Raw genomic sequence first — 70,592 nt, forward strand, 5'->3', positions numbered from 1 at the left:
GGTGCATCAGAATCTTTTTAGTCCAGCTCGTAATTTGAGCCAATGCTTCACCACAGGCTTCTGGGTGGCAGTGGTGGCGTTCATGCTGGAGCTGCTGGTGTGGTACTTCCCCTCGAGCCTCAAGTGACTCTCCTGGTGACACTGACTTTCTGCCTTCACTGACGCCACTCCGAATAATACTGGACACCGAGACACATCACCAGCAGACTTGAGTTCAGAAAGCTCCGGCAAAATATGACTCTAAGATAATATCTGTTGGATTTGAAGGAACAAAGAATTATAGCTGAGCTAAAAACATCCATGCTCTCTGCATTCACCATATTGCGATTTTATTGTTTCCTCAATGCACTTCCACCTGTATTTTTGTCCTGCTCAGTCAGTATATTCTTGGCCTCATTATCATAGTATTCATTGGTCCCATTTTACAGCACACTATGTAGATAAAGTGAATTTTAGATGGGAAGTTTAAATTAGTGCCATGTCTTCCCTATCCTTCAATCTGAGGGTCAACAGCCTGGATAAAGATAAAGTGCCGGGCTGTTGAGAATAATCTAGAACGGGTACACTACAGGTCTTCAGAGCAGAAGGTAGGGAAATACATGGAATGGAGATGGTTGGTCATAAAAAAATATATAAATATTGATGCAACAAATGAAAACCTCATCAGACACCAATATAATAGTCTGACTGGGCAGACAATCTGTGTAACAAAAGGAAACCCAGAAGACAAATCCTGATGTCAGTAAGTTCCAGAACGAGAAAAATGGAGGTTAACAAAACTCAAAGAAATCAAAATATTTAACATGAAAAGAAGTGTCAGAAAGTGCTTACAAGTTCAACATCAGAGGAAAAAGACAAGATTGGAACACAGTACGTATAGTTGCAACACTAGTAAGAATAGATCCTGGTTACAAAAGTTTCTGACTGCATTAAGGACACGTGACTGGAATAGCATATAAAGCAGAATCCCAATAAAGGGCAGATGTTATGATGTGTGATATAAAACAGGGAGGTATGAGAGAGCCATTGATTGCCACTATCACTTAGACTATTTGTTTCACAGGTAGTGAAAGTAAAATGGATACAGTATGGTTCCCAAGAAGATGAAAGGGCACATAACTGTCAGGAAGACGATGCCATGAGCGGTGATGAGCGGGGTGGAGGGCCCATGCCTTAGCACTGAATCGAGACATACAACTATTTAAACCACCACAATCAAAGGACTAAATACCAGCGGGGGAAGGCACACAGTTCCTAGCAATGTCAATAGGCGTGCAAATGAGTGGTTATAAAGGTTAATATTAATAATTATAAGAAATCTTTATAGGAGACTGTCATAGAGTGGAGTGTACTATGAATGGCATCAAATATTCATGACATATACATTCATGAACGTCTCAGCGAGTCGTTTCACATTAGGAGCAATATCAGGTATTTGAGAATAATGCTTCTGGACGTAGTGATGAGGAAGGCAAAGCTGTAATATTGGAGAAGTGTAACATGAAAATGGAAGGAAATGGAATATCTTGCATTCAGTGTGTGGATACTACAGTGGAAGAGCCTGCGTATTTGCCAAAAATTAGGGTGATGTGTGCGAATTTACGTAGTATGCGAATCTGCGTATTATTAAGTCCGGGCAATAAAATGTTACAGACTAGAAAAATAAAGGTAACACAAACTAATAAAAGGATGCAGGATGAAGAGAAAGCGTTTTTCCGTCTTGTTCCTGTCGCAAAAGAGTCAAATGTGATGAGCAATAATTTAGCAAAACGGTAGATGAGTAACATGACGTGAATCCTTTATGAATAATTAGAGAAGTTAGGGTACAGAAAAGGATCTCCGTGAGGATCTTACTATATGGTGGCGAGAAGTTAATGCAGTGTAGCTTGAGGAAAGACAATTCATTGGTGACAAATGAGAGATTATGTTATGTACGAAATAAATAACAAACTAATTCCTCTTCAATGACGATACAAAATTCATACCAAAATAACATAAAACAGTAAAACATTATAAATTATGCCATCCATCTTTGAATATCCTCTAAGTAAATAAAACCACACCTGTCATCACATTTCTGATTCACGCGAATATAAGTGGTGGCGGCGACAGGTGTGATGAGGCACCTGCATAATGGATCACGCAGACAGACCTGGTCCCTCTCCTGTCTATTTTAATGAGGAGCGACAGGCAGGCAAGCAGAGTGAGGAATGGGACGGAGCTGATAAAAGGGGCACTAGCAGACATCCCAGGTAGTCAGTCATCCAAGGGCAACGAGGCAGGTGGGGCAGGTAGGAGCCGAGTATGCACCTGGGCAGCAAGGGGAAAACTCTCATGAGGCAACCTCCATCTAACGCATCAAAGGAACACAGGACAAAACATAACGTTCATAGTGTTAGTTCCTTTACACCACAAGCACGGACTGACAAGAAACTGGTTGACAACTGAATTGGTAAAGGGGAATTTTGTTCCGACTAGTGTTTTTTTTTTTTTTTTGGTACACAGGAATCAAGAAATATGTATCACCTGGCAGAAGAGACGCACTAGTATAGAGAGAAACAGCTTGCATTCAGTTCTTGTGGTCCACGTAAATACAATGAGAAGTCGGAACATTGGACGGTCTACGATATATTGTTTAACAGCGGTGTACCTTATCACGAGTTTTGTACATGGTATGAAAGCCAGATGTATTTACTTAGGTTTCTGATTGGGTAATTTCATCATTCTCCGACAGAACTGACTGACCACTTTCCAGGTAACAGTGGATTCTGGTCCGGCTAGTGATTTTACGACGCACGACATCTGAAATTAGTGTAAATGCACCAAGCACGGAAGACGACGCAGTGAGGAGAAAAACGATACGGCGACGGGGAGAATGGCGTCGTCCAAGAGGCCCTTCCTCAGAGTGACCTACGAAGAGGTAATGAGAACTTCAAAATCCAAAGCATGTTGAATAAGTTAGGGTCTTGCTTCTATATAACTTGGGAGTATTAATGGCAGTACTGATTTACCTTTTTCCGAGTTATTATTTAGTTCTCAGTTATACAGTTACAATTCTTTTTCACCCAAAATTACTTTACGTCTATTCGAATGGTTGTTATTGTTATAATCAAATGTTAAGGCCATCACTGAGATGTTTGTCGAGAAGGTCAGGTTACCTCTTCTTTTTAACGAGTTATCAATATTATTATTTAACTTCCTTCTGAGTTACATTCCCTTTGTCTTATTCCATAAACCATGACCCTGCCCTCGCCTGGCCGGCCCTGCAGTGGGTGCCGTGGACGCGCGTGGTGCCCCAGGGGGACGGGTCAGTCAGGATCACGGGGCCGATGGGGAACGTCCTTGACCTCATTTCTAACAACCTGCAGTTCGAGTATGTGTCAAGGTCGTGTCCCATTTTTTAATTAACTCAATGAATTATCAATATAATCGATGACAAAAACATCTTACGGAATCCTGAGCATCAGCTAGATCTTCAACGAATTTTGCCATATTATCAAGATGTTAAAAAACAGAACTTTAGAGACTGTTACTATGTCAAAAGCTATTCATGGTGCTGGCAGTTACGAATTGGTTCGGTCTCCCGAGAAGGTGTGGGGCGGCCCCGACAAGAACGGCAGCTGGAACGGCATGCTGGGGATGTTGCAGCGGGAGGTGAGTCCCGTGGGGGAGGACATGATGGAGGGGCTCTAGGGCTTTGGTTGCACCCGAATGTCAGGCTACTAAGAGGAAAGCTCTGTAGGTGCAAGAATGGGCAAAACCTAAATAATTTAACAGGCATTATACTTAACCACGAAGATATCAAAGGCGTCACTATTATCCAACAAAATGTGATTCACAAATCTAACCACCAGGACGCAGAGTTCGCTGTGGGCCCCTTCACCATCACGGCCCAGCGGGAGACGATCTCCGACATGTCGGTGCCGCTGTCGGGTGCCAACAAGGAAATGATGATGCAGAGGCCGACACTCAAGACGGACGTGTCGGGATTCCTGCGACCCTTCACGGTGGAGGTGAGGCCCACTGATATCTGTGTATGCATTGTCAGCTCACGACGTAGCAATCGACCTAATCCATCCATGTAACATATCACACTCTTCTCGCGGTGCTGGAGTCTGACGCGCTTCAGTAGCCCCTCTGCTGAGGTGCTGAGGCAATGTTCCATTACACAGGTGTGGCTGCTGACGGTGCTGAGTATGGTGGCGATCAGCTGCGCGACGATGTTGGTAGTGTGGGCTGAGGGACGCGTCTTCGGCGACACAGTCAGGAATATCTTCTCGCAGACGGTGATGTGGGTGCTGAAGGCGCTCACGCAGGAGGGTAAGTCAGTGAATGACAGTTTAGCAGCTGCTGGTGTATGAGCATGTGAATTGGAGTATATCTCGGCCGTGTGCTTAGTGAGTACGTGTAATTGACTAACAAGGCGAGCGAAGGTATGATATCAACTAAAACTATTGCTGTTAACACGATTATTGTTTTTGCTGCTGCAGCAGCTACTGCTGGTGTTCCTGCAATTCCTGCCGATATTACAACGTCACTCTCTCAGGGTCCAAGTGGCTGCCACGCCAAGACGGGGGTCGTGTACTGGTCACCACGTGGTTGCTGGCGTCCCTTGTGTTCATGTCCTCCTACAGCGGCATCCTCACGGCCATGATCACCCTTCCCCGCGTCACTATTCCCATTGACTCCTTGGCTGACCTGGTGGCGCAGGACAAACTCCCGTGGAAGGTGGAAGGCGGGACATCGCTGCACCAATATTTCAAGGTAAGTGCCAGCAGTGATCTGCTTCTCCGTACAACAGCCTGTAGTGCTAGCCGTCGAAGAGTTTTCATTGTATCCATGCAGTATTATAAAGTAGTAATCATTCGCTGGTGACCGTTCAGTTCTCGGGGTCTATGTAAACTTAATGAGCACGGGCCGGAGCAGTGGACGGTCTATGATGTCCTGGCTAACTTTTACGTACCTTTCAGGGATTTTGTTTCATTGTGAGAAAGTAGGTTATAGGTTTCTTACTATATAGTTAGCTTCACAATCCTGACAGTGCTGACGTAGGTGCCATAGCCATATAGTTGACGCATTTCGCTTGAATGAAAGTGACTTCATTGCTTTGTTGTTTATTCATCCAATCCTTAATACCTAAGTTATGATTCATCACGTTATCATGCCAATCAATGTCATAACAACGAGTAAACCTTTCAGAGTTGATGAAACGATGAGCCCTTAATCCCTTGCCAGGAAGCCAAGAGCGGCATCCCGCTGGAAGTGTACCGGCGGCTGGGCGGCACGTTCAAGGACTGCTGGGAGGCACGACAGGAGGTGGTGGACGGCAAGTACGTGGCGTTGTGCGACGACACCACTATCCTCAAGGTCATGGCCTGGGACTTCAGGTGGGTCGTGGGGAAGGAAACGAACAAGATTTGAAACGTGACCCGTTCTTTGTTCCATTAGTTTCGTCTCAATCTCCATCCCGCCCTCAGCACAAACGGGGACTGCAACGTCTACATGGCCCGAGAGAGTGTCATCTCCAGTGTGTGGATGGGCCTTGCCTTCAAGAGGAACTCTTCTTATATGCGGCGAGCCAACAAAGTGTAGGTGTGATGTACAATACAAAGAAACATGAAAATAGGACTAATCTGAATGTTATACCCAGCAATAATTGTAATAGATCTATACATGTATAAGGCAGAATACGGATGATGACGGAGGCGGGGCTGGTGCAGCACTGGCTCAACGAAGAGATTGGCAGCGTCCCGCAGTGCCTCAGGCCGCCAACCGCGGACCGCAGTGACGGCATCGCTGCTCTCGACCTGGAGTCCTTCGGAGGTCCCTTACTAGTGGTGGCTGCAGGTGAGGAGGAGACTCCTTGCAAGACTAAAGCCACACATCATATTCTATACCACACCATTCTGAAAACTGACGAAACTGATCTGTGTTTACTTCAAGAGAATCCTTTGTTAAACCAATCTCGCTACGCCGGCAGGTTCATTAGTGGCGAGCGTTACCTTCACGCTGGAGCTGCTGGTCTGTCGCTTTTCAGCCTGGAACCTCAAGTAACCTTCGCTTAGTGACGCCGACCCTCCGTCCCTCAACGCCCGCCGTTAACACAAAAAACAAGAACGCCAACGACCCAGCCTTATCGCTGCCCAAGACTTCAAGATCGTCCATCACATCACGACCCGGAGACAGTGCCAGTACTAGAGGAACTACAGACTTAAGAAACATATGCTGTTGAAGATGTAACGCTTCAGTAAGTTGCAAATAAATAATATTCACTGTACAGTATTCATCATTATCCCTTTCCACAAAATCCTCCCTTCCTTAACGAACAAGAAATCATAACAAGCTTTTTTCATAAGAGAATTTATCAGCGGCTGTCTTTAAATCATTTTACGGGTATACTTTCTTTGTATGAATACCTGAAGACAAATACAATCCTATGTTTTAATATATTTACACGTTTTACAACTTATTGGAGTGGGTAGAAGCCCTTAATCCATTACGCTATGGCCGAGTAACGTAAACACTAATGTGAAGTAAATATACCTTTCTCTAGAAAAAAGAAAAAAAATAGAAATAGGTACTCAAAATTTATTGTCTGAAAAAAATGACAGTTTTAACTTCTGCACTTTCATTTATTTTGTAACTTTAATTATACTAGCAACAAGAACTGAATGTTTTAGGGGCAACTCAGATAATTCAACAAACACAAGATATAGAACTATAAGATATACTATAAAATGTCGAAGTATAAATGACTGAAACTGAAGAGGCGAGCATTGAGCCGCGTACACCCAGGTCATGTGAGCTTCAGCTGTGGGGGCGGCAGCCTCTTGACACCACTGGGGACCATACCGAAGAGCGCCAAAATAAGAGTATTTTTTAGTTAAAAAAAAAAATTGCAATGCATATATATATATATATATATATATATATATATATATATATATATATATATATATATATATATATATATATATATATATATATATATATATATATATATATATATATATATATATATATATATATATATATATATATATATATATATATATATATATATATATATATATATATATATATATATATATATATATATATATATATATATATATATATATATATATATATATATATATATATATATATATATATTAAAAGAAAAACTGTTACCACTTTCTATGATTAGAAATTATAGAGGAATGCTATGAACATTAAAAGACTATGTATGGGGAAAAAAAAAAATCTATGTTATATAAATCATGTTAATTTCAACATACAAAAACTGAATGCTTTAGGGGCAACTAATAAATACAAAAAAAAATACTGAGACTTACTATATACCTATACAATAACTGGTAAAGAGGATTTGTTTTCGTAAAACTACAAAAAAAGGTTTCTCATTTTTATTTACCCCTATTTAAAACTATGAAGTTGAGTGCAAAGTTCTTTCCAATAATAACCTGTGCAATCCACACAGAGATGTTTGGTGTGCCGAGGCTACACAGGGCGGCGACGGATGTGGCGCCTGTCTTCCTGTCTTCGGTCCTCTGGCTCAGTAAGCCCCGCGCCATGGGAGATCTGCAGCGTGTCCGTGCTGGGTGGCTTAAAGGTGCTATCACACGGACGTTTTCTGGTGTCTTTTATTGGCATCCAGCCGCCGGTACCGGTGGCAAGGAGCGCTCTTCCTATTACACGCGCAACATATGTTTTCGGCCTCAGCACAGATCAAAACAAGCAGGATGGACTGTGACCGCCTTGAACGAATTGGGCTTAATTTGTGCATCGTGGCTCATATTGTTGGGATACTCCTTCAGAGCTTCTGCTGATTTCTTGAAAGCTTCTCTCTTCATATTTCTCTTCGAATAGTTTTCATCCCTGGTGTCCCACAGACACTTGTTTTCCCGATAGAGTTCACAGAGGGTGGCCAGATCATCCTTGGACCAAATAATTTGGTCCATGGCTAGACAATGCCCACACGACAGCTGAGAGAATGTAAACAAAGACCCCAGTACTGGCTTCAAGATGACGATAATTGGCGTCTCGTGATTTTAAATCAGAAAAAAAATCATGAATTAAATCAAAATTAAATATACTGTATTTAAAACGATTAAGTATATATATCAAAATAATATATAATTTATTATATATATATATATATATATATATATATATATATATATATATATATATATTATATATATATATATATATATATATATATATATATATATATATATATATATAGGTACTGCTGGTAACTTGGTAACATATAGTCCCATGTCTTTCTTTGGCTCTGTGGTGGATAGTGGAGTGTTTCCCATGTGGTATTGGTATGCTGGAGATCCGTTCACTGGTAGCCTGGTAAAATATAGTCCCAGTTCTTTATCTGCCTCTGTGGTGGATAGTGGAGTGTTTCGCATGTGGTATTGGTGTGCTGGATATCCCTTCACTGGTAGCCTGGTAACATATACTCCCATGTCTTTCTCTGCCTCTTTGGTGGAAAGTGGAGTGTTTCCCATGTGGTATTGGTGTGCTGGATATCCCTTCACTGGTAGCCTGGTAACATATACTCCCATGTCTTTCTCTGCCTCTTTGGTAGATAGTGGAGTGTTTCCCATGTGGTATTGGTGTGCAGGACTTTACATTTTCCTTCGTTACATTGTAGCCACAGACACTTTTTGATCCTTTCCTGTAGCTTGGTGAGGTCTTCTGATAAGGGGTTAAAGACGTTGAAGGTCTTGGCGAGGCTTGCCGCCTTGTTTGAAAATCTTGAGCACTTCTTTCTTTGGTAAACACTTTTCTACACTTTTCATGCACTGTCACCTTTTTCAATCCTTTTAGCTGAGAATGTATTCCATCTTTCCATTCACTGGTGTAGTCTATCTGTGTTTTCACACCTCTCTTTCACTCCACGATTCACTCCCTAAGAAAGATTCCCTTCACAAATGAAACATTTCCCTGATGAAGAATTTTATTTCCACAAAATAAGAATTAATGGCTCTTCAACTGTCCTTATTCATGCACCCTCAAACAAAATGAAAAACTACAATTAATGTAAGAGTTTAGAACATCCTTCAGTAAAGCATACAAGATCATTTTCCATGTCATATTACGTATCGGGGTATGACTAAAAAACATGCACACATTCTCGCTCCTCTAGCGTCAAAACCGCGCACCGCACTTGGAAACGTTATAGAGCATTTCTTGTAGAAACTTTTATGTAAATTATTTTATATATTGACACATTTTCCTCTAACGTGAGTCCTAAGTGAGATAATTACAAAAAAGAAAAAATAACGTTTTTGGTCGCCATTTTTTCAAGATGGCGGCCAAATCCCGGGCGGTAGAGGGGTGCAAAATTCATATGTTATTAAGTTAAGTACCCTATTACGAAGATAATAAAACTTATTGCAGCTTTCCATGATTTTTCTCCTTATTCAAAACCCTGTCGATTGGCCCACGAAGTAATCAAATAGAAATTGCTAAGTTTTTAACGGGCAAGACGCGCCTCGATGTTCCCCACGGCCTCACGAAGCAGCTACGGGGAAATATAGAGGAGCCGGATGGCCAATGAGAAGACAAAAAACAGTAAACCAACTGACCTGTGCCGCCAAGCTGTTGCGTCCACTTTCCAGTCAGCCGATGAATCTGAAACGATACAAAATATTATTAGTATTAATCATCGGCATTGTTTGGAAAATTATATATGATTATGCTGCATCTTACACACAGCGCAGTTGACCTACCACAATAATGGTAAACTTATATAAAAGACTATAACTAAGGATACTGAAATTATTATAAAATACATAAAAAAACATTTATTATTTATCTTTCTTTGATCTCTCCATATGATGCAGAAATTCATCGAGTAAATTCATGAAATTATGCAAGAAAGTAACGACAAAACGTCATTACGAGCCACTCAAGCACATGAGTACCATCATCGTCTTGACGTAACAGTACTGGTAAAGAATGTTCGTCAGTGAAGCAGTTTATATGACACAGAGGCATCGGTTCTGTGCATTACACAGTACAACATCAATTAAACACTGGCGCGATGCATGAAGGAGACGGCAGTTCACATGGGAGCAGCAGCAGCTCAACACTCCCCATCAATCAAGAGCTTTTAAGACAATTATGTGCCCCAGTCGCCCTTTACTGACATGGTGCAGAGCTCCCAAGGTGCGGGGCTCACTGTGTCAGAGGACCAAGGACAGGAAGACACGATACACAAGCCACACCCGTCGCCGCCCGGTGTGTCTCGTCAAACCAAACCTCATTGTGTGGACTGCACAGGATATGATAGGTAAGAACTTTGCAATCAGTCCAATAGTATTTTTATAGGGGTGAATAATAGTAAAAAAAATATTTATTACCAATAGAACCTTTTTTATAATATTTGCAAAATATATTCCCCAATTAGTTATTGTATACGTAGTTATTGTATTGTATAGTTATTTTATGCTAAATCTTTTTTTTGTGTATTTTTTGAGTTGCCCCTGACGAATTCAGCTCTTGTTAATTGTAATTAACATGATATATACAAAGGTGAAAAATATTTTCTGCTCAAAATTCGTCTTTTATGCTCAAAACATTACTCAAATAATTTCTAATCATTAGGTGTTTTGAAAACAAAATGAGCATGAAAAGATTCACTATTTTGAACATCCATCGCGGCAAGGAAGGACAAACACACAACAAAGGCGTTCCCTGTAAACGTTGATCTTGGCACTATTAGACAGAAGATCTGTGAGCACAGTAATATTGGTACAGTGTTTGTTAGTCATTCGTCGCTTTCAAAGAAAGTTATTGTGGCATCCAGGATAACAGAAGTCTTTTTTTCACCGATAACTTGTTGCACGGTTTTGGAAGAATAAAAAAAGGCTGAAAAAAACAAAATAAAGTCACTATTGCTTTTCTTATAATCAACAAATCATTCTTGCTCTCCATTACATGGTGATATGACTGCCACATATGTTTGTTATTTTGGTACTGAATTACCTATAATTATGACAAAAATTAGATTACAAACACGTTTCCGAACCAAACCGTCGAGAATAATCACCAAAAGGAGCGAGTTTCTTCCATAGAAGGAGCTTCGTTAAATAAAGCCTAAATAAAGAATAAACTTTATAATATATGATCGTATGTATTACAGAATCTCTAATATCCTCAAGGAAATTTACCTTCATAAATATCTCATCACGCTGTACGTCCTCTGAAAATGTGTGTTAAATTCATAAGGAGGAATATACGTATGTATTATGCATGTGTGTGTGTGTGTGTGTGTGTGTGTGTGTGTGTGTGTGTGTGTGTGTGTGTGTGTGTGTGCGCGCGTCTAGGTATATGTATATGCAAATTCATGAATTGTGTCTCCGTGTATATACGATTGTCCGCATGCGCAATGCATTTAAATTTTAAGTTCACCTACACGTGGGTAAGAATCTAAATAACAACAGAGGTAGCAATAAAATGAAAGGTACTAATAAACTTGCCAAATAATTAATTATCCAACAAACAGACCAACTGACATTTATAAGAACTAACAGACAGATTAAGCGACGAATTAACAGACAGACAAGGAGGAATGCCTGACTCCCTCCCTCCCTCACCAGCAGGTAAAGATCACGTATATAAAATTATTACAAACGGCATAATAATTGAAATCAATATTGATGAATAACGGCAACACCTGTCATCACTTTTCCCACCGCCCCCTCATTTAGTGAAGCCGACAGGTGCGATGGACCGCTACATGATGGATAAAGTAGACTTACCTGGACCCCCACCTGTCTATTTTAATGAGGCCTGTGAGGCAGGTGAGGGAGGTGACAGGTACGCGTGGCACAGAGTCAGTCAGCAATAGGCAGTGAGGCGGGCAGGCCGGGCAGGTAAGCTCCGTAAGGTAAAGTGTCATGACTCCCCATACCTGAAGGCTTCAACTCACTCACTTTCACTCCCACGAAAGCACAAATATGAAGTTTGTTATCAGCGAGTAGCGGGCTTTTTTTTTTATTATTGTTTCCTTTTTTGTGTGCCCTTGAGCTGTCTCCTTTGTTGTAAAAAAAAAAAGGGGGGGGGGGGGACAAAAGAGCTACCGATGACGGAAAAGCCCTTCAGATGTTAGAAGAATTAGTGGTGTACCAGGTGACGCTCATACAGACAGGAAAGAGATCTAGGTCCTGCGAAGGTTTATGGTTCCTCATCTTCCGTTACAGACCGGTCAACTAAACTGGAATGACCTGGAAAACTTAAACTCTGACCAAGCGTGGCAAAAAAATACCTCTAATTACCATTCTTTTTGAGCGACAAGACTCACCTTAAAAAGACTTCGGGATGACTAGTCTTTGATATATTGTATTTTCATAGTGGGACAATTTGCTTTATCCAAACTCTAAGGAGCAGACTTCGCATTTCACTTCAAGCTGGAGTGATAGTTATTTCTGGTTGCTGGACTTATATATCATTGTTATTCTCCTACTCCTCTTCCTTTTTGTTGGTGTTATTATTATTGTTATTATTATTATTATTATTATTATTATTATTATTATTATTATTATTATTATTATTATTATTATTATTATTACTACTACTACTACTACTACTACTACTACTACTACTACTACCTCTACAGCCATCACTATCAAACTGTAACATCATTATTATTGTTATTGTAATAATTTCCCTTTTTAAAATACCTGGCTGGCAATGACCTAACCTGAAGGTAGAAGGTAGAAAATAAACAAAAACGTCATACTACATCACTACACGCTGACACACAACTCTTCAAAAACTTGGATTCATGCAAAATGTTCTCACGAAACTATTATTGACTGAAAACATAAGCACAAAACGATGAAAGAGGAATGTTAATAGAATAGCTTATTTTTTCAACAGATAAATAAGAGAAAACAACTCACAACGATCAAGAGCAAGACAAAGGACTCAGATCTAGGCCGGTCATGACGGCGGCAAGAAGACCATTTCTCAAGATAGCCTGCGAGGAGGTACTGTTTTGTTAATAAACACTGATATTAACTAGATAGAATACCATGACTGTATGAAGAAATACAGTATTGTTCTTTCGTAACCTGATATGTATCGTCTATCAGCAAAGGAAAGGCAATATTGCTCCATAGTAACTCAATATGTATCTTCCTTCAGTAAGGGAATTGCAATACTAGAAGGGAATGGCCAAGCAATGGAGAATGTGTAATTTGGGCGAAGACTGTATATACACCTTTAGTTGGTTAGGTGAACACGCAGACTTCTGTGGCACACCTTTACCACTCCCCCTCGCCCTCCGTGCCGCAGTGGGTGCCATGGACCAAGCTGGTGCGGGCACAGGACGGGACACTCAGCATCGAGGGGCCCATGAGGAACCTCCTGGACGTATTCTCCATATCGCTGCGATTCGAGTCAGTCTAAATAAGATTTTTTTTAGTCTAGGACCTAGGGCGTTGAGAAACTTCCCATTTACTGAAGATTTAGGCTCAAATTCCTTGAAGTTTATATCAGACTTCAAAAAAAACGTTGTGGATTCCGGTCAAAATCTATACACGATTATCTGTACTATGAGACAGGTTCATTTGTCTTACTAATGTACATTTGCATGGCAGCTACGAGCTCACGCAGTCCCCAGAGAAGGTGTGGGGCGGCCCGGACGAAAAAGGCAACTGGAACGGCATGCTGGGAATGCTGCAGCGGGAGGTGAGTTACGAAGAATAAGAGGACGTTCACAGTCCGTCCTGGCGGTGTAGAAGATATACAAGAAGGAACATACACACATTGACAGCAGAATACGGAAGGATACAGCCGAGAACATAATGATATATAACAGACAGACGCATGCACAAACAGACGAATGCATGAGACATTAAAAAAGTGTATCACTATCCCCAAACACCTGTACAAGTGTGCCTGGATTAAATTGCTTCTCCGTCTGGAACAGGAGGTGGAGTTCGCGGTGGGCCCCTTCACGGTCACGCCGCAACGCGAGACCGTGAGTGACCTGTCATACCCGCTGTCCGGCGCCGCCAAGGCCATCCTGATGACGCGCCCGAAGTTGGACACCGACATGGCTGGCTTTGTCAAGGTCTTCCGTTTCGAGGTAATGAACTGATAGGATGCCTTCCACGTGATGTTTTTAGGATTATATTGCATCATGGGCCGAGGCAGCAGAAATTATATAATTCTAATATTTCATACACTTAGAATGGCAGAGCTATGTAGAGATCCTGCCTGTTGCGTCAGCATTTAGGCGGGAGTCTGGCGGGAGCAAATAAATATAAAGTAAATCGTACAGTCCCGCGCAAGATTAGCTGTATTGTAGGCTGAAGCCCAAAAGAAGAAAATACTACTGAGAGTACACTTCAGCTATTGTGCTCTTCCCATGTGGTGTTTCGTGCCTCCTCCATTTGAACACAGTGTCGTTTGAATTCTGATCGTCAGCACGTGTTGCTCCTCTCAGATCTGGCTCCTGTTACTGATGTCCATCATAGTGATGATCATCGTCACAACACTGGTGGTGCGCGCCGAGAACAGTCTGCTTGGCGGCAAAATGAGGAACGTGGGCGCCAGAGTTTCTATGTGGGCTCTGAAGACACTCACGCAGGAGGGTGAGTCGCTATTTGGTGCTCTGTAATCAAATAATAGTTGAGTCCGCTGCAGCCTCCGGCCGCCTCCTGGATATGCAACTTATGCAGCTCGCACACCGACGCAACCAATTGCGTGAAGCCAATTGCTTACGACTTCGCAACCAGATGAGTTGCGACTGACACTTTGGTTTCATTAGAATCCCGCAGATCGAGGGGACTGAAACTGGGTTGGGAGTTGCTGATGCTGTGCTGATCGTGTGGCGATCACTTGAATTGTGGACTCGCTTGCTTGAGTGTTACCAGTAGCTTTTCTTCAACGCTGATAGCATTTCTGTGATCTGTTTTCTATTTAAAAATCTGTGGTTTCATCAAACGAACTAGTGCACTAAGGTTTCTTTAGACATTCTGTAATATTCTTGAAATTTCACAAGGTCCACATTCAGCTCCTACGCGGCAACAAATCTCATTCGCTGAGAATTTTTTGTATAACATGGATGAACCCATGATAGCTTTTTCCCAATACTAACACACCAAAGAAAAGCTACGCCATCTTCATCCCATGACATTGTTGTAACTATAAATAATCGTTCCGTTGCGAGGACCTCAAGGCGACCGATCGTATGCGGCCAGTTGCGCACAATCGGTTTCATGCAAATGGCTGCGTTGGTGTGCGAGCTGCCTGTTGCAAGTTCAGAGGTTTCCAAGAATAATGAGTTTCCAATGGCCTTAAATATCACATAACAAAGTGACTTCCTGATTGACTGTGACAAATCGTTTTTTTGTTTTTTTTTTGTTTTTTTTTGTTTTTGTTTTTCCTCCTCCTCCAGGCTCCGAGTGGCTGCCGAAGCATACCTCCGGTCGTGTGCTGGTCACCACATGGATGCTGGCGTCCCTGGTGTTCATGTCCTCCTTCAGCGGCATCCTGACCGCCATGCTCACCCTGCCCCGCGTCAACATTCCTATTGACTCAATCTACGACTTGGTAGCCCAGGACAAGATTCCCTGGAGGCTGGAGGCGGGCTCCTCCATGTTCCAGTACTTCAAGGTAAATTTTGCGTATTCCTTTAGGTAGCAAATGCATGGCAAAGAAATATGGAAAGTTTCTTGACCACATCCTTCTCCTCTCCGGCAGGAGGCTACGGACGGCGTGCGTCGGAAGGTCTTCTTGGGGAGGTCGGGAACCTTCCAGGACTGCTGGGCGGCGAGGCAAGAAATAGCCAACGGGGAATTCGCGGCAATCTGCGACATCATCACCATGAAGAAGGCCATGGCGTGGGACTACAGGTGAGGCCCGCCCACCTGGCCTTAGTCGGGGCGTGCAACATCATTATTGCTGCCTCTAAAGCTGTAGTACTTTTGCTTGAGTCCAGATTTTAGAACAAAGGGAAAAGTAGTCTTATAATAGCTTGAGGTCGAATTTATTAGGGTGGACATTTTAATATATCTCTGGGGATCCTTCTCGTTCTGTTTTCTTTGATTGGAGCAGCGTCTAGCGAGCCTTTTTGTTCCTGTTTTTGTTTTTTGCCAGTGAGCTGCCTCCCTTGCTGTAAAAAAATAAATAAATAAAAATGACATGGACAAAGTGGTGTCAAAGAACGTCCGGTTAAGTAAAGCGTGAGTTGTTCAGGCAGGAAGGACTGTGTGCATTAGTGGACGCATGACATAGTACAATACATTGGTCTAATTTACGATAATGACAGGCTATATAGTATTCCGAGCATCGAGACGTCCATCATTTATGTTTGCTAACGTGGAGGTAATGGCAGGGCTCGGGGCAGGGCGGCTGTATGGCGTAGTGTGCACAGCGACTCCTTCCCTCAAGACGAATGATATTATTAAGGAAACGGGGTTGACGGATGATGGTGACAGGTAGTACATTATTACAACCATCGAACCATCCATCACTCCCTCTTGTTGATCGGGAGAGGTGATTTGTGCGCTGTGGGCGTTACAAAGCAATACTGAGCCCCTTCTTGACACCCTGCGCCCTTTGTCAGCAGTACCACCGGGGACTGCCACCTGTACATCGCTAGGGAGATGGTCTACTCCAGCGCCTGGGTGGCCGTCGCCTTCAAGAGGAATTCGTCTTACTTCGAACGAGCCAATGACGTGTAAGTCGTGGATCTCAGTCTGGGCAAAGTGGCGTTCTCGATTAGTCAAGGAAACCTTGCAAATATATCAACTAAATTATAATGTTTAGTCTATAAGTTTTGTCTTTTTATCAGTGAACTCTAGTGTAATGTAAAGAGTAGCACGATAAGATTAACGTCGACAAACACTTATTATCGGTAAGATCAAGCAAACTTTGTTAAATATATCCAAAAATTACCAAATAATTTAATGTTCTTCGATGTCTGTATATTTAACATTATTTTAGTCAACGTGGAATAAACTGACATCGATGTAATGAGGAAAGGCAGACTAGTGTTATCGATCAAGTCAAGCAAACGTTGTTGTATATATCTTTTCAAACAGACATAGCTACTAATTTATTCACTGTCGCTTTTATTTATTTTCAGTCTCATATAACATGTTTTCAAGACACAAAACACTTGTATGCATTGTTTGTTACAAAGGCTGCACTTCATCACGCTTATTGTCATTTGTTACACGCTGACACGCTCGCTCCTTTAGTCTTAGCAGTATTCAGCTATAATACTTCATCCTCAAACAGAATGATGTCACATCGTCTCATGCTACTTTTCGTTATTATTTTAATCAAGTGGTGACATAAGCGCCTTAAAGAAAAGATTGCCTCCCTATCATCTCTTAACTACGATGTTTATTCTTGGCAGGACAAACGTTTTATCGAATTAACTTCCATATGACGTATGTTAGAAAACTCAAACACTAAAGTTGGATATGGAGCTGTCAACTTGCTGACTGATTATATTATGCATCTTTTGTGTGTATCCAAGCCATTTTTTTTTTTTTTTTTTTGCAGCTATTGCGCCCGGTAGCTTCTTTCCTTCCGATGGATGGGGTCAGTCCTCCAAGGCTTTTAGGAGTCTGATGGTCGCCCCAGCCCGTTCTGCGCAGGGCAGTGTTTAGATGGCGCCATCTTGCGCATTGGCTCATGCTGCCCTCATTCCTCATCTGATCCTAGAATCTAGAGTCCGGGTTGGATAGGTGGTTTCTAGGACAGCATGGTGGCAGGACCTTATTCTGTGTAGCATCCTCAATTTCCCATTATATTCCCGTTTTCTCCAAACCATTAACATGTTTCCATTTTATCTGTGAGCTTTTTCATGCAGCATCCGCGCGTTGATAGAGGCGGGCCTGGTGGACCAGTGGCTGCGGGAGGTCATCGCCGTCACCCCGCAGTGCCTCCAGCCTCCCACGGCGGACCACACCGGTGGTGTCTCCCCGATCGACCTCAAGTCCTTCACCGGCCCCTTGCTGGTGCTGGTGGCAGGTGGGTGGCGGGGGCGTGGCAGAGTGAGAGATGCCCTATGAACAATAACTACATCAGAACAGTTAACGAACCAATATCATATAACTGTACACTTCTACTGTCTTTCCTTCTCCCCTACCTGTACCTGCACTACTGACCTACTTCCTTTTCTTACTATATCCTTCATTAAGAAAAAGTCACTTGTTCTAGCCGCATTCACCTTGCCCTTAGGAACTTTAGATATATTCACTAAGCCTCAATTTCCTATATAAAGGTCACGTCTTGCGTCTGAGTGAGGAGGTAAAAGATGTTGTACTAATATATGTTATAAACATTATACTGCTGCGCGCAAACTAACACAAGGAGATTTTTTTTTACAGCAAAGGAGACAGTGCAAGGGCGTAAAAAAAATAGTAATAATAATAATGGGAAAAAAAGCCCGCTACTTACTGCTCCTAAATAGAGAGGAGTGGCCAAAAAGAGAAATCAATTTCGGGAGGAGAGGTGTCCTGATACCCTCCTCTTGAAAGAGTTCAAGTCGTGGGCAGGAGGAAATACAGATGAGGGAAGATCGTTCCAGAGTTTACCAGCGTGAGGGATGAAAGAGTGAAGATGCTGGTTAACTCTTGCATAAGGGGTTTGGACAGTATAGGGATGAGCTTGATCAGAAAGTCGTGTGAGGCGAGGCCGCAGAAGGGGGTGGAGCCATGCAGTTAGCAAGTTCAAAGGAGCAGTCAGCGTGAAAATATCAATAGAAGATAGAAAGAGAGGCAACATCGTGACGGAATTTAAGAGGTAGAAGATTATCAGTAAGAGGAGGAGAGCTGATGAGACGAAGAGCCTTAGACTTCACTTTGTCCGGAAGAGCTGTGTGAGTGGAGCCCCCTCACACGTGAGATGCATACTCCATACGAGGGCGGACAAGGCCCCTGTATACGGATAGCAACTGTGCGGGGGAGAAGAACTGGCGGAAACGATACAGAACGCCCAACCTCGAGGAAGCTGATTTAGTGAGAGAGGAGATGTGAAGTTTCCAGTTAAAAAGATTATTTGAGAGCGGCGTGAACTGTCTATTAACTCAAGTTACAACACGTTTTCCCCTCAGGTGAGGTGCTCGCCGCGTTTGTCTTCGGCGTGGAGGTGTTGACGAGGGCGCGCTGTGCTCCCAGACCTTAACACCGTTGACCTGGCTGTACCTTGCGTGGGTTTGCTGCCCGTGGCCACGCTGCCGGCAAGACAAGTCCCGCAGCGCCCACCACTCGCCTCAGATTGCTCATTGCCTTCTGTCAACTCAATAACCTTCGTCACTCATTAACGAAGAACATTAACTGTGCATTAGAAACCTTATTTTTTCTCTCATTCGTTACCATTAAAGATGAAATATGATATTGATAACAGTTTCACTCTAGCACCTGCCTGCCACTCGAGGCTTAGTGACTTTTCTAATATGTGCAGCACAAAATCACCAATAAAAGACTCCATCACTAAGATACCTTTGAATCATTTATTGCCGAAAGATTATTACGAACCGAGCCTGGTATGAATAAACAACATTATGAACAAGAACATTCTATTGTCCTTAGGAGTAGCAACGAATGAATGTTATTACGAGCTTCAGGAGTTCATGTTATATTGATCGCCGTCAGAAATAGTGAATTAGGAAAGACTCAGATAACTGTCTCTCTTTCATCAATAAAAGGTAGATAAAAGGTAGAATAATTTAAACAATGAATATCACATGAACGACAAGAAAGTCGTACCTCATTGTGTTTCTGTCGACAATAATATCAAAGTGCCTACAAGAACTAAAAGAAAAATAAGAATCCAAAATATCAGAGAGAGAATAAGATGAACTAATGCAAAATAGATCCAGTAACAATCAAACTAATAACCGAGACGAGAGAACAGCCAACACACATGCAGACAGAAGCAATCCAGGTGAGAAATGAAATGGTGCAGACAGACAGATGATGATTACAAAGCCACACACGACTCGGCATTACTCAGCGCGTCAGCTCCGACCGCCAACTTAACACATGTGTCAACACCAGACAAGCGCATCGAACCTTGCATATATAATGGCCGCAAAAATTCCTGTCCATCCATCCGTCTCTTTTTACGAGGAGCAGGGAAGGAGGGGAAAGGGCAAGAGGAGCAGGAGGAGAAGGAGGAGGAGAAAGAGACTAACTGTAATGGGATTTAAGCGTTGAGTAGATGCATGGTAAAGGTAGTCAGTTATCGGGAGGCCACAAGAGAGTCAGGTAAGGTGCAGATTCTCCTTCCTCTCCGTTTACCTCTCTTACAGCCACCAAGGGAGTTAGAAGGACAGAAAGCGGTAAGGGGACGGAGGAAAGTGTTGAGCTAAGATTTTCACTTATTAGACCCATGAGGCAGGTAACAGGTGAGCTTAGGATTTATTTTCTTTTTTATTTATTTATCAGTATATATTTATTAATTCATGTGCTACATCGATGGTGTAGCAGAGACCACTTCGTTGTTGGAGGCAAACTTAGTGAAGTGGAAAGCGTGACAGGTTGGTGAGGTGAACTTAATGTTTTTTTTTTCCCAACATCAGTTTTTAGGTAGAACATTAAAACGAATACGAAAGACAAGTGCCTAAATAATAGTAAAAAAAAAAGAACAATAACAGCTGCATGACAGGGAAAAGACACATCAGAACAGTGGTAAGAAATAATTACTCTGCCTTCGTTTTCAAAGTTAAGGTTTTACGGTAAATTAACAAGATAAGAAAGAGAAATCCGAAGAAAGTAAGTTATCTGAATCATAGAGAAAAAGGAAAGATGTCATGATAGTCAAAAGAAATATATATTGCTGAGACTTCATTTCTAATATGAAAGTTTTAAGGGCAAATGTGATAAGAAAGAGAAGTCCTGAAGTTATAAAAAAGTCAGCAATTATCCATTATTTGAGGAGCAGAACAGTAGACAGAGAGAGAGAGGACAGACGTCAGAATAGTCGAGAGAAATGTACATTGTTGTGACTTAATTTCCAACATCAAAGTTTAAAGGGATATTTATTAAATAAGAAAGATAATTCAGGAAATGAAAACAAAGCCAGCATTGAGATTTTTTTCGAACAGCAGAACAGCAGAGAAAGAGAGGGCAGACATCAGGATATAGTCTAAAATATATATGTGACCATTTTAAACATCAAAGTTTAAGAGAAAATGAAATAATAAGCAAGAGAAGCACGGAAATGAGAAAAAAAATAACACTGATCCATTATCCGAAAAGCAAACAACAGAGCGAGAGAAGACAAGCGGCACGACAGTTGAAAGCAACCAAAGAGCGACACAACCCACGACCCGGCCGTCTTGGCGCTCCAGGAGCCGCTGCTGAAGGTGGGGGTGGAGGAGGTAAGCTTCGTGGGACTCGGCGTTAATTAAAATATCATAATCCTAAAATAAGTACAAGAAAAATTAACTGTATAATCTGAGTTAGCTGCACATCAATTCTCTCTCTCTCTCTCTCTCTCTCTCTCTCTCTCTCTCTCTCTCTCTCTCTCTCTCTCTCTCTCTCTCTCTCTCTCTCTCTCTCTCTCTCTCACACACACACACACACACACACACACACACACACGGCCCGGTAGCTTAGTGGATAGAGCGTCTGCCTCACAACCAGAAGGACCGGGGTTCGATTACCCGGCCGGGTGAAGATAAGTTGGGTTTATCTTCTTTCACGTGTAGCCCCTGTTCACCTAGCAGTGAGTAGGTACGCGACGTACGGCAAGGAGTTGTGACCTCGTTGTCGCGGTGTGTTGTGTGTGAGTGGTCTCAGTCCTACCCAAAGATCGGTACTATGAGCTCTGTGCTCTTTCGTAGGGGAACGGCTGGCTGTCTCGAGAGAGACCCGCAGCAGACCAAGAGGTGAATTACACACACACACACACACACACACACACACACACACACACACACACACACACATGTTAGCCTTTTTGTTAGCTGTTTTTAAGTGTTAAGTTTAAGTGTTACTTTTAATATTTAAAGGCGTGAACTGTTATCTGACGTCAGGTCCGATGTACCGTTGCCTGCTTTCTCCAGTTGATAGAAGTACGTGAGACAACACGATAGCCTTTTAGTTGGCCGAGCGGTAGCCGTTAGTTCACTTTGAGTTCACTTAATTTACTCTCTCTCTCTCTCGCATGTAATTAAAACAGTTGTGGCTTTGTAACAATATTCAGAGTATTACAACAGTGTGGAGGAGTCACGCACACCTCCGAGCAGTCCTCTGCTCTCGCCCGCCGCCCGCTATATTCTGCCCGGCGTCTCCCGGGACAGGAGCGGCCAGCGGCACCATGCTTGCTGAATCAACACCGTTCCCACGGCAAGGAGCACCTCCTAAGCACAACGTAGCGTCTGTGTGTAACGTCCTGGCGCCGCTGGGCCATGGCGATACGACATATATTCACACATTTACATGTATGTTATAATATACACATTACACCGCTTGGTCACGGAAAAAGTCGCGACCTCGCGGCTCACCCGACCTTTAAAATCAGTATACCTACCCATGTCAAAGGTCGCGCAATGTGTATTAGTTAAACGAGGGCCTATAATGGTTGCACTAAAAAAAATATATATACAAGTCAGGGCCCGCCTAACGGTACAACAACGGGAAATGCCAATGACAATAAAAACAATCATGGAAGTAACAATGAATGGGCAAAGTACATACAGGGCGAGGTAAACAGGGCTAGAGTCGTGGACGTGGAAGCTCAGCACTATTCCGAGAAAACAAAACAATAGCTCGAATAGTGATTTACAAGATACATCCTATAAAAATAAATTGACTAAATTGTCATTAGGATACATGGTAACGGAGCTATTTGGAATAGTAAAAAGAAAAGGAAAAATCCTTGAAGAAGATTTGATTCAAACTGAATCTTCGAGTCAAAATGCGTACGAACTCAGCGCGGTGGGGCAACTCTTGCCTGAAGATGGTTGTACAAAGTCAGAGCCCGCTTAACAAGGCGGAACAGGGGGATGACAATGATGATAAAAAGAACCACCGGTAAGATCAGTGATGGGTAATGTACATATGGGGCAAGGTAAGCCGGTAGCGACTCATAGACGGCTGACTCCAATTCCGAGAAATTTGAAAAGGTTAGCTCGGAAAGGCTATTCGTTACATACTTCATCCTAGAAAAGGTGAGATTCACTAAACTGTCAATAGAATAGATTGGAAAGGTCGTCAAATTGACAGAACGTAGGGAACAAGCCACCCGTACCGCCAGGTGACCTGCAACCTCTCTATAAGTTAAGCCCACAGGACAGACCACTGTCACAAACACTGGCAGTGTGAAAAAGAAGTAGTGAAATCCGGAGAACCTCCTGTGGAAAAGTGATTTAGGGACGACGTGACGATAGAGGCAAGTCTCTAGAGCTTTAGAAGCATCCGACTGGGTCAGCACCACCTCGCAGATACCACCTGTCAACGGGAGGAATGCAAAGAGTGACGCTGAACAAAAATAGAGATTGTGATACTCTGTTTTGCAGGACCCTAGGTCTGACGTCTGGCCCGTTGCATAAAGCGATAGATCATTACGAATTAAGACCACTGTGGCAGGTAAGTCAAGCACCATCACCGAGTTATTGACTGAGAAAGGGAAAGGTTCCAGTTGGTAAACCTTAAACACATCTTTTGACCTGAAGGGAACGTGAATCACTATAGCCTCCGACGTCAGGAATGACTCCAGCAAGGGATAGTAGTGGTGTTTGGCATGCATGTCAATCAAAGTTGTTAGTTGGTGGTCCTCTACTCCTATTTTCAAAGCCTTTTGCAAATCCCTGACAGGAAAAAGAGAAGAAGTAACCCTACCACAATCTGCATCCACTACATTCTGTATCACCAGAGCATTAGTATGGAGGACAGAGTTGACTGCACTCTCCAAGGCAGGCAAGGTTTGTAGAACAAGTTCCATTTGGTACATATTAGCCATGCCGGTCCACAACTCATTAATGGAAGAGCCTAAGGTTCGAGAATAAGAAGCAATATCCTGTACTGCATGCTCAAGTCTGGAAATGTGTAAGGAATTCATCCTAATGGTTTTGTGTTGAGTAGCAGCAAGTGAAGCCAAGTGGTTATACCTATCTCGCAGTTCCTCCACATCCTCATCCATTGCGATTCCAAACAACATGCGGGAAAGTTGCCCAATCCCATCGATCAAGCCCCGTTTAGTACGGTTAGGAAAGGAAAGGGCTGCGTAGTTCTCCAAAGCCAGGGTTAGAGTGTCATTCAAGTACTTTATGCGGTCATGCATCAGACGCAGGATACCGTCTTCAGGAGCATTGCTATCCATCTGTAACACAACCCCAGTCACCTGCTCCGTTATTGTCCTCAGTGTGCCCGGTATTTCCACCAGAGCAGTAAACGGGTACTGGACCCACAGGACATCCTCGACCGGAGAAACCCGGCCCAAATGAGCAGAGAGGGCTCCCGGCTTGAGGTGCGCAGGGTCTGCAGCCAGAACGGAGCGCAGAAGGAAGGAGAAGGCGAGTGGCAACATTTCCTGGAACCAAGCAGAAAACCCTTATTGGCGAGGACGCAGGTTATAATCGTTTGTTGGAAAGATAGACAAAGCATCGTCAGGCCGAGGCAAACAGGCGGTTCTCGCTGGTTCAACTAAAGTTGAATCGATGACCTCAGGCTGGGCGTCTGTCTTTTTGAGGCGATCACTATGCACAATTTCATATGAATTAAAAATGAGATCATAAAGCTCAAATTTGTGACCACCTAGTTGCCTAACTATCTGGCGTGGGCCCACGAATTTAGGGGATAGCTTTGAATGTCTCTCTGGGACTCGAATCATAACAAAGTCATCCACTTTCAAGGAAACAGGGGCGGCACGCTTGTGTTGCTGCAAGCACATAGCCTCAGATGTAGCCTGTAGTCTCTTTCTGACTTCTCTATGAATATCTGTGAAAACCTTGAGTTGAACCTTAGAATAATCATCTACATTATATACAGGTGAATGAGAACTACTAAGCAGGTCATATGGGAGTCTCTTCTCAACCCCAAAAACTATGTAGTGGGGAGATTGTCCCATTGACTCACAAACACGGCTGTTTATGCTTGCTGCAACATATGCTAGCCAGTCCTCCCAGGTATGCTGAAGTCCGCTAACGACCGGGCGCAAGACATCTAAAATCTTCCTATTCGCGCGTTCAACAAGGCCGTTGCTGGCTGGGTGATAAATGACTGTAAAAGATTGTGTAATGGCAAACTGTTTGCATATTTCTGCTAAAAGTTGATTTCGAAACTCGGTTCCATTATCACTTAACAACACTCTAGGTGTGGAATACGGACAAATGAGATGAGTTATTAGGGCATGAGCAATGGCCTTAGCAGATTTATCTTTCACTGGGGCTAAAACAACGTACCGAGACAAGTGATCTACACAAACTAAGAGGTACCTAGAGCCCTGGTGGCTGGCGGGAAGCTGTAGCAAGTCAATAGAAACTACATCCCAAGGCCGGGCAGGGGGCGGGTATTCTAGGATCAGCGCAGGCTAGGCACCGTCCCCTTATATTGGGCACACTTGACACACTTAGCCACATACGCGTCAATATCTACACGCATAGTTGGCCAAAAATAGACCGCTCGGGCCGCTGTTAATGTGCGCTCCCTCCCCGGGTGGCCAGCAATGACCGCGTCATGAATTAAGTTCAGCACCGCCGGTACATAACACTCCGGTATCACAAACTGTGCGACAGACTCCTTTTTGCGGGGCCAGTAGCGGCACAGGACACCGTCCTGTGACAAGAAAAATTGTGAAAAAGACACAGGTAGCGGCGGGAGGCTTGTTTCGTCACCCGACTCCAGAGCGTATATTATTTTACTCCAAACGTCGTGGCGACGCTGGGCTGCTGCTAAATCCTTTAGACTGAAATTCTGAATTTCAGTAGGCGCTTCTGCCACTGAGCCAACAGGTACGTTTCTAGACAGTGAATCCGCAACGACATTCGCGCGGCCAGGTAAATACTTAAAGGTTGGCCCAAACTCCTGGATAGTCAGGTACCACCGGGCGAGTCGACCGGTGAGGTTCCTACCCTTAAAAAGCTCGGTGACTGGCGCGTGATCCGTACAGACAGTGATAGGATAGCCGGATAGCCAAGGATAATATCCCTAAAATGTTTAAGAGCCCAAACAACCGCTAGGGTCCTGATGGGTCAGTGAATAGTTCGGCTCAGCCTGGTTTAAAGTACGCAATAGCGCGATTTTTACCGCGAGCGTCCGGTTGCATCAAAACAGCACCAAGACCCAGGGCTGAGGCATTTGTATAAAATGTAAAAGGGACGTTGTAGTCCGGGAATGCCAAGGCTGGAGCGTTGATTAACGCTGACTTGAAGTCTGTAAAACTCTTGTGTTGTGGGGCATTCCAATGAAAAGGTACCTCTTTCTTTAAAAGTTGCTTTAGAGGCGAAGCAATTTTGGCAAAACCTTGTATGAAAGGCCTATAGCACCCGGAAAACCCACGGAAAGACCGAACGTTTTCGACGGTTTGGGGTTGCGGAAAATTCTTTATGGCCGATATCTTATCGTCCATCGTGTGGATACCATCTCCATCAACAGTGTGGTCTAAAAAGGTGATTTTTTGCCTTTAAAAATTCACATTTAGTCAGCTTGGCCTTAAGGCCAGCGCCTCTGAGTTTAAGCAGAACCGCTTCTAATTTAGCTAGGTGACTGGCGCCATCCTTCCTGCAGATGATTAAATCATCTAAATATACATAGACTTCTTTGCCTATCATGTCTGAGAACAATGTGTTGATCATCCTCTGAAAAGTAATGTGTGCGGTTTTGAGGTCGAATGGCATCCTTAACCATTCAAAATGACCGCTAGGGGTACTGAAGGCTGTAATCTCTCTGGATTCAGCTGCCATCGGCACCTGCCAGTACCCACTTAAGAGGTCAAGACTACTGAAAATAGTATTCTCTTGCCCCAGGGACATTAACAAGTCACCTAAAACAGGCAGAGGGTACCTATCATCCTCAGTCACCTCATTTACTTTCCTAAAATCGATGATAGGCCTGAAACTTCCGTCTTTTTTAGGGACTAGAAACAAGGGCGAGTTCCACGGAGATCGGGAATGCTGAATAACACCCTGGTCCAACATATCTTTAACCTGTTCATCTACAACCTGCCTTTGACTGTGTGGGAGTCTGTACGCAGGAATGTACACCGGTGTGGTGTCGGATTTAACCCTAATCTTGTGTTCTGTCGTAGCAGTCGCACCTAAAGGTTCACCGGGCAGGGCAATGACATCACGATACTGATGTAAAAGCCTCAGAAGAGGGCCCTTAAGCTCGGGATAATCGACCACTTTGACTAAAGAATCGATAGATGAGGCCTGACAAGATGTGTCGCCGGTGGCGGGTTGACCCACTGCGCCGACACAAGGCCGCTTTAACTCTAAAGGGTCTGGGGACACCTGTCCGTCGAACGCCAAGGCGCGACCCAAAATGACTCCATTTTTTAGTTTAACTGGACCGCCAGTGGCATTAACCACTAAAGCTACAGTCCTACTCCCCTCGCGTACCGTGTTAAGGGGGGACTCCATCGCTAGCGTGCTGACACGACTAGGCCCTTCTAGGCAGATGTCACAACCTACGGTGGCGTTAGGGACTGACACGGGGACGTGCATTGCGGTTCGTTGAGGGATTTCGTGATTCCCCACGACTATCGCATTGACATTTTTCCATCCCCTGCAAACGTCAGGTGGTGTTGGTGGTTGATCATGAAGTGAGTTGGTGCCCGCACCATTCACCGGCACCGTGGAAAGAGTCGGCACGGTATGCACTACCGACTCAGGAGAAACACTTTCCCGACCCTTGCTGGGTATTTCCTTTCTTTCCCTGGGAGAAGCGAGGAGCACAGGTGGATCCATGGCCTTGAAACATCTCCCTTGAAACCTTACTGTATTACTATCTGGAAGTATCACCATGCGGTTAGACCTCAGTGACGACAACCCAAGAAGACCGTCAGACGGTAGAGAAAAGTTTGACGTCACGTAAAAATCCAAACGCATGACAGGGGTGTTTCGTCCCAAACTCACTGGCAAACTCACCAACCCAAAGATGTTAAGCCTGTCGGCAGTGACACCGCAAAGGCTCAGGTCCGAGGGTCGTAGCTGGTAGCGGCCTCCCCGCGACGCGCGTTTTAAAGCTATGTATGTCCATTCAGACAACACATTAACCGCAGCGCCGGTGTCGACCGCAAATGACGCTTGTAGCGGACCCAGCTTGACTTTAAGCGCCATAATTTTAGGCTGACTGCACGCGGCCACAACAGATTCATACAAGCTACTATTGTCAGCCTGCACTGCAGTCCCAATTTCCTCCGGCCCCCGGGTTGCTACCCTGGGTCGTTTTGGGGGGGGCGCTCGGCTTCCCCCGACCCCTTCACGAACTTTCCCGCTCGCTCTTTCTTTAACTGTAGCACAGAGAAACACTCCTCTGTGGTGTGTCTACCAGTACCGTGGACAAAACAGAATTTGCCAGTGTGGTATCCACCGTATGACCGAGAGAAAAGAATAATGAGTGAATACTTAGCATGATAAAAACACACAAGAAAGTAGAAAATAAAATGAATGACTATACTCAAAATGCAAACAATGTTCACAATTCAGGAAAAATATTAAACATCCCTCTACACCTGAATAAAATTAAAATCACCTGAAATGTCATCAACAAGTGGTGTATTAATAATTAGTGCTGTGTCAGCAACATGCATGTGGATACCATAAAAAATGTATGTTATAATATACACATTACACACACAAGCAGACACACACAAAAAAAAGGGGTCATGAGTAGTGAAATCAGTATTGGCAAACCACAGGAAACACCCCAAAGACGCAATACATCACGACAGCAAACATTACATTTTCATATATCTATCATGCATAACAATGGATGGAGGCAGCTTTTAGCGCGGAAAATCTTGGTCCCTAGAGCACGTGGCCGGGGCAGGGCTCGCCCACTGAGTGGAGGCCACAGAAAGTGTCTCCAGTTCAGCTTCAGCGAGGACATTACTGAGCGAGTGTTGTTTAGGCATTGCCACGGCACTCTGCGGCTTCTGGATGCAAGGATTAAGACAACAAGAAATTATATAAAGCAATTACATTCTATAGGTAAGCAACATTTAAATAGTACAAAATAATCTTCTCCAAGCCACCAGCAAGTACATACACAAACAAACTAACACACAGCTTACCCGAAAAAGTGGAGTTTGTTAAATGTCATTTCCACAATGTCACGTGGATACCACAGGTCATAGGTGGTCATTTTGCGCCAAGATGTAGGTGGAAGAGATAAGCTAATATCTGAATTATTTGTTCATACAATGTGTTCCCTTCCACAGCCATGTACCTATTATTTTAATCACTCTGTAAATCTACACACACATAAATACATTTGTTCATACATACATACATAGACGCATGCTTACGTACATGACTGATACATAAATATATGCATAACTGCACACATCATTTTACAAATAGATATGTAAGTAAAAAGGTAAATAATTTTCGAGATCATTCATTATACAGTGACAAGATATTTACTTTTATATTTTCAAATGTTCCTCCGGCGACGGCCACGCGTGAGTAAGGAGCCAAGAAGAGCGCGCCGCCAAACATCTCCGAGGACTGACTAACCTTAATTCCCGCTGATCAATGACCAATTACTTTGTCGTTCAGGAGTCGATGATTGATTGATGAGCGTAATCATGTTCGCTCCTCAAGAAACGTAACGAACAGAAGAATAAATCATTGAAAACTTTGCGATGGTAGCAACTTCATGAAACTCTTGGTGGGACGAGTTATTTAGACTGCATAATTTCTGCGTACTTAAGAAATTATACTCCACACGTCACTTGTGCATTATACAACAAAATAAGTGTTATGATATATATCAATCTCTTTATAGTGTCATTGTTTTAGTTGCAGCAAGAATTTAAATTAAGTGAACGATGAGAGAGAGAGAGAGAGAGAGAGAGAGAGAGAGAGAGAGAGAGAGAGAGAGAGAGAGAGAGAGAGAGAGAGAGAGAGAGAGAGAGAGAGAGAGAGAGAGAGAGAGAGAGAGAGAGAGAGAGAGAGAGAGAGAGAGAGAGAGAGAGAGAGAGAGAGAGAGAGAGAGAGAGAGAGAGAGGATGGGGGGGGGGTCACTTTCTAAGGATTAAGACGATGTAACTTTAATCACTTCCTCATCAGGTAGAACAGGTAGAGGCACACCTGTCATCACCCGCAGACTCATCATCAAATTAAAGTACGGAGACAGATGCATTGGACCGCCTGAATAATGGAGCGACATGAGGAGCTACGGGCCAGCTTTGTCTGTTTTAATGAGAGGTGTGGCGCTGAGGGGAGCCGGAAAGGGATAGGTAGCAAGGGGCAGTTAGTCACCAGGAGTCGTGGGGGGCAGACGGGCAGGTGAGTCTACAAGGTGCACAGGAACATATAGGTATTTATAAATCAGGAGGGCAGGACGCACTGAATTAGTAAAGAGCCCCGCGCCAAAGTGCATCAGGGGAGCAAACAAACGAAGAGAGTACAGAGAGGGCGTGGCGCAGCAACGCATGAGGAATCAAGTGACACAACACACAACACTCAGACGCAGACGAGGCGGCGTCGAAGAAAACAACACCCCAGCGAAAACAATATAACAGCCTGATTAGCAAGAAGAAACACTTTGTATGTACACGACACAACAAGGCAGCAACAGCCACAACACAACCACGAACACAACACATCTACCAACTAAAAATATAAAAAAATAAAAATAAACAGTAAATGAAAATCATAATTAAGTGCAATGAATACTTCCCTTCCGGGTTATGACATGTATTTATTGATTCGCTTGCTTACAGTAGAGAGGAAGTCAGAGAGGAAGAAGACTAGAAAACGGCAGTGAAGTACAAGGCCTTAGAGAGCGCGTACCCTCCAGGAGTCATGTCACGCCGACCAAGACCGGTCCTCAAGGTGGCCGTTGAGGAGGTAAGCTTGCAAGGGCTGTGTGGGGAGCGGGGATCCGAGGGTGTTCATTGTGCCTCTAATGAGGGAATTCAACATAACATGATCTGCGTCTCCTTCCATCTTACTCTCGTCTCCCTTCTGCGCGTCCCGTCCAGTGGGTGCCTTGGACGAAGGTGCTGACGGAAGCCGACGGGTCGCTGAGGATCGAGGGACCGATGGCCAACCTTCTTGATATTCTTTCCAGTGTCCTTGACTTCGAGTGAGTGCATGGCGTTATGGTGCATAAATATTGATCAGTAAGACATGCTCATATTAATGACACACACAGGTACACAAAGATATAAAGACTACAGACCAAGACAAGAGGTCAGTTGGTCTGCACATGGAAGCCTTTGAAAAGCCATTATTCAACACTTGCCCTCCCCCTCCGTAAACGTGTCTAACTCCATTTCATAGTGATGATTATATTAGCATTAAACGCAAATATGCATGCCGCCCTTTAGGAGAAGAGTTAGGTTGGAAGTAACTGGGGTGATCTTCACAGACATGTTTTGTACCAACAGCTACGAGTTGCTGCGGCCCGAGGACCGGGTGTGGGGCGGCCCTAACGCGACCGGCTACTGGAACGGCCTGCTGGGACTCCTGCAGCGGCAGGTGAGTCACGTAACACTCGTACGAAGGGTCAGTGAATCTATGACTCAGGATCGATAAGATTAATGCCATTAAATAATTAACAAAGAGTGGGTTACGATGGCGAAAATAAATGAGGATCGATACATTTCTACTTTACTATTCCCTTGAAAGTGAATAGCGAAGCTGTGCAAAGCATGTAAATAAGTCATGAGTAAACGCCCTCGACAAAGGGTAGGGTGCTGACGCGGCCCTTTCTCGGCAGGAGGTAGAGCTCGCGGTGGGGCCCTTTGGGGTGACGAATCAGAGGGAAACTGTGTGTGACTTCTCGGATGCTTTCTACAGCGAGAACAACGCTATCCTGATGGTAAGACCGACGCTGCAGCACGATATGGCCGGCTTTGCTAAGCCCTTCACAAAGGAGGTGAGAAAACTTAAAGCTAATAAGAGTGTTAGAAACATGACACCCATGTTATTGCCTTATGACAGTAATCTCCTCATGAACATGATGAAGGTTATGTTGCAATATTTTAGTGCTCTCTGGCGGCGCCGCAGGTGTGGCTGCTGACGCTGTTGAGCCTGGTGACGGTGGTGCTGGTACTGGCGTGGGTGGCATCGACGGAGGCGCGCCTCTACGGCACCGAGAGTCGTGACACCCTGGGGAAGGCCGCCTTTTGGAGTTTCAGTGCCTTCACGCAGGAGGGTGAGTCTCGCCGCCGCGAAGACACTCAAGGGTCACCTCCAGCGCGACTGTGAACCAAAACATTTTGCTACAAACTTGTCTTTCGCTCACCTCCCGCCGCTTCCTGTCCTTTCCGCCACACCTACTCCTCCTGTCGGCCCTCCAGGCGACGCGTGGCTGCCGCGGCACAATGCAGGTCGTGTGTTGGTCACCACGTGGCTGCTGGCGTCCCTGGTGTTCATGTCCTGCTACGGCGGCATCCTCACCGCCATGCTCACCGTGCCTCGGGTCACCATCCCCATCGACTCCCTCGCTGACCTGGTGACCCAGGACGACCTCCCCTGGAGGCTAGAAGCGGGATCCATGATGTTTCAGTATTTCCAGGTAACGTTATCAAAAATGGATGTAATATATCATCTCAATATAAGCTTGTCTCTTTATTCTGATGTATATTCCCAATGTGCCCGGAGGATCTCTAAAAAAGTACTTGTGGTCAGCTCGAGCCCACACCGGTGGCGGGGGAAATAAGTTATAGTGCCGCCGATTTTCCTTGCAGCTTAAGTTTTGGCTTGTTTCCTTAACCTCTTGTCTCTGTCATTACACCACGCACTGGGGGACACGAACCACTGTAATTACTATTTGCAGGAGGCGAAAGACGGGGTGAAAAGGGACGTTTTCATCGGCTCCTCGGGGACCTTCCAGGACTGCTGGGCGGCGCGACAGGATATCGCCAGCGGGCAGTACGCGGCCATCTGTGACAGGACCACCATGAAGAAGGCCATGTCCTGGGACTTCAGGTAAGGCAGCCATAAATCATGCTGGTTAAACTTGCATTCCTTAGAGAGATGTAGATGAGGTGATGATGAGATGGAAGCATTTGAATGTGTTAAAATGATTAATAAAACTGATGTTAGATAAACTACGTGTTCAAGAAAGGCAACAAATGGTTTCCAGAAAAGAAAATGGATGAACAGAACAAATGAAGCAGTTATGTAGATGATGAAAATGTGGCTGAAAATTAATATTGCAGCAAATATATATATATATATATATATATATATATATATATATATATATATATATATATATATATATATATATATATATATATATTTATATATATATATATATATATATATATATATATATATATATATATATATATATATATATACACACACACACAAAGGAAACAGCTCAAGGGCAAAAAAAAGGAAATAATTATGAAAAAAAGCCCGCTAATCACTGTACCTATAAAAAAAGACTTCAGAGGAGTGGCCGAAGGAGAGGTCAATATCGGGAGGAAAGGTATCCTGATACCCTCCTCTTGAAAGAGTTCAAGTCGTAGGCAGGAGGAAATACAGATGAAGGATGATTGTTCCAGAGTTTACCAGCGTGAGGGATGAAAGAGTGAAGATTCTGGTTAATTCTTGCGTAAGGGATTTGGACAGTAAAGGGATGAGCCTGAGTAGAAAATCATGTGCAGCGAGGCTGCGGGAGGGGGGAGGCATGCAGTTAGCAAGTTAAGAAGAGCAGTCAGCATGAAAATATCGATAGAAGATAGAAAGAGGCAACATGGCGGCGGAATTAAGAGGTAGGAGATTTCTGGATGGGGAAGGCAGGTGGGTAACATCTGGTTGTCAGGAGCGCCGTATGTAGATCGCCTGGCATCTTGTTGTCTCGTTATACGCATGCATGTGCATTCTATATCTTATGGGTCTTTGTGTCCACAGCACCAGCAGCAAGTGTCACCTCTACATCTCCCGTGAAAACGTCTACAGTAACATCCTCATCGCCATGGCCTTTCGGATCAACTCAACCTATCGTGAAATGGCAAATAATGTGTATGTGAAGAAAGATGGATTAAGAGATCCAAGTTGATTAAAGACCACATTTAACTTCTTTAATTTTCAATGCATTGCGACGTGGCCTTACATATGCAAAGGGCGTCAAAATAATTGGAATATTTTAGGCAGTTTTCAAAGTAGTTTACCCACTGGTAGATTATTACTTGTCTGCAGTAGCTTACAAAAATATTACATGCATTGTAAGTAGAAAGAGACTCGATTTTTCTAAGGTCTTGTTCCGCAGTATCCACGCAGTGAAGGAGGCGGGCATCCTGGACCGCTGGCTGGGCGACCAAATCACCAACACCAGCCAGTGCCTTCGTCCGCCCTCCGCAGACCGCAGTGAAGGCCTCTCCCCGCTCAACATCGACGACATGGCCGGTTGCTTCCTCGTGCTGGCGGGAGGTGAGGCGCGGGAAGCAATATAAGCACTGTTGTGCTACATACTAACCACTTGGATTCTGTTAACGAAGGTGACGAGAGGTGAGGTAATGAATACCTGACAAAACCTGCTTCTCCCAATAGGCTTGGCCGCCGCCACGGCCGTTTTCCTGCTGGAAGCGGTGGCGTCGTGGTTCTGACAAGCGGGCGACGTCAGGCCGACAACTTCCCCTGTGAGAAGGCACATATTTTTATCGGCGTCGCAGACGCCGATCAACAGATTGTCCGTCTTATTGTTGTTCTCTTCAAGTTGTTTTCCTGCCTTACCCATGCACTGTAGACATGACATTGTATAATAACATTTGTCAGCCCTGATGAACCCTACAACGTGGCATTATAAACAAAGTCAGCTTTTTTTTTTTTTTTACGTCTTGGCCTGTGGCGCCGGTAGGCCTTCATAGTAGGGCATGATGGTCGGCCCCAGCCCGTTGTGGCGCAGGCAAGTGTTTATAGAGGCGCCATCTTTACTTTTCAGCATTTTCCATTTTAGACCCCTAGTTGCATAATATAAATTGTTGGTGGGGTGTTGGAGGGTCATGCGACGCCGACCCAGCACAGTTTTTTCTGCTATCAACACTTGTTCTTTGTAAAGGACTTAAAATGGCAAAGAGATATGAGAGTAGTTACTCTTTCCCTCCTGTTTTTCCCTTTCTTATATCCTTCACAACATTTACTTTCCACGTTACGCTACGCTGCACACTTTTTCACCTCCATACAGTATGTCATCACACCAACAACCACATCAGACAAAGACTCAAGTCCCACGCAAGCTGCGCTGGGACGGTTAAATGTCTCTCAACTTAATTGTCTGCTCAGTCTGAATCCGCTTCGCTAGGCCTAGAACTACAGCTGTCCAAATATGCCCGCTTTCAAGAGACTGTTTAACCGGTAGACTAAAAACCTCTGAGCATACAACTTAACATTCATCGAGAGGTTCTACAGTCTCTCTACAAGCAGGGAGGCCAGGGAGACGGCAGCTCCCGGCATTTAGACCAGAAAGGGGGTCTTGCTTTGCTGCCGGACGCTGGCAACCACCGGCGGGGTAGAGTGTTAGCCACGAGTCAGCCTTAGAGAGGTCTCATGCGTTAATCTTCTACCACAGCGATACTTGCATTAATTTGAAAGAAAATCATATTCAGCATTTTGAAAACAATCACAGTCAATGTGTACGCAGGCACTACACCACGTGCCCCGTTATGGTCTCGACCACATTCCTCGCCACACACTCTCTTTCCTGCTGACATTATCCTGTACCACACAACGCCCCTTAACACCTCAAGCTACACCTGGTGACCACCTGTCTGACACTACAGTTGCTCTTTCCTTGCTGCTCTGTCAAATTTGCTGCCGTGGGCAGAGAGCATCAAGGTTCTGAGAAAAAAACTTGCTGGTTGGAAGGGTGCCACATTCACACCTCTGCCGAAAAGAAAATAATAACAGAACTAGGTAAAATAAATATAACCTATTAAAGTGTATAAAGGTAATGACTGGTATGATATTGTGAATAATGTACTGTTTTTTAGTATATTTAATGCAAAATATGTATTTTTAGTGTATGGATGAGCTCAATGCCAAAATAAATTTCATGTATTTCGTATTCAATGTGACGATAAAGTTATCTTATCTCATCTTTTCTTATCTTATCTTATCTTAGACCTCCGTCAGTACGGTAACTTAAACCAGTCCGCTGCGTCTGTCACGGATTTGGCCTTCACTGGTAGCCTGGTAACATATATACTTCCAGGTCTTTCTCTGCCTTTGTGGTTGATAGCGGAGTGTTTCCCGTGTGGTACTGGTGTGCTGGATATCCCCTCCCAATGTGCATGATTTTACATTTTTCTTCATTGAATTGAAGCAGTCACTTTTGTTCCTTTTTTGTAGTTTGATGATGTCTTCTTGTAGGAAATCCGCAGTCAAAGGGTTAAAGGCTCTTCAACATCACATTACCTAATTTACTTACTTGACAAAATCCTTAAAGGTTTAGATAACCCCAAGAGAATTGCCAGCACTGTGTTAATTGACTTTAAAAAAGCCTTTGACTACGTAGACCACACGGTAGCTATTCGGTAGTTATATTTATTGGGTTGCCGTACTTCGCTTCTTCGTTTTGTTGCTAACTTTTTATCGGACAGAAGTCACAGAGTTAAGTATAGGGATTGTATCTCTGAGTATGATCTTATATATTGTATGGTACCACAAGGGACAAAATTAGGACCAGTAATCTTGGCAGTGGTCAACCGGGTATGCCTAAATAATGACATGTGCTAAATTTGTTGATCTTACTCTGTGAAGTAATTGATATTAACAATGGGATAAACTTCACTCTACAGAATAGACTTGATGGACTAAAAAATTACTGTGATTCAAACAAAATGTTAGTAAATTCAGCTAAATGTGACGTACTTTACATATGTCCACCAAATATTCCCGTTGTTTTCCCGGGCTAGCTTTTAACGGTTCAGCAATTCCTAGTGTTAACATTGTTAACATTGTCTATATAAATAACCAACTCAAATGGAATGCCCACATTGATTATATCACCTTAAGAGCTAACAAATGTAGGTTTATTTTGTATCGTGCCCGTCACTTCGGTTTCAGTTGCAACACCATGTTTAATTAAGTTGTACTGTTGGTTCATACTCATGTCCCTTGAATACGCAGCACCCGTCTGGCAGCCAGGCCTTACGCAGCAACAACACCTCAAGCTTGAAAGGATTGAGAGAGGTGTTTTGGGATCATTTTACCGTATGATTTTATAAACTACGAAGCAGCTTCAACGAGGTTAAATATACAAACTTTATATATGGAAGGAGAGGATCTTACACTTTGGTTTGGGAAAAGCTTGTTAATAAATCAATCCCACAGATATATATTGCCTCCTTCCTTACACATTATCCACGACAGAGACACACGTAGAGGCAGATCACTCCAACAGGGTGTGAGGTGTAACACTTCTCGCAAAAAGAAATCCGGTGTACCGCATATTGTTGCGGCACTGAACAAATCTTAATTTCCATTTTGTATTTTTTTTCATTATTTTTTTACATTTCTACCTGTTAATGTTCTTCCCGTATAATTTCTTTACTCTTAATGCTATAACCTTTTAAATGATCATTTTATTTTTTTTGTAAATCAAGACAGCATGTTATGTATGTACATACCATAAATGATATAACTTTCTTGATCAATAACCCTACAATTATTATTATTATTATAATTATACAAGGGCAAGTGAGTTGAGGGGTGATGGCGGTATGAGGCACACACTACTCTTCATCCCAACCCTCAACACATTCACGCTTCATCCTTCGCGTCCGGCACACCAACCCAACAAACACCTGCATAATATCCTCTGGAGCCCCACTGACCTCCTGCATGATGTAGCTTAAAAGAGAACAAATAAACCTGATGTGATGAATTATTCCCTTCTCCTTGTGCTCATAACTGATCCTCTTGTCTCACGAGGGAAAAGCTGAAATATAATTACTGTGCCAATTTACAATGATAAGCAAACACGTATAGATGGTTGAATGGAGTCGGTAAAAGTTTGATTTCATTCCGTTCATCAGTACTTATGTGTCTACACCAAATAAATATTCTCAATCCGAACTAAAAGAAATTCGATACGGTTACTGAGCCGCCAATAAGAAAACTTTTAGCCATGAATTCTTTGACTTTCCTGTTTACTTCACTAAGTAAAACTTCAGCTGGTCCGATAAGTTTTGCTTGGAGAATCAGAAACGTATCAGTTGCACTGATCAAGAAAAAAATGTTAATTAATTTCAATACTTCAATGGTGTTCTTTGGGAATAATTAGTTTATGAATGTATCAACGTGACTAACAAAATGAAGATGGACTTCGGAGACACTCGGTCGATGCTCAGTGGGGACGGCAAGCTTCTTCCTAATTGGAGAATCCATTCAGCAGGACGGTGTGTCACTTGCTACCGTGACATTCCGACTTACCGACTAAGGGGCGGGGGTGGGGGGGCGACGAGCCTGTATTGAGTGATGATGCTTTGTGGAGCCTTATAAGAAGGGGAAGCGTCAGGGTGCGGCTGAAGACTACTCAGGAAGGGCCAGCACACCAGACGCACCACTCGGGGTATTCTGGAGGACGTAAGTGTGTGTTTTGACTAACTGGTTGGCCAGTGTGGCCCTGGGAGTGTGAGTAAGCTGTTGTTATTATCAAGAAGAGTTAAATTAGTACAAAAAAATTTAATCGGTATCTAATTGGAGCAAGTTTGCTAAATAATTTGGTACTAAACTTTTTAGCTCTACTTTTAAATGAAAATACAAAATTCCTGTGAGATGAAAAACTATGAAAAAACATAACCTTGACGATCGATGTATCTGTCGGCTTGCAGCAGGACACGCTGCGGGGCCGAGACCAGGAGGCAAAAAGCAAGCCAAAAATATTGTGTGACTGTGTGCACGAGGGCATGGCATCATCTTCAAGGGCTGTGCTTAAAGTAGCCGTCGAGCAGGTAATGCGGAGGCTGAGGCCGAGTTGAAGGTGTTAGGGAAAGGATGGAAATAAGTGCCTGGGAAAGTAAGTCGAAGTGTCCGCTCACTACACCCTGTTGGCACTATTCACAGGCGTGGCGAAGATACTGTTGGAAACTATGTGATTATTAAATTCAGTGTACGCATTCTCGTACCCTCACCGCATGCTGTCGTTATAATCTTACAAACGAGTGATGATTATGCTTTAGGAAGCAAATACCTATGAATATAATACTACATCCCCTCACTGTTTCCCGCCGCCATCATCCCGCACAAACCCTCGTCCCCGGCCAGTGGGTGCCGTACACGCTAGTGACGGAGGTCAACGGGACGATGACTGTTGGGGGACCGATGGGTAAACTCCTGGATAGCTTCTCCAGGATCTTCAACGTCGAGTAAGTGAATGGCGGACTTATTTCATCATTCATATTCATATTCCATATTCTGGCGCCAAACAAAGACCTGCGGAAATAAGATCATAGGAAGTTCACAAGAGCCCAGTCACTCCTCCCCCCCTACACACACACATCCACACCGACCGTGTCCCGGTGCCATATATGTCTAAGAAATATTTGTTGTCCACAGTTACATGTTTGTGCAGCCCTCCGACAAGGCATGGGGACAAAAGTACCCCAACGGCTCCTGGGACGGCATGATTGGCCAACTGCAGAGGCGGGTAAGGCGCGATGACTCTCCAAACTACTGACTCTTCAAAAACTGAGTCTCCCAGCTGTGTCCGGAGCTTGACGTTCACGGCTCCCATTGCTATTGACTTTTTAACAACCAATGATTTACCGGTTTGGCTCATTAGCCATCTGCTGGCCCCGGCAGGTGAAGCAGCATTGTTTCCAGCGGTGTCCGTCTGTCAGCACTCTGGCTCGAAAACGCTTCAACTTGGAGTGATGAAGCTGTATGTTGTATATGCATGTATATTTACCCTGGCAAGGTCAAAATCATACAGGAAAAAATCGTTACTTTCTTCTTACAGTTTCCACGTCCTGTGTGACGAGCCAATAATACGAAGGCACTATATGATGTTTCCGCATGTCTTAAACACAAATCGATGACACAGAACTGTTCACGGAATAAGATAATGAGACAAAAAAAATGAGTATAAACATATTTTCTTCTTCCATTTACTTCTGTTCGCTACGATTCCATAGATTTTGATTATGTTGTTTTTTAATCATTGACTGGATGTCATCACACTTCTCTGGTTCTGATGGTATAAATACTTATCAGTACTACAAACATATCTTGGTGGTAAGGATTGCCGACAACATAAGGCCTGTGCCGGAGCGGCCTGGCAGTGGGCGTGTGCAGTTTGCACTTGGAAAGTGCTGTTCCTTTGTCTCTTGGCAAGAAACTTCGGATGAACATCTCAGATACTGATTCACCGTTTCATCAGGAAGTGGAGTTCGCCGTGGGCCCGTTCGGCGTGACCCACCTCAGGGAGGAAGTGTGTGACTTCACGGAATCCATGCACAGCGAGAACAACGCCATCTTCATGGTGCGCCCTACCCTGCAGACCGACATGGCGGGGTTCGTGAAGCCCTTCAGTGGGACGGTACGTTTGGTAGTGGTGGTGGTGGTTACAGTGGTGAAGGTTATGAGTGGTGGTAGTGGTGGTGGTGGCTACAGTGGTGAAGGTTATGAGTGGTGGTAGTGGTGGTGGTGGTTACAGTGGTGAAGGTTATGAGTGGTGGTGGTGGCTACAGTGGTGAAGGTTATGAGTGGTGGTAGTGGTGGTGGTGGCTACAGTGGTGAAGGTTATGAGTGGTGGTAGTGGTGGTGGTGGCTACAGTGGTGAAGGTTATGAGTGGTGGTAGCGGTGGTGGTGGCTACAGTGGTGAAGGTTATGAGTGGTGGTAGTGGTGGTGGTGGTTACAGTGGTGAAGGTTATGAGTGGTGGTAGTGGTGGTGGTGGCTACAGTGGTGAAGGTTATGAGTGGTGGTAGTGGTGGTGGTGGCTACAGTGGTGAAGGTTATGAGTGGTGGTAGTGGTGGTGGTGGTTACAGCAGTGAAGGTTATGAGTGGTGGTAGTGGTGGTGGTGGTTACAGTGGTGAAGGTTATGAGTGGTGGTAGTGGTGGTGGTGGTTACAGTGGTGAAGGTTATGAGTGGTGGTAGTGGTGGTGGTGGTTACAGTGGTGAAGGTTCTGAGTGGTGGTGGTGGCTACAGTGGTGAAGGTTATGAGTGGTGGTAGTGGTGGTGGTGGCTACAGTGGTGAAGGTTATGAGTGGTGGTAGTGGTGGTGGTGGTTACAGTGGTGAAGGTTATGAGTGGTGGTAGTGGTGGTGGTGGTTACAGTGGTGAAGGTTATGAGTGGTGGTAGTGGTGGTGGTGGTTACAGTGGTGAAGGTTATGAGTGGTGGTAGTGGTGGTGGTGGTTACAGTGGTGAAGGTTATGAGTGGTGGTAGTGGTGGTGGTGGTTACAGTGGTGAAGGTTATGAGTGGTGGTAGTGGTGGTTACAGTGGTGAGGGTTATGAGTGGTGGTAGTGGTGGTGGTGGTTACAGTAGTGAAGGTTATGAGTGGTGGCATGGCTGATGGTGGAGGCGCAGGAATATAAACAAAAGATAATGTGCGGTGGCATGGCTGGAATATAAACGAAAGATAATGACCGTGGCGTTGTAGGTATGGGTGCTGGCGCTGGTGAGCCTGGCGGTGGTGGTGGTGGTGATGGCGTGGGTGGCGGCGGCGGAGGTGCGTCTCTTCGGGTCGTCGTGGCGCTGGAGCCTCACCAAGGCCACCGTCTGGGGCCTCAAGGTGTTCACGCAGGAGGGTGAGTCGAAACTATTGCCAGGTTCAGGGGTTCAAAGGGAGGGAGTGTAAATCTGCATAAATACCTAGCTGGCATCAGGATACTGAGATGACTTCAGGGTACTGTGATGTGGGAAGCTTCGTAAATCACACACAAACGTTTTTCGCCACTGCTGTCACCATCTTTACGGTTGTCTTCTTCTCAGGCTCGGTTGATGTGCCGCCCTTTGATGGCAGCCGCCTGTTGGCCGCAGTGTGGCTGCTGGCGTCCTTTGTGTTTATGTCCTCCTACGGCGGCATCCTCACTGCCATGCTCACCGTGCCTCGGGTCACCATCCCCATCGACTCCCTTGAAGACCTGGCGGCCCAGGACGACCTGCCGTGGAAGATGGAGAAGTCGTCCATGACATACCAATACTTTAGTGTAACAGACGAACTCTCATTTAGTTTTCGCTTGCATAATTATGACATAGAGATGGTGGTGGTGGTGGCGGCGTTGGTGGCTTTGGTGACAATGCTGTCTGTTTTGCAGGAGGCGAAGGACGGTGTGAGGAAGAAGGTGTTTGACGGCCTTGCGGGAACCATCATTGACTGTTGGAAGTCACGGCATGACGTGGCTAGCGGGCAGTTCGCGGCCATCTGTGACAGGACCACCATGAAGAAGGTCATGTCGTGGGATTTCAGGTGAGACTAAAGAGTGGCAAAGGTGCTGACCCGGTGTCTTGCTCCCTTACTTCAGTGACACTCACAGACCAACACAAATTATTATTTTCTTGTTCTCAGCACCACCGGCAAGTGTCACACGTACATCTCCACCGAAAACGTATTCAGCAACATCCAGATCGCCATGGCCTTCCAGACAAACTCAACCTATCGCGAGGGAGCGAACCAAATGTTAGTGAAGGACGATCTGACAAGACTCCTCGTTTTGAAAAACAAAACATGTCAGTTTTCTGCAGGATAGGCGTCACAAAAGAATGACAATTAGCGTGATTAACAACAGTTATTGGAACGTCTTCTCTTGCAGCATCCGCAGCTTCAAGCAAGCGGGCATCCTTGACATGTGGCTGGGCGCCGAGATAACCAATATCAGCCAGTGCCTCCGCTCGCCCATTGCAGACCGCAGTGAAGGCCTCTTCAGGCTGAGCATGGGGGACCTGGCCGGCTCCTTTCTCCTGCTGGCGGGAGGTGAGGCACGGGAGGAGCGAGAAAAGGCCATAAGGAGGGAGGGGTGATGAAGGCAAAGCTCTGGTGTACATTAATCGATGAGGCTCAAGAGTGCCATGATTAAGGCTGATCTCCCGGCAGGTCTGGCGGCGGCCGCGGCTGCCTTTCTCCTGGAGGCGGCGACATCACTGTGCTGAGAGGCAGGCGGGTAGAGGATGTGACACTCATAGAGGGATGGCGCCTGTATCTACTGACTCGAAAGGAAACCAAACAGGAATTAATTCCAAGTTTATTTTCGTGAAGGTAGGAGTCTGTTTACTGTGATGAAGCCTTCACATCAAAGTCACATGAAACATGAAGTTTATTCCTTGTATATATTATGTTGAAATTAACATTGCGTGATGAATTCGGATGTGATATAAAATTATTCATGTTGTTTCATATTTTAGAGGAACTGAAGGTTCTGGAGGTATATATTACTTCTATGGTCCCTCTACCCAGCCACTGATATTATCTTTAAGGGGGGGCTGTAAATGAATGGCCTGAAAATAATAAAAAAAAATGTTATTTTGGCTTATAAAATTCTGTGAATTTTTATCTTTCTTTTGGTATGTGAATGAATCTGATGAAAAAATAATACAGTGTTATGCAACATGCAACGCAACGTGCTGCAGTGAGTTTCCGCGCGGCGCTACGGGCTACAATCCATGTTTTCACCCTTTTTAATTAAAGGTTTTTTTTCCTTAGTCTGTCATGAAACTCTCATTACTGGTTAAAAAAAATGGGAAATTTTAGCACTCACTATTACCTTTTTAAATTTATCCATAATACTATTTTTTTTCAAAAATCCATCGAAATACTCTATGTAACCGCCTCACATGTCTTTTTTCATTATATTTTATTGATTTCACACAGTTGAACACTGTTTTTTTCTTTGAAATATGGCGAAATATGGTAAGATTCGAGTACATAGATTTATGACCCCGTAAAAAAGACGTAACCTTGGGTAAGCAAAGCAGTCTGTTTACACAATCAATGAAAGTAAGTAAGGGAAGCCATGTCTGCTTTTTTCTTCATATCCTGATGTATATATCATGTGGATTTCAAGTCCCAAGGTGGAATAGGTAAAATTCAAAAAATATTTAAACTTTATCGCTTGATCTCAAAACCATGATTTTGCACTTTAAAAAATATTTAATAATTTGCACGTCTTGTTATACACATATTTCCCACTGTAGCTTATGGAAGTATGTGTAAGGAATAAAGGCTACTCTCGAAACTAATGTCTAAAGTTGATTTTGATTTTTGAGGAATATTTATATGTCAAACTTTTTTGTATTATTTCATCGAACTTTAAAAAATATGTTTTGCTATTGTATGAAACCAAGAGAGAGTAGTCTTTAATCTCCTATCCTTTCTGATTAAAATGCTTTTTGAATGAAAGACATCGGCCCATAAATAAGGGAAGAGATACACTTAAAACATAAGGAATTTAACATGGGATTTGATCATTTACAACCCCCCCTTGATAAATGGATCCACACTCTGATGCGAGACGTCACTTCTCGCTCACTAAAGATTTCTGTTGTCACACACAAAAAAAATCTTCACTGAAACACGTAGTTAGAAGCGAATATGATAAATGATACGTATACATATAATGTATATCTAATAAAGCAGTGGATACAAATAAGAAGAGGCTTTCTTAATTCACGACAGACAGTTACACTGCAAACCAATTATTAAGCCCACAATTTTGATAAAAATATATAAAAAAAATATATTTAATCAGAGGCAAAAATGAAAATATATTCACCACAAAACTATGAAATACAGCAAAAAAGAAAAGTTATATAAAATAAACAACACCAAATTTAAACACAAATGGAAAAAAAAATAATAAAAACAAAATAAATCGTATACACAGAAATGACTCAGCTCCTCGTGACTCAGTGACGGTTATTTGGTCTTTTCAGACTGATTTTCGGCTTCGTCCTGTACCACGTATTTGCGCCATTCTGTTACTGGAAAAGATATATGTTAGCAGTAGCTGTTCACCCGTAAAACTGAATCATAGAAAGAGCCTAAGAAATTGGTCTAGCGTATTGGAATTGTCGGAACTGATGTTAAGGGGATAGTTTGTGAGAGAGAGAGAGAGAGAGAGAGAGAGAGAAAATCAGACCACAATGGTCCAGACTTGGTGGTCTGTCCTTAAACCTAAGTGATTTTACATTAATCAGAAGACTCCAAAACGTTGCATTTCTACTCTAGTTGATATTAAGTTGAAGGAAGTTACGGTCGAGCTTATTTTTGAAGGAGTCAATCGTGTTACACTGGACCACTGACGGTGGAAGCTTATTCCATTCTCGCACTACAACGTTGGTGAAGAAAAATTTGGTGCAGTCTGAATTTACTTGTCTACATCTGAGTTTTACGCCATTGTTCCTCGTGCGCAAAGTGTCATCGATCATAAACAATGTTGATCTGTCTACATTCGTGAAACCATTAAGTATTTTAAAACATTCGATCAGTTTTCCTCAGAGAACATGTTAAGGGTAGAAAGCCTTTCTTCGTAGGATTTGTTGCGCAAGGAAGGGATCATTTTCGTTGCCCGACGCTGAACACCTTCTAATTTAGCAATGTCCTTTGCATGGTGGGGAGACCAAACTGTACCGCATATTCCAAGTGGGGTCTGACTAAACTGTTGTAGAGCGAGTATTACATCTTTATTCTTGAATACAAAGTTTCTTTTAATGAAGCCCAACATTCTGTTCGCTTTATTTGCTGCATCGATGCATTGCTGTGAGAATTTGAGGTTTGACGCGATTTTGACCCCAAGTCTTTGACGCATTGAACGCTTTTGAGTTTAACGCCGCGCATTTCGTATTCGAACTTTATTCCTCGTTCCAACTTGAAGGACCTGGCACTTGTCTACGTTAAAGGGCATCTCCCATCTATCCGACCAAGCTGAAATTTTGTGCAAATCCTCTTGAGGCCTTGCCTGTCTTCGTCAGTGAGAACCGAGTTGCCAATCTTTGTGTCGTCTGCAAATTTACTAATGCGGTTATTGAGTCCAACATCCACGTCGTTGATGTAAATAATGAAGAGCACTGGGCCAAGGACCGAGCCCTGAGGACGCCACTAGTGACAGGCGCCCACTCTGAGTTAAATCCGTCGATCACTACTCTTTGTTGTCTGTTGCTCAACCAATTCGCGATCCATTGGTTTACTTGACCGTCAATACCTATTTGCTTTAATTTGTAAAGTAATTTATGATGCGGGACTTTATCAAACGCTTTCTGGAAATCAAGATAGACTACGTCCAGTGATTTGGTTACGTCATAAACAGTGAAGAGGTCGTTATAAAAGGTTAATAGGTTTGATAGGCAGGATCTTTTGTTTCGGAAGCCATGTTGTGAGTCCCCAATCAATGAGTGGCTTTCAAGGTAATTCACAATTTTGTCTCTAATTATGCCTCAAGTAGCTTACCTACAACCGAAGTTAGACTAATGGGCCTGTAATTACCTGGTACTTTTTGTCTCCTTTCTTGAAAATCGGTGTCACGTTAGCCTTTTTCCAATCTGAAGGGACGATGCCTTGTCGCAAGGACATATTGAATACGGTTGTGAGGGAGGAGAGTATTTCGCTCTTTGTTTCTTTCAGCAGAGTTGGATATACTTTGTCAGGTCCAGGACTTTATTTGTTTTAAGTGAATGGAGAGCTTTAGGACTTCATCGGTTGTTATTTCAAAATTAGGCAATGCATGCTCGAGATTTACAATAGTACTGGTGTTGGTGGTAACACCGAGGAAAAGTAATTGTTTAAGAGGTTTGCAATGTGTTGGCTGTCAGTCACTAGTGCACCGTCGCTGTTTGTTAAAGGTCCAATACCACTTTTGATCGCCTTTCTGTTGTTTATGTAACTGAAGAAAGATTTCGGATTATTTTTACAGTTGGCTGCAATATTTTCTTCGTATCTACGCTTTGCCTGACCTACTAGTCTTTTTACTCGTCGCCTGGCATTATTATAAAGTCTAATGTTTTCGGGCGTGCTTTGTTCTTTCTTTAACCTGTAAAACAATTTTCTCATTGACTGATTGTTTAATTTCGCTATTAAACCACGGTGGACGAATGTGTTCTGCTGAGGATTTTGCTTCCTCTACGTTGCCGTCATCTGATAGTTGTATTTCTGTTAGTTTTTGTCGGATTTCTACGAAGTTAGCTCTTTGAAATTGGGCACCTTTACTTTATTTTCAGTCACTGATGATTGAGCTTTAATGTCGACGCGCACTAATTTATGATCGCAAGAACCGAGGTGTTCTCCTACCGTGACACTACTGACTAGGTTATCTTGGGTTATTATAACAAGGTCGAGTATATTATTTTGTCGAGTTGGCTCAGAAACCATTTGGCTTAGATAATTTTCTTCTAGAAATTCGATCATTCTATGTGACTCGCCTTCTGTACCTGACAGTGTCGCCCAGTCGATATGGGGAGGTTAAAGTCTCCTAATATCAGTGAGTCGCTGTTATTAAGTGACTGCCTTAAGACGTTGTACATTTCAAGGTCGTCATCGAGTGATTGGAGGTCTGTAGGTGACAGATATATTTAAATTGACTTTTGCAATGTTTCCTCACACGCACAAATGTTCAACGTTACTGTTTCCCAGTGTTTTGTCAGTGGGTTGCAAATAGCTTTTGACAAAAAGGGCGACGCCACCGCCTCTGTGGTTTACACGATCTTTGTTGAAGAGTCTGTAGCCATCTATGTTGTATTCGGAACTTAAATCAATATTTGTGGTGTCGATAAATGTTTCGGTTATAGCAATTATGTCAAAATTTTCTGTGAAAGCACGACATCTCAGTTCATCAAATTTGTTTCGCATTGAAACTAAGGATTTTAAGTTATCTAGAGGCCTGGTAATAGAGGTGGTGGTACTTGCGGGATCACGGTTACGGGTTTGTTGTGATGCACGGCGTCTATTTACACCGTGACTCGTTTTTTGTTCGGATGACACCGTCCCTGTGAAAGAGCTCATTTGTCCATAGAAATTGTCCCATGCGTTTAGGAACTCCACGTCGAGAGAGAGAGAGAGAGAGAGAGAGAGAGAGAGAGAGAGAGAGAGAGAGAGAGAGAGAGAGAGAGAGAGAGAGAGAGAGAGAGAGAGAGAGAGAGAGAGATCTATAGTGATATGTGAACTTATTGATTACGTAGCACGCCCTTATTGTGTAACGGTGTAAATAAAAAATAAAAATAGAGAAAAAAAAATTATGCAAAGAAAAATATGACAGCGACTTAAAATAGTATGAACACATTACAGTGGTGTGATAGTAAAGGGGAAGTCAAAAATTGTGGCGGGCTAAAGGGCGCCGGGGTGACAGTATGCCCAACCATTAAAGCTGGTAGAGAATCTTCTCCTAGCTTGACTGAGACATATGAGAGTGCATTGCAACGTTTTAGACACTGACTGCTTCAGGTCAGATACACTAAGTTGTCCTCTGTACTTGGTCCGGTCTAGGACGATTGCTGTGATGTCTCTTTCTATCTGTGTTGCAACCTTTTCAGTGCTAGCATCCAGATCTTCGTCTCCTTCAACATCCCTTACCAACAAGAGATGGGAGGTCTTGTTGTTCTTAAATGTCAGGATGCTGGCATATTCATTACAGCTCAGGACAAGAAGCTCACCAGCAAAATGTTCCAATACCAGCTTTAGTAGATACTTTCGTGTCTGGAGACTGCCACCATGATTTTGATATTCGTGAAACAGCTCTATTGAGTTCCAGAGTTTTGACTTATCTTTTTTCAGCTTTTCTACCACGAAATCAAATCCTGGATCACTCTGGCATTTATCCTGTGACTGTGATGGCAAAGATCGATTTCGTCTTAGATGGCTTCTCCCATTGACAAATTTGGACATGCAGTCAGAATGGTATCGATACTCAGCTGCATGAAGATCACTGATAGCACTTTGAATACGTTCTTTGACTTCTTGACCCCAGTCATCTTTTCGTTGTGAGCATCTTTCAAGCAGGACCTCCTTGTAGGGCCTTCCATCAGCAGGTATTGTTGATCTACACATGTAGGCTGGAACCCATCTTTTTGGGGTTCTTGGGATCCTTTTCAAGTTCATAATGCTCTGCACAGTACATGCACTCTGTTAGACAAGCAAATTGTGGCTCTGAACATCGTAACCTTTTCTTGGGTTGGTCTTCGTTGCTTTGAAGTTGAGACCACAACAGATTGCTGAGGGTAACATACTTCGACACACAGTTTTTGTGATAATACACTTTCCTTTTTTGATTTTCCTCCAATGCTGTCTGTAATCGTACATGAAACCCATCCTTGTAAGTCTTGCTGGCTGTCACAATTCTGTCAATTCTGGAAGTACCTCTGCTCTCTTGACACTTTTCACTGTTCGCGCACTCAGTCCCATACTTGAACTTTAATGTGCACTGTTTTGTGTTTTCTGGATCTCACTTCACATTCATCATGAAAGTAAATTACTAGGTCTTTATCTGCCTCCAAAGCCTTTTCTAAACTTACATGGAGATCATCTACATCACAGAGTTTGCTGGTTGTTATAATGCTATATATAATGTCAGCGCCTTCACTACGTTTACACTCCAAACCGTCAATACACTGGTCCCTGTATTTGTATTTGAAATTACATTGTTCTGCCATGACTGTCAAAGGGAACACCACCACCATTTATATTACATCACTAACGGGGAAGCATGCGTTTCAGATTAAAGGCAAGCAACATGCAGTCACATAGTCCATAATGGGCCAGCGTGGGAGCGCCTACAGTGAAGATATGCATGCAGTGCTGCAGTCTTAAAAGATAGAGGAGCAATTGGTAAGTATTTTAAAGGCAGAGAATAGAGTTAAGGTGCAAGATGAGTCTATCAAGCCTAGTTTACTATTGAAGATAACTGAATACTAATGGGAGGAGTATTATACTCCGATGTTAATACATGACTTCTACCAATTAAAATATAATATTTCATGACATTTAGAGATATACTTGTTTCCCATATTCATATATGTTCATAGCACTAGATCAGAAACAACTTTTATCATATTAGAATGATATTTTATTGTCAATTATGTGAACAGAAAAACTCTAACACGATATGCTGTACGAAAATCATCTTTATTACCGTACAAAACAGAGAAATATTGTAATTTTGGTACATATGGCTTGCCATACACATATGAAATGTTAAAGGTTGATCTCCTTGACCTTAAAAAACACTTCCTAGACTTTTTATTCATGTTTCTATGTTGATTAGAAAAAGAAATATTCAATTTCCAAGTTTCCGGGCGGCCAATGACGGCCATCTTAAATTACTCAAAATGCTCAAGGGTGACAACAACACATCCGCCTGGAATTCATCATAGGCACCCCAAAGATGAATAATCAACAGAGAAAAAAACTTTTACAGGGATTTCCCGGTCATGTGCTACGGCCGCCAGACTGAACAACTTGAGTGAACGGAACGAGGCAGGCTCCTGCAACACTCGGTCGATGCCCAGTGAGGACGACAAGCTTTCTAAAAGGCGTAAAGTGCAGACATGGGAATGCATTCAGCTTGACCGTGTTTTACTTGCCACCGTGAAATTCGGACTTACAAGCTAAAGGGCGGGAAGGGGTGGGGTGACGACCATGTGTTGAGCGACGATGCTTTGTGAGGGTCTTATAAGAAGGGGAAGCGTCAGGGTGTGCCTGGAAGCTACTCAGTAAGGACCAGTGCACCAGACACAGCACTCGGGGTATTCAGAACGAAGTAAGTGTCTGTTCTGACTAACTGGCTGGCCTGTGTGGCTCTGAGAAGGTGAGTGACCTATTGTTTTTATTAAGCAAAATCAGATTAGTTAAAGAAAACTTGGTCAATATTTCCTATCAGCGAGTTTTGTAGACAAATTGGTACTAAAACGTTAGCTCTACCTTTAAATGAAAAATAAAATTTCGTGTGAGATAATAAACTATGACACACAAAAAAACTAAACTATAAAGGTCGATGGATCTGTCGGCCTGCAGCAGGACACGTTGCGGGGTCGACACCAGGAGGAAACAAGCAGGCTAACAAGAAGCGGTTTAGAGCAAGAGTCGCCGGGTGTGAAGGTGTGCGCGAGGGCATGGTGGCGTCTTCAAGGGCTGTGCTCAAAGTGGCCATCGAGCAGGTAATGCGGAGGCTGAGGCCGCGTTGAGGGTGTTAGGGAAAGGATGGAAATATGGCTGGGAATGTAAGTCGAAGTTTCCGCTCACTACACCCTGTTGGCACCATTCACAGGGTTGGCGAGGATACTGATGGATACATGTTATTATTAAATTCAGTGTACGCATTCTCGTACCCTCACTGCATGCTGTCGTTATAATCTTACAAACGAGTGATGGATTATGCTTTAGGAAGCAAATACCTATGAATATAATACTACATCCCCTCACTGTTTCCCGCCGCCATCATCCCGCACACACTCTCGTCCCCGGCCAGTGGGTGCCGTACACGCTAGTGACGGAGGTCAACGGGACGATGACTGTTGGGGGACCGATGGGTAAACTCCTCGATAGCTTCTCCAGGATCTTCAACGTCGAGTAAGTGAATGGCGGACTTATTTCATCATTCATATTCATATTCCATATTCTGGCGCCAAACAAAGACCTACGGAAATAAGATCATAGGAAGATCACAAGAGCCCAGTCACTCCTCCCCCCCCCCCCCCCCACACACACACACCGACCGTGTCCCGGTGCCATATATGTCTAAGAAATATTTGTTGTCCACAGTTACATGTTTGTGCAGCCCCCCGACAAGGCATGGGGACAAAAGTATCCCAACGGCTCCTGGGACGGCATGATTGGCCAACTGCAGAGGCGGGTAAGGCGCGATGACTCTCCAAACTACTGACTCTTCAAAAACTGAATCTCCCAGCTGTGTCCGGAGCTTGACGTTCACGGCTCCCATTGCTATTGACTTTTTAACAACCAATGATTTACCGGTTTGGCTCATTAGCCATCTGCTGCCCCCGGCAGGTGAAGCAGCATTGTTTCCAGCGGTGTCCGTCTGTCAGCACTCTGGCTCGAAAACGCTTCAACTTGAAGTGATGAAGCTGTATGTTGTATATGCATGTATATTTACCCTGGCAAGGTCAAAATCATACAGGAAAAAATCGTTACTTTCTTTTTACAGCTTCCACGTCCTGTGTGATGAGCCAATAATACGAAGGCACTATATGATGTTTCCGCATGTCTTAAACACAAATCGATGACACAGAACTGTTCACGGAATAAGATAGAGACAAAAAAAATGAGTATAAACATATTTTCTTCTTCCTTTTGCTTCAGTTCCCAATGACTCCATCGATTTTGCTTTTTTTTTTAATCATTGACTGGATGTCATCACACTTCTCTGGTTCTGATGGTATAAATACTTATCAGTACTACAAACATATCTTGGTGGTAAGGATTGCCGACAACATAAGGCCTATGCAGGAGCGGCCTGGCAGTGGGCGTGTGCAATTTGCACTTGGAAATTGCTGTTCCTTGGCCTCATTACTTTGTCTCTTGACAAGAGACTTCGTAGGAACATCTCAGATACTGATTCACCGTTTCATCAGGAAGTGGAGTTCGCCGTGGGCCCGTTCGGCGTGACCCACCTCAGGGAGGAAGTGTGTGACTTCACGGAATCCATGTACAGCGAGAACAACGCCATCTTCATGGTGCGCCCTACCCTGCAGACCGACATGGCGGGGTTCGTGAAGCCCTTCAGCGGGACGGTACGTTTGGTAGTGGTGGTGGTGGTTACAGTGGTGAAGGTTATGAGTGGTGGTAGTGGTGGTTACAGTGGTGAGGGTTATGAGTGGTGGTAGTGGTGGTGGTGGTTACAGTGGTGAAGGTTATGAGTGGTGGTAGTGGTGGTGGTGGTTACAGTGGTGAAGGTTATGAGTGGTGGTAGTGGTGGTGGTGGCTACAGTGGTGAAGGTTATGAGTGGTGGTAGTGGTGGTGGTGGCTACAGTGGTGAAGGTTATGAGTGGTGGTAGTGGTGGTGGTGGTTACAGTGGTGAAGGTTATGAGTGGTGGTAGTGGTGGTGGTGGTTACAGTGGTGAAGGTTATGAGTGATGGTAGTGGTGGTGGTGGTTACAGTGGTGAAGGTTATGAGTGGTGGTAGTGGTGGTGGTGGTCACAGTGGTGAAGGTTATGTGTGGTGGTAGTGGTGGTGGTGGCTACAGTGGTGAAGGTTATGAGTGGTGGTAGTGGTGGTGGTGGTTACAGTGGTGAAGGTTATGAGTGGTGGTGGTGGCTACAGTGGTGAAGGTTATGAGTGGTGGTAGTGGTGGTGGTGGTTACAGTGGTGAAGGTTATGAGTGGTGGTAGTGGTGGTGGTGGTTACAGTGGTGAAGGTTATGAGTGGTGGTAGTGGTGGTGGTGGTTACAGTGGTGAAGGTTATGAGTGGTGGTAGTGGTGGTGGTGGTTACAGTGGTGAAGGTTATGAGTGGTGGTAGTGGTGGTGGTGGCTACAGTGGTGAAGGTTATGAGTGGTGGCATGGCTGATGGTGGAGGCGCAGGAATATAAACAAAAGATAATGTGCGGTGGCATGGCTGGAATATAAACGAAAGATAATGGCCGTGGCGTTGTAGGTATGGGTGCTGGCGCTGGTGAGCCTGGCGGTGGTGGTGGTGGTGATGGCGTGGGTGGCGGCGGCGGAGGTGCGTCTCTTCGGGTCGTCGTGGCGCTGGAGCCTCGCCAAGGCCACCGTCTGGGGCCTCAAGGTGTTCACGCAGGAGGGTGAGTCGAAACTATTGCCAGGTTCAGGGGTTCAAAGGGAGGGAGTGTAAATCTGCTTAAATACCTAGCTGGCATCAGGATACTGAGATGACTTCAGGGTACTGTGATGTGAGAAGCTTCGTAAATCACACACAAACGTTTTTCGCCACTGCTGTCACCATCTTTACGATTGTCTTCTTCTCAGGCTCGGTTGATGTGCCGCCCTTTGATGGCAGCCGCCTGTTGGCCGCAGTGTGGCTGCTGGCGTCCCTTGTGTTCATGTCCTCCTACGGCGGCATCCTCACTGCCATGCTCACCGTGCCTCGGGTCACCATCCCCATCGACTCCCTTGAAGACCTGGCGGCCCAGGACGACCTGCCGTGGAAGATGGAGAAGTCGTCCATGACATACCAATACTTTAGTGTAACAGACGAACTCTCATTTAGTTTTCGCTTGCATAATTATGACATAGAGATGGTGGTGGTGGTGGTGGTGGCGGCGTTGGTGGCTTTGGTGACAATGCTGTCTGTTTTGCAGGAGGCGAAGGACGGTGTGAGGAAGAAGGTGTTTGACGGCCTTGCGGGAACCATCATTGACTGTTGGAAGTCACGGCATGACGTGGTTAGCGGGCAGTTCGCGGCCATCTGTGACAGGACCACCATGAAGAAGGTCATGTCGTGGGATTTCAGGTGAGACTAAAGAGTGGCAAAGGTGCTGACCCGGTGTCTTGCTCCCTTACTTCAGTGACACTCACGGACCAACACAAATTTTTATTTTCTTGTTCTCAGCACCACCGGCAAGTGTCACACGTACATCTCCACCGAAAACGTATTCAGCAACATCCAGATCGCCATGGCCTTCCAGACAAACTCAACCTATCGCGAGGGAGCGAACCAAATGTTAGTGAAGGACGATCTGACAAGACTCCTCGTTTTGAAAAACAAAACATGTCAGTTTTCTGCAGGATAGGCGTCACAAAAGAATGACAATTAGCGTGATTAACAACAGTTATTGGAACGTCTTCTCTTGCAGCATCCGCAGCTTCAAGCAAGCGGGCATCCTTGACATGTGGCTGGGCGCCGAGATAACCAATGTCAGCCAGTGCCTCCGCTCGCCCACTACAGACCGCAGTGAAGGTCTCTCCCCGCTCAACACCGGGGACCTGGCCGGCTCCTTCCTCCTGCTGGCGGGAGGTGAGGCACGGGAGGAGCGAGAGAAGGCCATAAGGAGGGAGGGGCGATGTAGGTAAATCTCTGGTGTACATTAATCGATGAGGCTCAAGAGTGCCATGACTAAAGCTGCTCCCCCGGCAGGTCTGGCGGCGGCCGCGGCTGCCTTTCTCCTGGAGGCGGCAACATCACTGTGCTGAGAGGCAGGAACTGAAATCAAGTTTTTCGTATGGCAAGACTTAAGGCTCCAACAATAACAGAAGGGTCAGAGTCTGTCTACTGTGGTGGAGCCTTCACATCAAAATCACATGAGACATTTAGTTTATTCCTTATATATATATATATATATATATATATATATATATATATATATATATATATATATATATATATATATATATATATATATATATATATATATATATATATATATATATATATATATATATATATATATATATATATATATATATATATATATATATATATATATATATATATATATATATATATATATATATATATATATATATATATATATATATATATATATATATATAATGTTGAGATTACCTTTAAGAGTGAGGACTTAACATTTAATATTAAACAATTTATGTTGTTCAACATTTTAGAAGAACTGTGGGTACAGGGGGAAGCCATCACTTTTACGATGCCTCCCCAGTCACAGATCTTTTTAATATTAACTGGACCCTCGCTTTCCACACCAACGACCCTCCACCACGGCTCCGAGCACTGAACCCTCCGACAGCCCCACGAGCACTGAGCCCTCTGCCAGACCACACCACCAACCCCTGGGGCCGAAAACACGCGTCCCGCACACTGATTTGAGAAGTCACTCCTCGCTCACCCAAGACTTCGGTTTATTAAAAAAAAATTTTTTATAGAAATACGTAGTTTACAGTGAATACAATGAATGATAACTATACATATAATATACAGTTAATAAAGTAGTCAATACAAATAAGAATATGCATTCTTATTTGAATAATTATACTCTAAAGCAATTTGGAAACGCGAAATTTGAAAAATATGTATAAATATATTAAACAAAAATTATGATTTACCATTAAACAAAAGCAATATTATACACAAAAATTAAACAATATAAAAGATAAATTACTTAAACAACAAAAACTTTAAACACAAACGACAAACAAAAATAATATACAAAAACAGAAGAAAACTTGTACACATTTGACAAAATAAATGACTAACGAACAAACGAAAAAGCAAACCTACCTCTCTCTCTCTCTCTCTCTCTCTCTCTCTCTCTCTCTCTCTCTCTCTCTCTCTCTCTCTCTCTCTCTCTCTCTCTCTCTCTCTCTCTCTCTAAACCATCCCATTGACATCGGTTCCAAAAGAGAGAGAGAGAGAGAGAGAGAGAGAGAGAGAGAGAGAGAGAGAGAGAGAGAGAGAGAGAGAGAGAGAGAGAGAGAGAGAGAGAGAGAGAGAGAGAGAGAATTTGCAAACAGAAATATGACAAAGTGACACAGAATAGTATGAACACGTTACAACGGGTGATACGCAAGGAATATCCCAAACTTTTTATACAAGGAAAACGACTCATTCAAATTCCACAAAAAAAGGACAAAAAAAAGACCTAAAATAAAGGCGCATTGTTTATCAGGACAAAATCCTGCAATAACTGTGATGATGTCTGCGTGTGGTTTCATATTTTCCTACAACTGTCTCGCCAATACTAATGAAGAGGGACAAAGGTAAGCAGCACCAGGAGCCGGACGCGTGTCACGGAGATCAGCGGGGGTGCCGGCGACGACTCACCGCTTGGCCTCTCTTGTAGCATGGGCTGCGTGGGCGTCCCCGTAAACAGATGGCTTGGAGACCTGCTTCGTTTTACTCTCTCCTCTAGTAAATGCATAGATATAAATAAATCCATAAGAAAACAGATTGCGTATACACACACACACACACACACACACAGCTATATATATAGATATATATATATATATATATATATATATATATATATATATATATATATATATATATATATCTATATATATATATACTATATATGTTTTTTTTTTTTTTTTGCGTGCGTGCGTGCATACATGTGTGTGTGTGTGTGTGTGTGTGTGTGTGTGTGTGTGTGTGTGTGTGTGTGTGTGTGTGTGTGTGTGTGTGTGTGTGTGTGTGTGTGTGTGTGTGTGTGTGATTTATTCCTTTCGTGTTTCGCAATCCTCCGCAGCATGGCAGGGCACTTCAACAGACAGTGATCAACAAGTTACGTCCGTGGCCAATAGTAAGCGATGGTTTCATGCTTTCACTTGTCACTAAAAAGTTTAGAGGAAAAATTGTCTAATTCATCACGATCGCGAATCTGGCGTTCCGCGGGCAGGCCGGCGCGTGGAGCTGAACTCTGAGCTGACTACGGAGCATTCCTTACCACCGTCCATGGACGCCTTCATACAACTCACCGTCATTTTGATGGGCCCGGGGCAGCTGAATTAACAATACAAAGTTTTTGGGCAAACCAAAATAACCTGTTGCTCCGATGTGATAGTGATTTCCTCTCGATAGGGTTCAATGAGTACATACGTAATATTTGATTATATTAGAAGTAGTGCAAGTCCCTTTTACCCTGTAGAAGAGAATAAGAATAGATTGTACTATGACAGTTACGCAATGCTTGGAGGTATAAAGATTAGAGTAACTTCCCAATCACGAAGCACTTTAAAAGAATATATATATATATATATATATATATATATATATATATATATATATATATATATATATATATATATATATATAGAGATATATATACACACACACACACACACACACACACAGTGTGTGTGTGTGTGTGTGTGTGTGTGTGTGTGTGTGTGTGTGTGTGTGTGTGTGTGTGTGTGTGTGTGTGTGTGTGTGTGTGTGTGTGTGTGTGTGTGTGTGTGTGTGTGTGTGTGTGCGCTCCCTGTGGTACAGCCCAGCCCTCGGCGCCACGCCTGGGCGGGCCAGGTAACACAGGTGGGCGGCAGGTCGACAGCCACTCACGGATCACCACACACAGCATTACGAGGAGCAATTCAACTTTAATCACCGCCGTGAGGTAGATAAAGTAACACCTGTCATCACCTCGCTCTTGTCAGTTAATTAAATGGGGGAGACAGGTGTGATGGACCACCTGCATGATGCATGAGCCCGATGAGTTCTTGGACTCCCACCTGTCTATTTTAATGAGGAGTGAGAGGGTTGGGCGGCGAGGGCGGCCGCGGATGACGCTCAGGTAGTAAGTGATCAGAAGGCGACGAGACAGGTAGGCCAGGTAAGCCTCCTCAGATTTCGAGGACACACACACACAGAAAGTTCTTAACACTCCACAGCTATACACTCATGACTTTCCTGCGACAGCCACACAGACTTCTTTGTCACAACAGAACAATGCAATCACAACTCAGTCTTTTACAACTCAGTCGCCTTAACTACCACTACATTTAATTTTGTCCTCACGCCTCTTTAAAAAAAAAAAAAGGCCATTTTACGAAGAGAGCACAAAATCAACTGTTTATAAAGCCAAAATACACTAACACTCAAGACGGAACTCTAACATACCAACACCAACTGCATTTATCTTCTGTCCAAACAAAAATATATTGCACATCCTTTTCCACAACTCTTTACTGGCCAGAACACAACGCTTTGTTCCCAGAAAGAGAGTCATACCCCGCGCGAGATCTCTTCCAAAGCCGAATGCATACACACGAAAAACTACAACCATCAACTTTACGATTCATATTACAACCCACGACGCACACCGCAACAACTCCACGTCCCACATTACAACGATCTGACGCTCCTTATTATAACCACTAGACGCCCCACACCATAGTCCACCCCACAATCACTCCACACCACAACTACTCCACGCCCCACATTACAACCACTCCATTTTCCACACCACAACCACTTCACTCCCCACAATATAAACACTTTTTGACCCACATGACCACGACTTGACAAGCGTTCATCCCAAGCTCATATCACAAGCCATTTTCGTTCACCATATTCTGTCTAGAAATAACATATTTCCTGATCCTTTCGGTACTTCTGCGGCAAAAGACTGGTTGCTTCCATATCTCTAGTGTTTATTCCTCGTCGCCTTATGTAAACACGTGTTGTAACCGTTCATCTTTATCTGTGGTATATATTCTGGGTTCTGTTAACTAGAGCTGCCTTGGTTCCTTTGCTTCCGTGCTGATTTCTACCGTTAGCTTATATAATACATGATAAACAACCAAGATAAAAGACTCCTTCCAGTGGCGAGGGACCGTCGACGATGCGGGACCCGGGACACTCAGCACAAGGCCCTTACTGACACGCGACCGTCGCTTCTCACTACACGACGACGGAGACACAAACGTTGGCTTCATAAAAACTTCCGCCTCCACCGCCTCCTCCTCTTCCCCTCCTCTTCCTCCTCCTCCTCCTCCTCCCAACAAAATGAATGAACCCAAGATATGAGCATTTCTAATTTAAAACTTTAGTTCTCACACATAATCTCACATAATCACACATAGTAATATTCTTTTTACTACGCATGGAAAGAATTCGTCGCAGATTGCCGTTTTATCTTTGCACATTCACGATGCACACGAAACTACTACTTCGGTAACAATCAGCCAGGATGAAATACGAAAGAACGACAATTTGAACCAATACCAAACTAATGATTTTTGCTAAAGTGACGAATCTGCTGCTGCTGACATTACTAGACTCCCTGAGCCCACAAAAGAGGTCCATCATTACGTCACCAGACAGTAACAAACACCTCCGCTACAGTCATGGATAGACACGAAAGGAAACGCAGGAGACACGCAAAACAGGTAATCACACAGATATACGATAAGGAGCCCCGTCTCGGCTCCTAAGGCTATATATAAGTCAGTCCTCGTGACCCATCAAAGGCAGCGTCTGTGTGTGTCTCGTGCAGCATGTTCTTGGCACAGTTTCGGTCGAATATTCCCAGCGTGCAATTGGAGAAGTCGAGGTCAGGGCTCCTCAAAGTAAGGGTCGCCAGCCAGTACTCGTATGTTCTTCCCTCCAGCAGGCAAATGAATAAATACTGAATGAGCTGCCGCACGTTGAGGGCAGTGCTATCTAGAGCCTTGCAACAGAGGAGTGAGGGCAACGCATAAACCAAAGCTGAGTTGCATCAAGAGAGGTTGGAAGACTATTGATCTAGACAAAACAAGGAAAACTAAATCCTGACTGCTATTCACGACAACGTATTGGCAAGACCTCTCGGATACTACGTCTCGCATTGATTAAAAAAAAAAAAAACGGATCCCTTGCGAATATACTTCTTGCCTGTATTGCGAAAAAAAATAGTTGTGAAAATGTCCCCTGGAAACAATTCGAAGTGTTTTCAAGAAGCATCAGTAATTGTCTGCCCTTTCGGCCACCTCTTCGGATTCTTTACAGGAGCAGCGAGTAGTGGGCTTTTTTATTGTTGTTTCCTTTTTTTGTGCCCTTGTGCTGTCTCCTTTCCTGTAAAAAAAAAAAAAAAAATCTTCTGCACTCTTCAACCGAGCCGAGGATGGGAGTCTTCGGAGAATGTGAAGTGAGGAACCAGATTACTACCCGAAGAAGGCCGGTGATTAGGGGACAACATCAAGGCTAGCGTTCGACGGCGCTCGTTCCATGGCGCGGCGCAGAGGAGTTTATCGGCCGTACATCATGAGCGATGCCTAGGTACATGAGGTGGATGTGAACGGCTGGCGAGCGGCGGTGATTCATGACACCTGAGATACGCCTCCATTGTGTGCGTGTGTGTGCGTGTGTGTGTGTGTGTGTGTGTGTGTGTGTGTGTGTGTGTGTGTGTGTGTGTGTGTGTGTGTGTGTGTGTGTGTGTGTGTGTGTGTGTGTGTGTGTGTGTGTGTGTGTCTCTCTCTCTCTCTCTCTCTCTCTCTCTCTCTCTCTCCCCCCTTAGTGCAATGACTAGCGCTCTCGCCTCACAAGCAAAAAAAAAAAAAAAAAAAAGTGGCTAGCGCGTCGCCTCACAAGCAAGAGGTCCAGGGTTCCATTCCCAGGCGGAGTGGAGATGGATGGGCTGTATTTTAATTCGCACCCCCTGTCCACCCAGCAGTGAATAGATACCGGGTGTCCATCGGGGGTTGTGTCCCGTTTCCCGGGTGTGTGGGTGTGAAGTTTCAGCCGTACCCAGAGATCCGTCACTTCTGAACCTCGATCTCAGTCGGATTAGGTACTGGCTGGCGATCGCGAGTCCATTGCGTGGTCAGACCAGGGGGAATTACACACACGCGTTCATTGGAGGCGTATCTCACGTAGCATAAATCACTCCCTCTCTCCAGTCGTTTCCATCAATCTCACGCGTTAAGGGATCTCTCATGATGTATTGCTGGTAAACTCCTCCACGCCCCGCCACGCCCCTAGTGTGTGTGTGTGTGTGTGTGTGTGTGTGTGTGTGTGTGTGTGTGTGTGTGTGCACGCGCCCGTGTTTAGTGATAGCAGCAGCGGTTTATGTGTTGTATATGTGTATCGAGTGACTACATAACATGCGTGTGGCACCGTGAAGGGAGGAGCCACGGCGTCCACTGCCAGATGATACTTAATAGCCGCGGCGGGACACGGATACCTCACTCCAGTAATGTGTGTAGCGGCATGTCCTTGTGTCTCTATCCCCAGGTCGACCCAAGGAAGGAAGCAGCGCAGGGAAGCCAAGGACGAGGGAGACAGGAGCGAGAAAGCGAGGATTGAGACGGAGCTGTGACGCGTGTACGCATGGCGCTGTCACCGAGACCCACCCTCAAAGTGGCCGTCGAGGAGGTACCGTGGAGGCTCTTAATGGGAGAGTCAGACTTGGGGATGTAACACAAATAATTCTTTCTGCTAGGTTTATACCGAATAGGCTTTTTTTTCTGTAGCGGGCTTGGTTTTGTTGTTGTGGGCTTTTTGGTAGCGGGCTTTTTGTTTTCAGCGAGCTTTTTGGAGGGGTTTCGGCCTTTTTTTCCAGTGTTGTTTTTTCAGCGGGCTTTTTTTTCAGATGGCCTTTTTTTTTTGCTTGTTTATATTCAGCTGCCTTTTTTTTTTTTTCTTTTCAGCGGGTGCTTATTTCTTGTTTTCAGGGGGCTTTTTTTGTTGCTTTCAGCGATTTTTTTTCAGCGATTTTTTTTTTGTTTTCAGCCGGCGATTTTTTTGTTTTCAACGGGCCTTTTTGTTTTCATGTATTTTTGCCCCTGAATTGCTTCCTTTACTGTAGACAGGTAACTTAGTGGAGGACGTAAAAGAGTGGTCAGTAGCCAGAGATGCAAATATTTAACATAAAGAAAAATTATTACCTGGCTCTCTGAAATCGCTTCCTCACTGCTGCCGCCCTCCACGACCCTCAGACAAGAGCATAATCTTAATACTAGTTTGTTACCGTCTTCACTTTGAACCTCCTTCTCGCCGTCCTCTTCGCCCGTCAGACATGAGGGTTTGACGTTTAAATGTTTGTTTCTCTGTGGTTTTTAATTAATAATTCACTCTTGGTGCCTGTCTTGCCCCCGCGTGTCCCTGTCCAGTGGGTGCCGTGGACGAAGGTGCTGACGGACGCTAACGGGACGGTGAGGATCGAGGGACCGATGGCCGAACTTCTTCAGATCCTCTCCACGGTCCTCAACTTCAGGTGGGTGCAAACTGGTGAATAAATTCATTACCTTTCTGAGGAAGACACAGTGCTCACCCACATAAGCAGGTGCTACAGAATATTCACTATACGGTGTCTCCTTCCACCCTCAGCTACGAACTAGTGCGTCCTGTTGACCGGATCTGGGGCGGCCCGATCGCCAACGGTTCCTGGAGCGGCATGTTGGGCCAGCTGCAGCGGCGAGTAAGTCTTGGCGTGCATGAACGATGGAGTTTTTGTGCACCAAACAGTAATTTGACTCCGTGCAGTGGGAGCAATTAATATGTGCCCTTCAGCACGTCCAAGAGGTTGCAGCAAGGGTTGTTAATGTCTCGACAGGAGGTGGAGTTCGCGGTGGGTCCGTTTGGCGTCTCGGCCCTGAGGGAGACCGTGTGTGACTTCTCGGAGCCTCTGTACAGCGAGAACAACGCGATACTCATGGTACGGCCCACCCTGCAGAGCGACATGGAGGGGTTCATGAAGCCGTTCAGCGGGATGGTGCGTCATTGTCGTCAGTCGTCTGTCAATAACTGGGCATATAATGGTGACGTAAGACTAAGCAACCCACATGCTATGATTGCGATGACAGCGTTTGTACGTGTTCCGACCTTCATTGTTACTAAAGGGTCAGTGAAGGTGTACAATGCAACTGGACATATTGATGGTGGTAATGACCGCGGTGAAGCATATTGATGATAATGGCTACGGTGCGGCAGGTGTGGCTGCTGGCGCTGGTGAGCCTGGCGGTGGTGGTGGCGGTGATGGCGTGGGTGGCGGCGGCGGAGGTGCGCCTCTTCGGGTCGCCGTGGCGCTGGAGCTTCGCCAAATCCACCGTTTGGGGCCTCAAAGTGTTCACGCAGGAGGGTGAGTCAGGGTGAGGGTGAGAAGCTGGAGGGTGGAGGGGGTGTCAACCGCTGCATAGTACCATACGGACTTTAGGGCAAAGTGATGTGTCTTCATGGTACTGTGATGTGAGCAGATTCATGAATGACTAGTGTCACACAAACGCCTCAGATGATGACTGTCACCGTCTTCACGGCTGTTCTCCCGCCAGGCTCCGCGGATGTGCCGCCCTTTGATGGCAGTCGAGTATTGGCGACGGTGTGGCTGCTGGCGTCCCTGGTGTTCATGTCCTCGTACAGCGGCATCCTTACCGCCATGCTCACCGTGCCTCGGGTCACCATCCCCATCGACTCCCTCGCTGACCTGGTGGCCCAGGACGAGTTGCCGTGGAGGCTGGAGGCGGGATCCTTCATGTTCCAGTACTTTCAGGTAAGAAGAATCACGGGTTCGTCTAGGTAAGTTTGTGCCCTAAATTATTCTTGGTGTGAACAAATTTTGATCCCGTAAAATAATTACACAAAGCTAAACACCCCCGTAAAGGCCTTTTTAAAGGTCATCATAACATAGTATTGTGACGTGACAAATTACTTCGCTGAAATGTTGCACAGTGAACGACAAGTGTGAAAGGTGGGGGCCACGGGGCGTTAGTGCGGCTTTATAAAGATTTTTTAAACAATAAAATAATAAAAATAATATTAATAATAATAATAATAATAATAATAATAATAATAATAATAATAATAATAATAATAATAATAATAATAATAATAATAATAATAGCAATAATGACAATAATAGTCGAAATAATATTATTAATATTGACAAAAATAATTAAATATATAATTATAATAATAATAAGTATTAATAATGTTCTTTTATTATAATCATTATCAATATTATTATAGGAATTGTATTGATCCTAACAGGCGAGGCCGCGGCGGGCACCGCGTAAGCAGTTCGAGCACTGTTCTGGGTTGACTAGTTGCATTATTATCATTATTAGCATTATTATTTTTCTGCACGCCATCCTTTGAGCGGCCTCGCGGGGCAGTGAATGGCGCGACGGGACAAACACCGAGACACGCGCGGTACACTGCCGCTGCTTCCCCCGGCAGGAGGCGAAGGACGGCGTACGGAGGAAGGTGTTTGAGGGCCACGCGGGCACGTTCGCCGACTGCTGGGCGGCGCGCCAGGACATCGCCGGCGGCCAGTACGCGGGCATCTGCGACAGGACCACCATGAAGAAGGCCATGTCCTGGGACTTCAGGTGAGCCACGCCGGTCTTGTTGCCAAGCTCGCTACCGGCACAAGGACGCACTCATGCTGAGGGGCCCCAGTTGAGACACAAAACCCTTTTTGTAATTGTATAGAACAAAGACACAGCTCCGTTATCAGGCGTCTCTAAGATAACCTGATAAGGAGGCAATTATGGCACATCAAGCTGAACCACCCACTTGCTATGACACTTCTTATCGCTAGAGAGATACAAACACACCATTAAGGATTACCTCTACCTTTTTATCCTCCGCTTCTATCACTCCATTGCATGTCACTCTATATTCTCCCTGTCACTCTTACACCCTGATATTATTACATTCATTAAGTGATTATCTGAACTTTATTATCCTGAGTCATTTTATCACTTAATTATATGTCCTCATTTACATTATCTCTCTTTAGCCTCCCTTTCCACTTTATCGCATCGCAAGTCAGCCTCGTCCATCACTCACTTTGACACGTCTTACCGCTACAAGGAGGTAACACAACATTAAGTGACTGTCCTTATGCTAAAATTTCTTGGGTCAAAATTGCTTCGCGACTGTACTGCGACTATGGTTCACCACAGTCGCAAAAATATTGTAAAACAGCCTCAAAGCACCTCCAAAGGTTCGCAATGGCCAGCAAATCTTCGCCAAACTGGAGCGAAATTTTTTAGCTTGTTCAAAATTTTTGGCGAACGCCATAAACTTAGGGCGTTCTCAAATGGTTACAAACCGCGCTCAACACTTGCAAAAAGGCTGCACGACGTCATACGAGCTTTGCCACACCAAAGTCGCAAAATAGTTGCAAAATAGTCGTAAAAAAGCTCAAAACAGCAGCGCGACGTTCCTGCGACGGTCGAAAGTCCCATTTTAGTTGTAATTGTTGCACGAGCTACGCACGAAGATTGTGCAACGTACTGAGCGATTATCAACGTAACAGTCACCATACATTTTTGCCGAACGTCACGCTATCTTCATGCGAAGTTCTTCCAACTGTTTAGGAGTTGTTTGGGAACTTTTCGTCGTTTTTTTCTAATTGTGGCGAACTCACAGGCGCCATAATCGCGAACAAAGTCGCGGCCCGTGAGACACAAGCGTTACTTTGATATCTTACTAAGTAATATTCTAAAATAAGATCAGGTGTTCTTGCCTACATTTTATTTCACTTTCTTTGGCATCTTTTACAGCTAAAGACATTAACACAGCTCTCAGCGACTGCCCTTACTGTATTGTCCTGCAGCGTTTTGTTACCTAAATCATTTTCACTAATTTTATACAATATATATATATATATATATATATATATATATATATATATATATATATATATATATATATATATATATATATATCATCTCTCTCTCCATCCTAATCTTGAATGTTTTCCTCGTCCACCGGTAGACGGACATGACCACACCATTCATTGAGTCTTTCTTTCATTTCTCCCCGACGTTGTATCACTTGATGGGGCGTTCAAAGCCACCCTTTACGTAGAGGGCAGCACTGTAGCTCTGGGTCCCTGTGCCTGGAGCTAACAACTGAGCTCCAGACAGAAAGACAGATACGTTAGTACCACCCCTAGATATAAATGGCTCTGAAACTTCCCCACGCTATGCCTATTATTTATCTTCCTATCCATATTTTCTTTCAGCCACCATCCTGTTGCCATATGCCACTTTCTCCCTTATTGGCCCTTGTTACTTTTTTTATTCTTTGTTTCGTTCCACATACCGTCACCTCAATGCCACATGTCACTATCTATACATATGTCTTATCTTCATCTTCATTTCCTATCTTTCTCTTCCATTATTCTCTATCTTACCGCCACCTTGCTCCTCTCCCCTCTTCTTATCAGTCTCCCTCCCTGCGTAAATGACTTAATTGAGTGTCACCCTTCATGCCTAATCTTCTTCTGTTTCCCTTATCGTACTGTCACATGCCACTCCTATTATCGCAATTTTTCCTTCCCTTCCTTATCTTAATGTCACCTCAGCCTCACGCACCCCCTCCCTTCCCCGCCCCTCCACTTGCAGCACAAGTGGCAAGTGCCACCTGTACATATCCCGCGAGAACGTCTACTCCAACGCCCTCATCGCCATGGCCTTCCAGAGCGACTCGTCCTACCGCCCCAAAGCCAACATGATGTGCGTACCTCAAGTCCGTATTGTTAAACGTCTCGGCGCTTCAAGACAGATTTTTTCTTTAATTATCATATTCTCAGTTATATTTCCTGACCGCAATTCCATTCTCTCCTTACAAACAAAAGCACACATGCTCTCTATACTTTCACAGATGAACGTGTCTTTCACATACTCTCTTCACAATGCTACGGCTTTTCACCGAGGAGACCAATAACTTCTGAAACGTTAAAAATCTCGAAACATATTAAAGTATAAATTAAGGCACCTCCCTCCTAAATTAGACTGAAAAGCTGATTGTTCATTATAAGCAATTACGAATACGGCTGAAGGAAATTCTCTAATCCTTTTTCTGTACCAGCATCTTGGCGGTGAAGGAGGCGGGCATCCTGGACCGCTGGTTGGGCGCCCAGATCACCAACACCAGCCAGTGCCTCCGCCCGCCCACCGCAGACCGCAGCGACGGTATCACCCCGCTCAACATTGAGGACATGGCCGGCTGCTTCCTCGTGCTGGTGGGAGGTTAGGCGCGGCAGGAGGGAAGGGCGGGAAGTGGAGGCCTGGAGGGATGGAGGGGAGATACAACAGTGGATACGGGAAAGGAAAAATGAACGGGAGGTATGGCACGAAAGGCAGGAGGGAAGGGGTGAAAAAAGGTGCTGGAGGGGCGAGAAGGGCGACAGCGGATAGCAGGGTCAAGCAGAGCTGAAGTGAGGCAGCAATGCATCATGGAAGGTTTGGGCACGCAGCAATGAGGCAGCTCTGGCAACTGACAACGCAAAACTAACCTGTTCTGACCCTTAAAACAAATCAGTCATCCAGCACAGACGTGGCGCCAAGTATGAAGGCAGTTTAGCACAATTAATGAAACAAAATTAACCTCACTTGGCTTTCATTTCGCCTGGCAGCCTAGAAACACGCAGCAATCATTAAATAAAGCCTTTTTTTTCTTAGTAATGAGGCACAAAACTAACCTGACCCCTTGACAGGCCTGGCAGCGAGCGCAGCCGTCTTCCTCCTGGAGATGGTCGTCCCACGGCTCTAGCAGGCGAGTGGGCGAGGGAGCGCAGGGAGGAAGGGACCAGGACCGTTCCCTCCGCCTTTATTGCCGCAGCTCTCGAATCTGTCACCACAGAACAACACTGGACAAACGAAGCCGCAGTCACTTGTTTTGGGGTACATGGAAGTCTGTACATCCTTTTATGCTCCCGAAATGTGCACTTATAATAGTCGTTGACGGACAACCAAAACAACATTAAGAGAATTCACTTATTTTGTATATACACTGCGACACTGTACCAACCAAAGGTTCTCAGCGTGTGGGTGAACAGTTCTTCCCGCCCCGTTCCTGCCTTGCCCCTCACACACACACACACACACACACACACACACACACACACACACACCAGCACGACAGTCCAGTGTTTCTCGCCCCGGTGACCCGCTGACCACCGTCCCCTCAATGGCCACCTGACCGCCTCTCCGCCACGGCAGTTCCCGAGAGCCACTCGTCCCGGAACGCTCAAACACTATAACGAACCAATAAATGTTAGCAATCTCTGTGTTTCCTTCTTCCTGTCCCACCCACGCTCGAGTCAACAACAATAAAAATATTACAAGAACACTTACCCAGAGAGCTGAACGAAGCGCATCTGCCATATTGGGAACTTAGTCTATACATACCTGCAAAGCGAGAAACGAAACTATTAAAGTATACGCAAAATTATTTGATAGACAGGTGTATAAAGACGGATATAAATATAAACATATGGATAGATACACACACACACACACACACACACACACACACACACACACACACACACACACACAGACCACAAGAAGAAGATGGCGACAAGGGTGAGTCATCGCCTCTCACCTTTGCAAATAACCGAGTAGCATTTCTTCGCATCCCGACTTTCCATATCATAAGTGACAGGTGATATGGAACACGTGCATGATGGATGGACCGAAGAAGTTCCTGAAGCCCCGCCTGTCTACTTTAATGAGGAGTGAAGGGGGGAGAGAGGATGAAGGCGTGAGGGAGGCCAGAGGTTGCAAAGGTAAAGGTAGTCAGTCATCAGGAGACAGCGGAACAGGTAGGCAAGGAGGCTCTGGAAGCTGTCGACAGTTAGCATCACCTGGGCAGAGGAAAGAGAGCGAGCATGGCAGATTCGAGTGTTTCAAGGCCTGTGCTGCGTGTGGCCGTTGCTGAGGTAATGTGGATTTTGGGAGAATAATAGATACTGGAATAAGTCTATCTTTTTTCTTTTTTTTTACAGTAAAGAAAGCAGCTCGAGGGCAAAAATATATTAAGCCAAAAAAGCCTGCTATCACTGTTGTTACTTTTTCATACACTTCGCATATTAAACTTTGCATGATGTGGGACTGGAGATAAAATATAACGATGTGACACTATGGTTGGTATTGATAGACACTTTCCCTTCTCACATCAGCTATTTCTAAAGGTCTAAGAGGGGATCAATCGGGTTCTAATGAGTGTTTCTTTAGGTTCACGGCACAGAAGAAGGGTCAAACTACCACCAGGGCCATAAAACTACTCCTGGAAATGCCCAAAACTCCTACGAAAAGCCTTGTCAAATAGTGAGCTTGGGCGAGGAAATGTTTATTAATACGGACCTATATTTCCCTCCTTACTTTTGTCTTCGATATTCACATCATATTTTCTGCAATGTGGGAGTGAAGATAAAATACAATGAAATGACAACTCTTTCTTTCGTTAATCTTGTCTTCAAAACTTACATGAAATTTTCTATAATGTGAGACTGTAGATCACATAAATGAAATAAGTACTATCCTTTAGTCTTTCGTTACTGTTCAATGCCATCATCTCATCAAGCTCTCTATAATATGCAACTTGGGGTTAAAACATCTAAATAGCAACTTTTCTATATTCTTCTAGCCTTCATTACATCAAAGACTCCTGAATCAGCTGCTCCTCACGCTTAGACTTAATATAACTTTTTTCTTGTTCTGCCCAAGCCATTCACATCTTTTGAGAATTGGGCACAACTACTTAAGGCTTTCACTTCCTCGCGTCTAGGCTTGTAATACACCCTTTAATATATTCCTTATCTTGTTTTACGTCACGAGTATGCATTGAAAAATTAGGCACGAGATACTATTCTTTTGTTTCATGTCAAGGCTTATAATAAACTTACTTCTTGTCTTTACTTCACGAGCCTGCATTGAAAACTTCGGCACGAGTTATTATTCTCTTGTTTCCTCACGTCTGGGCCCATAATACGCTTTTTTTTTCTTATTTCACTTGACGAATCTCTGCTTCGAAAAACTAGGCACGACTCACTATTATTTTTTATCTCGCGTCTAGGCCTATAACTCACTTTTTCTTGTCTTTACTTCACGAGTCTCTGCTTTGAAAATTGAGGCAGGACTACAGTATGCTTTTGCTTCCTCACGCCTAGATCAATGATATTTTTTTTCTTACCTTACAATTCTCTTTAAAGCCTCAAAGGTAACCCCAATTAAGCCTTTCTTCCTCCGTGATTCCTCCTTCCTACGACTTGAACGCATTGAAAAGTGGAGTAGCCAGACACCTAAATCAACCATTCAATTTTCTTACATTCTTCTTGTCATGTCTTAATACAAACCCTCTCCGAAGCCACACAGGTAACCCCAATTAAGCCTGCCTTCGTCCGTGATTCCTCCTTCCTACGACTTGAACGCA

At 44.2% G+C, this 70,592-nt stretch overlaps 5 protein-coding genes across 6 annotated transcripts; all 5 read left to right on the forward strand.

Moving 5' to 3' along the window:
- Positions 1-12,899: 12,899 nt before the first annotated feature.
- Positions 12,900-19,383, forward strand: LOC126983852 (glutamate receptor ionotropic, kainate glr-3-like). Its single transcript, XM_050836982.1, has 10 exons — positions 12,900-13,013; positions 13,321-13,424; positions 13,626-13,716; positions 13,958-14,116; positions 14,477-14,624; positions 15,431-15,648; positions 15,736-15,887; positions 16,604-16,714; positions 17,858-18,018; positions 19,103-19,383. Exons 1-10 carry the CDS (start codon positions 12,969-12,971, stop codon positions 19,171-19,173), a joined length of 1,260 nt encoding a protein of 419 aa, XP_050692939.1. The 5' UTR covers positions 12,900-12,968; the 3' UTR covers positions 19,174-19,383.
- An 11,451-nt stretch (positions 19,384-30,834) lies between these two features.
- Positions 30,835-34,933, forward strand: LOC126983853 (glutamate receptor ionotropic, delta-2-like). Its single transcript, XM_050836983.1, has 7 exons — positions 30,835-31,648; positions 31,890-32,048; positions 32,180-32,327; positions 32,473-32,690; positions 32,952-33,103; positions 34,040-34,150; positions 34,398-34,933. The coding sequence occupies exons 1-7, from the start codon at positions 31,484-31,486 to the stop codon at positions 34,579-34,581; spliced, it is 1,137 nt and encodes a 378-aa protein (XP_050692940.1). The 5' UTR covers positions 30,835-31,483; the 3' UTR covers positions 34,582-34,933.
- A 4,103-nt stretch (positions 34,934-39,036) lies between these two features.
- Positions 39,037-43,228, forward strand: LOC126983832 (glutamate receptor-like). The gene is made up of 11 exons (XM_050836963.1): positions 39,037-39,081; positions 39,395-39,495; positions 39,686-39,776; positions 40,509-40,659; positions 41,120-41,127; positions 41,739-41,886; positions 42,071-42,288; positions 42,397-42,548; positions 42,648-42,758; positions 42,892-43,052; positions 43,173-43,228. Exons 1-11 carry the CDS (start codon positions 39,037-39,039, stop codon positions 43,226-43,228), a joined length of 1,242 nt encoding a protein of 413 aa, XP_050692920.1.
- Positions 43,229-51,169: 7,941 nt separating this feature from the next.
- On the forward strand, positions 51,170-55,168 carry LOC126983833 (glutamate receptor-like). Its single transcript, XM_050836964.1, has 10 exons — positions 51,170-51,214; positions 51,526-51,626; positions 51,819-51,909; positions 52,649-52,807; positions 53,673-53,820; positions 54,005-54,222; positions 54,337-54,488; positions 54,588-54,698; positions 54,832-54,992; positions 55,113-55,168. The coding sequence occupies exons 1-10, from the start codon at positions 51,170-51,172 to the stop codon at positions 55,166-55,168; spliced, it is 1,242 nt and encodes a 413-aa protein (XP_050692921.1).
- Positions 55,169-61,600: 6,432 nt separating this feature from the next.
- LOC126983980 (probable glutamate receptor) lies at positions 61,601-68,443 on the forward strand. Of its 2 annotated transcripts, XM_050837261.1 has the most exons (10): positions 61,601-61,799; positions 62,537-62,640; positions 62,754-62,844; positions 62,980-63,138; positions 63,357-63,504; positions 63,695-63,912; positions 64,599-64,750; positions 66,779-66,889; positions 67,245-67,405; positions 67,873-68,443. In XM_050837261.1, exons 1-10 carry the CDS (start codon positions 61,755-61,757, stop codon positions 67,926-67,928), a joined length of 1,245 nt encoding a protein of 414 aa, XP_050693218.1. In that variant the 5' UTR covers positions 61,601-61,754; the 3' UTR covers positions 67,929-68,443. The 2 variants fall into 2 exon arrangements, with proteins under 2 accessions (XP_050693218.1, XP_050693216.1); XM_050837259.1 differs by lacking the exon at positions 61,601-61,799 and having other exon boundaries at positions 62,076-62,640.
- Positions 68,444-70,592: the final 2,149 nt, after the last annotated feature.

Source organism: Eriocheir sinensis, chromosome 55 (genome assembly GCF_024679095.1).
Source record: "Eriocheir sinensis breed Jianghai 21 chromosome 55, ASM2467909v1, whole genome shotgun sequence".
NCBI lineage: Eukaryota > Metazoa > Arthropoda > Malacostraca > Decapoda > Varunidae > Eriocheir > Eriocheir sinensis.

What these genes read in the sequence shown, in the direction of transcription:
- LOC126983852 (XM_050836982.1), top strand. Translation starts at nt 12,969, where the DNA reads ATGACGGCGGCAAGAAGACCATTTCTCAAGATAGCCTGCGAGGAG. An exon ending in TCCATATCGCTGCGATTCGA is followed by an intron (nt 13,425 to 13,625) that starts GTCAGTCTAAAT and finishes TTTGCATGGCAG; the next exon opens with CTACGAGCTCACGCAGTCCC. An exon ending in GCCATGGCGTGGGACTACAG is followed by an intron (nt 15,888 to 16,603) that starts GTGAGGCCCGCC and finishes CTTTGTCAGCAG; the next exon opens with TACCACCGGGGACTGCCACC.
- LOC126983853 (XM_050836983.1), top strand. Translation starts at nt 31,484, where the DNA reads ATGCCGCCCTTTAGGAGAAGAGTTAGGTTGGAAGTAACTGGGGTGATC. An exon ending in TGGGACTCCTGCAGCGGCAG is followed by an intron (nt 31,649 to 31,889) that starts GTGAGTCACGTA and finishes CTTTCTCGGCAG; the next exon opens with GAGGTAGAGCTCGCGGTGGG. An exon ending in CAGTGCCTTCACGCAGGAGG is followed by an intron (nt 32,328 to 32,472) that starts GTGAGTCTCGCC and finishes TCGGCCCTCCAG; the next exon opens with GCGACGCGTGGCTGCCGCGG.
- LOC126983832 (XM_050836963.1), top strand. Translation starts at nt 39,037, where the DNA reads ATGGCATCATCTTCAAGGGCTGTGCTTAAAGTAGCCGTCGAGCAG. An exon ending in TTGGCCAACTGCAGAGGCGG is followed by an intron (nt 39,777 to 40,508) that starts GTAAGGCGCGAT and finishes CCGTTTCATCAG; the next exon opens with GAAGTGGAGTTCGCCGTGGG. An exon ending in CGCGAGGGAGCGAACCAAAT is followed by an intron (nt 42,759 to 42,891) that starts GTTAGTGAAGGA and finishes CTTCTCTTGCAG; the next exon opens with CATCCGCAGCTTCAAGCAAG.
- LOC126983833 (XM_050836964.1), top strand. Translation starts at nt 51,170, where the DNA reads ATGGTGGCGTCTTCAAGGGCTGTGCTCAAAGTGGCCATCGAGCAG. An exon ending in TCCAGGATCTTCAACGTCGA is followed by an intron (nt 51,627 to 51,818) that starts GTAAGTGAATGG and finishes TGTTGTCCACAG; the next exon opens with TTACATGTTTGTGCAGCCCC. An exon ending in TGACATACCAATACTTTAGT is followed by an intron (nt 54,223 to 54,336) that starts GTAACAGACGAA and finishes TCTGTTTTGCAG; the next exon opens with GAGGCGAAGGACGGTGTGAG.
- LOC126983980 (XM_050837259.1), top strand. Translation starts at nt 62,462, where the DNA reads ATGTTTGTTTCTCTGTGGTTTTTAATTAATAATTCACTCTTGGTGCCT. An exon ending in TGAAGCCGTTCAGCGGGATG is followed by an intron (nt 63,139 to 63,356) that starts GTGCGTCATTGT and finishes ACGGTGCGGCAG; the next exon opens with GTGTGGCTGCTGGCGCTGGT. An exon ending in GCCATGTCCTGGGACTTCAG is followed by an intron (nt 64,751 to 66,778) that starts GTGAGCCACGCC and finishes CTCCACTTGCAG; the next exon opens with CACAAGTGGCAAGTGCCACC.